The sequence below is a fragment of the Meles meles genome, chromosome 6 (assembly GCF_922984935.1).
Source record: "Meles meles chromosome 6, mMelMel3.1 paternal haplotype, whole genome shotgun sequence".
Classification (NCBI taxonomy): Eukaryota; Metazoa; Chordata; class Mammalia; order Carnivora; family Mustelidae; genus Meles; species Meles meles.
In genome coordinates, this window is record NC_060071.1 from 5,802,502 (window position 1) to 5,871,111 (window position 68,610).

The 68,610-nt window shown below is 54.6% G+C and overlaps 3 protein-coding genes across 5 annotated transcripts; 1 reads left to right on the top strand and 2 right to left on the bottom strand.

The window, feature by feature from the left end:
* Positions 1-3,734: 3,734 nt before the first annotated feature.
* Positions 3,735-9,634, bottom strand: GDPGP1 (GDP-D-glucose phosphorylase 1). Of its 2 annotated transcripts, none has more exons than XM_046006970.1 (3): positions 9,279-9,634; positions 9,009-9,092; positions 3,735-5,303 (listed from the first exon to the last, which is right to left on the bottom strand). In XM_046006970.1, the coding sequence occupies exons 2-3, from the start codon at positions 9,037-9,039 to the stop codon at positions 4,129-4,131; spliced, it is 1,206 nt and encodes a 401-aa protein (XP_045862926.1). In that variant the 5' UTR covers positions 9,040-9,092; positions 9,279-9,634; the 3' UTR covers positions 3,735-4,128. The 2 variants fall into 2 exon arrangements, with proteins under 2 accessions (XP_045862926.1, XP_045862927.1); XM_046006971.1 differs by having other exon boundaries at positions 3,736-5,303; positions 8,977-9,092; positions 9,279-9,633.
* Positions 9,635-9,774: 140 nt separating this feature from the next.
* On the top strand, positions 9,775-13,632 carry CIB1 (calcium and integrin binding 1). The gene is made up of 7 exons (XM_046006972.1): positions 9,775-10,004; positions 10,133-10,167; positions 11,284-11,392; positions 12,561-12,711; positions 12,835-12,953; positions 13,026-13,114; positions 13,372-13,632. The coding sequence occupies exons 1-7, from the start codon at positions 9,954-9,956 to the stop codon at positions 13,391-13,393; spliced, it is 576 nt and encodes a 191-aa protein (XP_045862928.1). The 5' UTR covers positions 9,775-9,953; the 3' UTR covers positions 13,394-13,632.
* A 588-nt stretch (positions 13,633-14,220) lies between these two features.
* SEMA4B (semaphorin 4B) lies at positions 14,221-51,356 on the bottom strand. 2 transcript variants are annotated; one of them, XM_046006968.1, is made up of 16 exons: positions 51,198-51,356; positions 39,595-39,690; positions 38,921-39,137; positions 24,772-24,935; positions 24,548-24,610; positions 22,774-22,872; positions 22,027-22,138; positions 21,628-21,741; positions 21,356-21,507; positions 19,699-19,880; positions 19,427-19,577; positions 18,380-18,587; positions 18,182-18,297; positions 17,737-17,903; positions 16,126-16,211; positions 14,221-15,918 (listed from the first exon to the last, which is right to left on the bottom strand). In XM_046006968.1, the coding sequence occupies exons 3-16, from the start codon at positions 39,054-39,056 to the stop codon at positions 15,176-15,178; spliced, it is 2,493 nt and encodes an 830-aa protein (XP_045862924.1). In that variant the 5' UTR covers positions 39,057-39,137; positions 39,595-39,690; positions 51,198-51,356; the 3' UTR covers positions 14,221-15,175. The 2 variants fall into 2 exon arrangements, with proteins under 2 accessions (XP_045862924.1, XP_045862925.1); XM_046006969.1 differs by lacking the exon at positions 51,198-51,356 and adding an exon at positions 41,091-41,123.
* Positions 51,357-68,610: the final 17,254 nt, after the last annotated feature.

A 68,610-nucleotide genomic window follows, 5' to 3' on the forward strand; every position in this document is an offset into this window, starting at 1 on the left:
AGCCCCCGGCGGACACTGCCCACCCGAGATTCCGAGGAGAGGGTGGGGGCTGCTGGGTCCGCCCCTAGCGGTCCGAGGCTGGACTCAGGTGGTCGCTCATGTCCACACTTCGCCCGGCTCCTGCTCCTTCCCGGGTGTCGCTGGGCGTCCGGGACCGCCTCCTTGTTCCACAGGACTGGCTGTCCCCGCCGATCGCGAGGGGGAACCCGCCCCCCCCTCCCGGGGTTCGCTCCTAGCTCAGAGGTCCCGGCGGCGGCGGCGCCTCCTACAGCAAGCCTGCAGCCGCCGCCGCCGCCGTCGCCATGGACACAAGGGCGGCCCCCATTGGAGAAGCGTTCTGGGGGCGGGGCCTCCCCGGAACCACACCCACTCGGGCGCGGGCCGAGGCCATCTTGCGCACCCGCGGACGCGCGAGCCCGGGGGGGGGGGGGGGGGGGGGGGGTTGGCGGTGGTGGCCCGGCAGTCCCCGCTGCAGCTCTGCGGCCGCTGTCTGGGGCGTCAGCTGGGACTTGTAGCCCTTCCGCTTTCTCGCCGCTTCCCACACATCTCATCCTATCCTATCTCGAACCCGGGGGGCGAGTCCGGAATTTGGCCAAGCCTGCCTTCGGGACAAGTACCTGCTCGCCTGCCTTCAGTGTTTTAGTGACCTGTGTGGGACCGCGTCCGCGCTCGGGAGGGACAGCGGCGAGCAGCGCGCACCCTGCTGTGCTGAGTAACAAAAGGGCCTCATCACAGAGTTCCTTCAGCGCTCCTCCTATGCGTGTCCCTACACTCTGACTTCTGATGGCCACCTCCACCGAACTCAGTCCAACTTGTCATTCTAGACTATCCCCTGTGCCTAAATCTAGAGGACGCTTCAGAAACTCCCTTCTTGGGCGCCTGGGTGGCTCGGTTAAGCGACTGTTTTCAGGTCAGGTCGTGATTCTGCAGTCGTAGGATCGTGTCCTGCGTCGGGCTCCCTGCTCAGCAGTGAGTCGTCTTCTCCCTCTGACCTTCCTCATCTCGTGCTGTATCTCTCATCTCTCTCATTCTCTTTCTCTCAAATAAAATCTTAAAAAAAAAAAAAAAAAAAAAAACCACCAAAACCCTAAAATCTCCCTCCTTTAAAAAAGAGGTGGACATCCTTTGATTCATGTTTCTTCAGTATATATTGTTACTCTCTTCTTGAAATGCTTTGGAGTCCCTTGCCTTCCAGGACTATCACTTTTCTCATTTTTTTGCACAAATATTTTGAGTTCCAGGCACTATTCTGGGACCTGAACCATCACTAATTCTTGCCTGAATTTGTCACCACACAGCAACCTCTTAACTGCTCTGGTTGTTCTTCCCTCCTTTACACCCATCTATTACATCTTCAGTATTCTTTCTTTCTTTAAGATTATATTTCTTTGGGGGCACCTGGGTGGCTCAGTGGGTTAAAGCCTCTGCCTTTGGCTCGGGTCATGATTCCAGAGTCCTGGGATCGAGCCCCACATCAGGCTCTCTGCTCAGCGGGGAGCCTGCTTTCTTTCCTCTCTCTCTGCCTGCCTCTCTGCCTACTTGTGATCTCTGTCTGTCAAATAAATAAATAAAATCTTTTTTAAAAAAAGATTATATTTCTTTAATTGAGAGAGTGAGAGAGAGCATGAGCCAGGCAAAGAGGGAGAGGCAGGTTCCCTGTTGAGCAAGGAGCCCTATGGGACTCGATCCCAGGGTCCTGGGATCATGACCTGAGCTGAAGGCAGATGCTTAACCCACTGAGCTACCCAGGCGCCCTTAAGTATTCTTTCTAATGAAAACTGGATACTCCCCAATTTAAAACTCTTCAGGGTTTCCCATTAGATCAAATCCAAAACCCCTTGGTTACATAGGCCCTCTATCAAAAAGCAAGCAGAGGTGGAGAGGCGCTGGGCTGGATCACGCCTTCCTATCTTTCTAGGGTGCTCGAAGGGGAGTATGGAGGGTCCCCTAAGTGTTCCACACTTAAGCCTAGTTGAAGCTTCTAAATCCCCCTTCTTTACAATTCACGAGCTATATAAACGAGTCACCATAAAGAAAACCTATCTGCTCCCCCACCCCACCCCATCTTATGGAAAAACTTAGTTTGGCTAGAGAAGGCTGTCCTCTGAACAGCAGTCCTGGGGTTAAAAACCTGGTATTTGGGCTCATCACCTGGGACACAAAGTCCACTTTGCTGTAACGTCATTTGCGCTTCCTTCAGACTGAGCGAGCAAAACAAAATGATGTTAGCGGAGCTCGTATATGCAAAGGCTCACAGAAAGGAGCATGCGCTAAAATCACTGCGAAGTGCCGAAAAGAGGAAGTCGACCCCAAGTTTTTTATAGGAATTTAAATGTCAAATATATAATATCTAAATGTAAATATTAAGCTTTTCTTATAAACTTTTTTTTTTTTTGGTGGTACATATTCTGCCTTAACTCAGTGGGACCTGATAACATCTTCTGGGATATAAAACTCTAAAATTCTATATAAAAACTTCAGACGAGGCCAGGATGGAGAAAGCCAGCTACGCAGGGACCTGAACCTCAGCTCAGGGCTCGTCAGCTGTTAAGGACACCACCACTACCAAGCGAGCCGCTGCCTAGAGAGGCAGTCTCCAGCGCACAGCGGCGGCTTGGGGCAGCGGACCACCGGTGCGGCAGTCTGACCCCGCCGCGTGTGAGCTGTATGGGCTCAGACAAGTTGCCTCCACTCTGCCAGCCTCTCATTAAACGGTGGTACTCAGTTGTGAAGATGCCTTTTCTCATATGAGATGACGTGCATGAGGAACACTCAACTCCGTGCTGGGGGCTGGAGGGAAATTCAAGGCTGGCCGGGCGGGGGAAGGTGCTCTAAGTAGGGCCTATGGGGGAGCAAGACCCAGCGGAGGGGAGGGATGCAGAAATGGTCACTAGTGGCTCAAGAAGGGAAAACTGGCGGAGGTGAGGGCTGGGGGTGGGTGGGTGGGGGCCACATTGCCTGAGGCACTTTAACTACTACTTTGCCAAGACTTGATATGAAAGGAAGTCTATATATAACGTCAGGAATACGTAACTTTTTTTTTTTTTTTTTAAAGATTCTACTACTTTAGGGGCGCCTGGGTGGCTCAGTGGGTTAAAGCCTCCGCCTTCAGCTCAGGTCATGGTCCCAGGGTCCTGGGATCGAGCCCTGCGTCGGGCTCTCTGCTCCATGGGGAGCCTGCTTCCTCCTCTCTCTCTCTGCCTGCCTCTCTGCCTACTTCTGATCTCTGTCAAATTAATAAATAAAATCTTTAAAAAAAAAGATTCTATTACTTTATTTGACAGAGACAGCGAGAACAGAGACCACCAGCAGGGGGAGTGGGAGGGGGAGAAGCAGGCTTTTCTGAGAAGGGAACCTGATGTGGGGCTCGATCCTAGGACCCTGGGATCATGACCTGAGCCGAAGGCAGATACTTAACAACTGAGCCACCCAGGCACCCCACTTAACTCTTTTTTAGTATTTTTAATTTATGAGAGAGCGAGTGAGCACACACACAGGAGAAGAGGGGGGCAGAGGGAGAGGGAGAAGCAGGCTCTTCACCGAGCAGGGAGCTGGACACGGGACTCTATCCCAGGAGCCTGGGATCACGACCTGAGCCGAAGGCAAACACTCAACTGACTTAGCCACCCAGGCACCCCAGGATCTGTAACTCTTATGCATACTCTGTTTATTTTCTAAACAGATTTTATTTCAGAGAGAGAGAACACAAGTGTGTATATGTGTTGGGGGGGCGGCGGGCAGAGGGAGAGAACCTCAAGCAGACTCTGCACTGGGCCCGGTGGGTGGCTAGATCGCACAATCCAGATGATGACCTGAGCTGAAATCAAGAGTCTGGACGCTTAATGGACTGAGCCACCCAGGCGCCCCCATACTTCCTTCCTAGTAACAGGTACGACATTCCTGAAGCTTATCTAAGAAGAAAAACCAGAAGCAGATATATTCATGACGGTGCATTCATTCAATTTATTCTAAGGTTTCTTCTCTTTACAGAGACCACTTAACAGTTCTTTACCCCTCCCCCTGGGCAGAGGCAGGTAAGGCAGCAGCCACGGGACTCCAGGCGACCACTGTGGACAGCTTTCTGGAAAGGGGCTTAGACCGGGTAGAAAATACATACTTCTAGAAGGATTACTGTTCATCCTGGGCAATCAAGGCCACCAGCGCCGCCTGCACTTCCTCCGCCTGGGCTGCGGGCAGCAGACAGTCTCGAATGAGGGCCAGAGCAGCCGCCTCCGTCAGACTGCCGAAATCCTGGGACGTTTTGATGGGGAGGTGCCCGGCCAGCTCACAGAGGGCGACATTGAACGCCTCGCCTTCCTTTACCCCGAAGCTGGACTTCCGGGCCCACAGAATTACTCGGACGCCTGTGAGAGCGGAGGAAGGTGATGTCTTTCCAGGTGGGGCCCCCCGGGTCACAAACAAATTATGGGCAATCTCATGGTCCGTCAGGTAGTCCGTGGCCCGACATACCCTGCCTACGAGAGCTTCCAAGTCAGGCCCTGGCCCGCTCGTGTAGAAGAGGAAGCCGGGAGCGGGGAGGGCCCGGAGCAGGTGCAAACGGCCCCCAGGGTCCAGGGGCTCGCTCGGTGCCCCCTCCACAGGCAGTCTGTGAGCCAGGTAATACCCGTGCAGGTGTAGGTGGTTCACCGAGGCCAAGCCACCCAGGCTGTTGAAACCGACGCGGAAGCCCGGGTGTGAGCTCAGCAGCACGGCCTCGACGCCGGCCCGCAGTGCACCTGGCAGCAGGCGCTGGGGGAGCCCCCGGGTGGGCTCGGGCACCAGCAGCACGTGGCCCCACTCCAAGGGGCTGACATTGATCATGACGAGGATGTCCTCTTGCTGGAGAGCACCTGGGAGATCGGGCTCCCGGAGCAAACGGAAGAGGACTTCTCCTGGCCGGATCTTGTTGAAGTTAAACTGTTCGGGGTCAAATGCCTGCTTCACACTCCGGATGTTCTGGGGGCGCCTCCTCTGCACACCTCGCTCCACATTCAGCTGAGCCACAAAACCCACCGTACCAGGGAGGGTCTGGGTCTGCAGCTCCCTGAGGCGGTAGCGGAAGAGCCCCAGTTCCATCCGCTGCCTCCAGGCGGCGCAGAGAGCAGAGTCGAAGCGAGACCCCGGTGTCCCGTCCAGGAGGCTGGGTGCGGTCCTTGGCCACTGAATCCCTTCCAGAAGTTCCTTCTGCCGGTAGACAAAGTCAGGAATGCCTTGCTCTTCCCAGTCCTTACGGTTTGGAGGGAGCAAATAGGAAATCTCATTTGAATCCTGTGCAGCGGCCATGGGGCTGACCTGAAACAATCCTAAGAGGTGAAAAATACAGGACACCGTCGCATTTTCAGAGATTCGATTTTGAGTTTCAAATAAATTTTACTTCTTGTTCCGATTACAAAAATAATCTATGCGTTTGGGAAAATATTTTGAAAAACATGGAAACGCTCATGATTCCATCACCTCTAGATTAGCATTCATTTCCGCTGAATTAAAAAAATATATACTTTTTCTTTTTTTTTTAAGTATTTATTTTGAAGATCTTATTTATTTAATACAGAGAGATCACAAGTAGGCAGAGAGGCAGGCAGAGAGAGAGAGAGAGAGAGAGAGGAAGCAGACTCCCTGCTGAGCAGAGCCCGATGCCGGGCTTGATCCCAGGACCCTGAGATCATGACCTGAGCTGAAGGCAGAGGCTTTAACCCACTGAGCCACCCAGGTGTCCCTATACTTTTTCTTTTAAAGGTTATGTATATTGAGTAAACTTCTCTCTCTCTTTTTTTTTATATGGGGCGCCTGGGTGGCTCAGTTGTTAAACGTCTGCCTTGGGCTCAGGTCATAGTCCCAGGGTCCCGGGATCGAGCACCGCATCAGGCTCCCTGCTCCACGGGAAGCCTGCTTCTCCCTCTCCCCCTGCCAAATAAATAAATAAAATACTTAAAAAAAAAAAGGGCTAAGGGGACTGAGCACGGGGAAGAACCAGGAGGGTCTCAGCTTCAGGAACGAGGTACATCACAGTGGCCTTTATGAAGCTGGAGGGACTGAGGGAGGGGTCGGGGTGGGACTAGATTGATTTAGAAGAAGCGGGGAATGGAGAATTCAGTTTTGTTTTTTTTTTTTTTTTTTTTTAGATTTTATTTATTTGACAGAGAGAGATCACAAGTAGATAGAGAGGCAGGCAGAGAGAGAGAGAGAGAGGGAAGCAGGCTCCCTGCTGAGCAGAGAGGCCGATGCGGGACTCGATCCCAGGACCCTGAGATCATGACCTGAGCCGAAGGCAGCGGCTTAACCCACTGAGCCACCCAGGCGCCCCGAGAATTCAGTTTTGATGACTGAGCTTGAGATGCAGCCTGAGCAAGAAGTGGTGGAGGCCGCTGACAGTCAAACCTGAAGGTCAAGGGTAAGGCGTGGAGCAGATACAAATACGAAGTAGCATTTTAGTTTCAGGACTAGGACCAAGGACCCAGGACCAAGATGACACCAGGAGGCTAAATATACGAGTAAAGACGTATTGATCAACGGAAAGTGGGCACGGTCAGATTCACATTAAAGTGAACTGGTAAGCACAAAGCATCACCTGTGACTAGAGAACACTTTAGAGTGATCAATCAGCAGTGACCATGTCACAGGATCAAACCTTCCACGAAAACTAGGAGCAAGGGAACACTGGTCATATGTCTACCTTGTGCCAGGCATGGGCTGGGTGCCCTCTATGTTCTCTCAGACGACCTACCTTCACAACAAGCCTGTGAACTGGGCATCACCCTGGGACAAAGGTGAGAGATTAGGCCTTACAGGCAGACCAGATGTTTGAATTCCTGTTCTACTAGTCACTAGGGATGTGACCTTGAGCCTCTAGAATGAAGTCCATAAGGCTTAGCTGTGCACCCACTCTCACGGCCTCTCATTCCACTCTTCCCCTCGACTACTCAACTCCTCACTTACTGAACTTGGTCCAGCTCAGGGCCTTGGTGCTTTCTGCGCTCCCTGCCTACAATATTCCCTTTTCACAGATTTTCTTCACAGGGCTGTCCCCTTCAGGTCTCAGGTCAAATGTCACCCCCTCGGGGAAACCTGGTGTGGTTCTCCTATCTCATGTCCCAAGGAAAATAGGAAGAAGGAAATAATATTATGAACAGGGAAAAGATGTCTTGAAAAAAAAAGTGAAATTCAAATCCAAGAGTTGGTAGTTATGATCAAAACTTGAAGAGATCCAACTAATAAAATAATTTCACAACAAGGAGCAGTTGGGGCCTGTGGGTGGCTCAGTGGGTTAAAGCCTCTGCCTTTGGCTCAGGTCATGATCCCAGGGTCCTGGAATCAAGCCCCGCATGGGCTCTCTGCTCAGCAGGGAGCCTGCTTCCCTTTCTCTCTCTCTGCCTGCTTCTCTGCCTACTTGTGATCTCTGCCTGTCAAATAAATAAATAAATAAATAAAATCTTAAAAAAAATTTTTTCATAACAAGAAACACTAGAAGCTGTTTTTTTTTTAAATATTTTATTTATTTATTTGACAGAGAGAGATCACAAGTAGATAGAGAGGCAGGCAGAGAGAGAGAGAGGGAAGCAGGCTCCCTGCTGAGCAGAGAGCCCGATGCGGGACTCGATTCCAGGACCCTGAGATCATGACCCGAGCCGAAGGCAGCAGCTCAACCCACTGAGCCACCCAGGTGCCCCTAGAAGCTGTTTTTAAAAGTATTTCAGCAACTCAGTTTTATACTGTTTCAAGAGTTGGTCTAGCACAGGCAGGGCATTATGCTAAGCACACTCAGAATGCCTATGCAATAACTTATAATGAGAAACATGCCAAAAAGCACGAAATGTTCCTATTGGCTAATCCAGATAGTTCCTCTTCTGTGCAAAAATCTACCAGGGGGACGCCTGGGTGTCTCAGTGGATTAAGCCTCTGCCTTCGGCTCAGGTCATGATCTCATGGTCCTGGGATTGAGCCCCACATCGGGCTCTCTGCTCAGCAGGGAGCCTGCTTCCCCCCAACCCTCTCTGCCTGCCTCTCTGCCTACTTGTGAGCTGTCTGCCAAATAAATAAATAAAATCGTGTAAAAAAAAAAAAATCTACCAGGAAGCGAAATTATAATCAGAAGGTTGTTCAATGAAGGGTTCAGCACCAAGTGAGGTGGCTAAGAGATCTATGTCACAACTGGTCATCATGGCACAGGGCCAATTCCCACATCTTCACTGCGAAGAGATACAGTCTCACCAGGAAGTCCAGGGACAGGCCTTGGCTGGCCAGTGCTCCCTCCCCTCAGTCCCCTCAGGGGACACTATGACAGCTTCCCATTCTTCGCCTCCCCTTTTACTAACCAATCTCTTGTACAGAAAGAGCCTCCTGTCAAGATGATCAGGTTGGGACGGAACTATACTCCTTTTGACTGGTTTTGGTGTTCTCATTACTTTGCAGCCTCTGCTTCCTGGAATGGAGTATTTCCACAATGGTGGGGGCTCCCATGTTGAGACAGGGAGTCTTCCTAAAGCCACTCTCAGATGAACACCTTACTGAGTGCTGGAGAAGCTAAGGTCACTCAGCAAACATTTACTCAACCACGGCCACCTATCGGATCCTGTAGGTCACAATTCTCGTAGCTCTTGGGGGAGGGAGGGACGGGACAGACACCAAACCAATCAACACCCACGTAAACTTAAGTTGCCAACCTGAGGATTCTTAATCCATTCTAGAGAACCAGGAGAGACTTCCCGAGGCTATTATGGCAGAGGCACTGAGAGCCCACTGTGCCGGGAGGGAACCCAGAAAGCCAAGGGAAGAGGGCAGAGAGAGGCTGAAGTCAGATTTCAGAGGGCCGGTATTTCGGTTTTCAACCATTTATTAGTTTTAAACCGAAATGGCCATGATCAGATCTAAACTTTAGGAAAATCAGCAAGTAGAATGAATCAGGAGAATCAAGAACGAATCCCTACAATGTTGTCAAATACACATCAGTAAAGTTGAAAACAGAAGAATTAATCTCACCTTCACCTCCTCCCTCAGGCTGGAAACCTCACCTTCTGGAATAGTGGAGGTTCGTTCACGCATTCATGCATCCAGTTTGCTGAGAGCCTGCTCTGGGCCAAGCGTTGTCCTAGGGGCTGAGAGGGCACAAGAGCAAACAAGTCAGCCTCAGTCCCTGCCGGCTCTAGTGAGGTCTACAGTCATAGAGACCCTTGAGAAGAGCCTTAGACCGGGGTGACCACCTTCTAAATGGCCGAGTACGGACAAATCACCTGAACCATTCCCGCGGACTGGTTTTCCACTTTTGTTAAACGGGAACCTACCCTGCAGGCCTCTTGTGAACTTTGAAGATCACTCTACACGGCTCGGCAGTCTGCAGACTCTCAGCGCACACCCTCGGTGGGCCGCAAGGTTCCGGTCATTTCTGGAGGTGGCATGCGGGCTGCAACACACGTGCGGCGAGGGCGAGCGCCAACGTCTGGATGTAAAAGTTTTGCCGCGCTTCGGCCAAGTAGCGAGTCTCGAGCTTTCCGGATTTCCAGGTTCCAGGTAGTTCCTTTGGGCCCCGACCGCGCCCAAGGCCGCCGCACCGCCGACAGCAATAGAGAAGGACGCAACGCGACACTCGCCGCAAGCTCCTGGCCCCGCCATGGCGAGGCTGTGGCGTCCCAAACGCATGCGCACTCCGGCCGCTCGCACGCGGCGGGGCTCGCCCCGCCCACCCCGGAGGCGGGGCCGTTCGGCCTAGGCTCCGCCCCGGAGCGTCCAGCCGCGCTCCGGGCCCCGCCTCCAGCTCTCCAAGGACAGCCCGGAGCCGGGAGCTGGCGGGCGGAATCGGGCAGGGAGCGCCTGGGCACTTTAAGGAGGGGGCGGGCCGGGGGCGGTGGCCCCAGGAGCGGTTGCCGCGGGGACGGGGCAGTGACGCGGCCCGAGGGCGGAAGTGGAAAAGTTGCCGGCGCCCCGAGGCAAGTTGGCGGAGCTGTGCGCGCGGCGCGACGATGGGGAGCTCGGGCAGTCGCCTGTCTAAGGAGCTGTTGGCCGAGTACCAGGTGCGCGGGACGGGGGTCCCGGGGAGTTTGCGCGCGGGCCTGCGCCGGGGAGCCGGGTCCCGGGGCCGGCGGCAGAGCGGGCGTGGCCTCCGGGAGGCTCGCTGAACCCCTTCCGTTTTGCCTTCCAGGACTTGACGTTCCTGACCAAGCAGGAGATCCTCCTGTAAGTGCCCTGTCGAACTTCAGCTCCCGGATCCTCTAGAGGCGGCTTCCCGGGGCGGGGCTCTGTCCGCAGACGGGCAAACGGCGGGCCCCCCAGAGGGAAGGGCAGGGGCCCGCCTGCGGTCCGCGGCCGAGCGGGAGCTGGCGCCCGGGCCCCGAGTCCCGGGCAGTGTCCTCCGCCCGCCCCACCCTCCTGCTCTTTCGGGGTCCCCCCAACCCCGCTGCGCACAGCTGGGAGCCACCTCGCAGCCTCGGGCCCGGCTGCCTTCTGCATGACCGAACTTCCTGCCCGCAGCCGGGCAGGGGCTGCTGTGGCTCTCCGCGGACTTAGCCTGCCGGGAGCTTGGCTCCTGGTAACTCGATCTGAATTAACACGGTAACCGTTAACGCTTACTGAGCACTCTCCGAGTGCCAGGGCCCGTGGAAGTGGTTGGTTGCCTACATTACCTAATTTAATCCTCAGGAGGGAGGTAGCGGGACAATGACACAGGTTTCAGAGAAGTTTGGTAACTTGCCTAAGTTACCAAAGTTACTTACACTCCAAGTAAGAGGATTTGAACTCGAGCTGGAACCCCCTTCCTAGCCGCGTGCCAGCGTTTTGTGGTCAAGGCACCTGAATGAGGAGATTCCTTGGCTTGCCTTGGCAAAGATAATCCCAGCGGGAAGGAGGGGAGGGCTGAGGAAGAGATCGTTTCGGGTGGTTGCTAAAAAGAGGAAGGCTTTGAAGAACTGGAGATTCCTGGAGTGAAACGGGAAAGAGATTTCAATTTTGCTCTTTTCTCCCTGGTTTTCAGGGCCAACTTCTGGCTCCTTCTGCAGCCTCTCCATCCCTCTGGGAGCTTTAGAACCTATGCCCAGTACAGTGACTGGCACACATTAGACCCTCAGTAAATATCCATGGCATGAATGCAACTCTCAGCCTGTAGTCTGGAGACATCTGGATTCTACACATGGGACTACATATGTGTGTCCGTCCCTTTGGCCTATGCCTGATGACTGAGAAGTTCTGTGCATGTGCCTTACTTAGCTCCTCACCTGGTTTATAATGGGTAACGAGGCAAGGAGAGGGGATGTAATACACACAGGAAGGTTTGCCAACAAGTTCCTCTTCTGCCAGAGCCCACAGGCGGTTTTGTGAGCTGCTTCCCCCAGAGCACCGGAGCGTGGAGGAGTCACTGCAGATACGAGTGTCCTTGGAGCAGATCCTCAGCCTTCCGGAGCTCAAGGTGCCAGTCCCCCACTCTCCCTCTGCTGTTCCTCTTGAGATGACTGGTCCCCGTTCTGGTCTTTTTATTTAGCCCTAATTTCCTGGGGACGAGGGCTTTACCAAAATCACCTGGGGGAATTAACTAGAGGGGTGTTTTGTAAACTGGGATTCTTGGACATACTCTTGGAGAGTCAAAGTTCTGTCCTTTAAAAGGAGTTGAGCTACCCAATTAAGGCTTGAGAAACCCTATTCCAGAGGCTGATTGCCTCTCCGTAGGATTGCTGTGAAAAACGCTTTTTAGGGACTGCTGAGTGGCTCAGTTGGTTAAGCATCTGCCTTCGGCTCAGGTCATGATCCCAGGGTTGTGGGATCGAGACCCACATTAGGCTCCCTGCTCAGCGGGGAGTGTGCTGCTCTCCCTGCTTGTGCATTCTCTCTTTCTCTGACAAATAAATAAAATCTTTTTTTTTTAAAGATTTTATTTATTTATTTGACAGAGATCACAAGTAGGCAGAGAGGCAGGCAGAGAGAGAGGAGGAAGCAGGCTCCGCGCTGAGCAGAGAGCCCAATGCGGGGCTCGATCCCAGGACCCTGGGATCATGACCCGAGCTGAAGTCAGAGGCTTTAGCCCACTGAGCTACCCAGGCGCCCCAATAAATAAAATCTTAAAAAAAAAAAAAAAATTTTATAAAGATTTTTACTTATTTGAGAGAGAGTGGTGGGGGGAGAGGGGAAGGGAGAGGGCTAAGCCAGCCCCACGCAGAGCCTGGGGAGGGGCTTGATCTCACGACCCTGAAATCACAACCCTGAGCCGAGATCAACAGTCTGACCACTGACTGAGCAACCCCGGGTGCCCCTGCTGTGAAAATTTTTATGCAAAGAGCCTATAACACAGTGAGTGTTGAAGTAAACGTGTTTAAAGTAACCAGCCCATCTTGTTCTCTTCCCTTAGGATGCTTTCATTTTCCTCCTCTGCCCCTAGGCCTGCTTTTGGGTTAAACTGACTCACAGGAAACCATTCCTGTCCCTTCCCTTAGTCAGGTGGTCCTCCTGCCCCCCAGGCTGGTCCTAAAAGACTGATCCTTCTCTCCTGTGAGCCTGAGCTCACAGAGCGGGTCCCTGTGGGGTCTGAGGAGTGTGTGATCTGGGCTGCATCTGTGGCCTTCACACAAGGCTCTCTCACCTAGGCCAACCCCTTCAAGGAACGAATCTGCAGGGTCTTCTCCACATCCCCGGCCAGGGACAGCCTGAGCTTTGAGGACTTCCTGGACCTTCTCAGTGTGTTCAGTGACACAGCAACTCCGGACATCAAGTCCCACTATGCCTTCCGCATCTTCGGTGAGAGCCAGGAGCTTGTGGGACACGGCTTGTCCCCACACCGTCCTGGCGGTGGTGTACCGCTCGGGAGCCTGGGAGCTCACCCTGACCACATTCTTTCTGGCTTCCTGTGTCCGTCTCTAGACTTTGATGATGATGGAACCTTGAACCGAGAAGACTTGAGTCACCTCGTGAACTGCCTCACAGGACAGGGCGAGGACACACAGCTTAGTGCTTCAGAGATGAAACAGCTCATTGATAATGTGAGTCTCTGGGCCAGACCAGGGAGCGGGAGGGAAGGGCGGGGACTTGGCCTGAAGTTCTCCCTCCCCCAGATCCTGGAAGAGTCGGACATTGACAGGGATGGCACCATCAACCTCTCAGAGTTTCAGCACGTCATCTCCCGGTCACCGGACTTTGCCAGGTACGATGGTCGTGGTCCCCCTGTGTTCTGGGTCCCCAGCTGCTGCACCTGAGTCTGGGATGTTAGCATGGGGGGCGGCAGCCAGGCTGAGAGCCCCGGTCCCTCTCAGTGTCTCAGGGCATCTCTAATGCCAAAGGGGAGGGACAGATGTGGGACAGCCCATTCCGAAGGATTGTAGGGAAGACGTGGGCAAGCTTGGGGTTAGCCCATCCCCTCCTCTTCCAGCAGAAAACATGACCCCCTCTTCTCTTGTTCAGCTCCTTTAAGATTGTCCTGTGACAGAAGCCACAGCGTGTGTCCCAGCAAGCACCCCGTCAGAGAGGCTTTCCACTGCTGAGCTGTGGTCAAGGTCATGCCTGTGTTGCCAGGGCCGGCCAAGCTGGCCTAGCCCGGAGCTGGCGGCCGTGCAGTCCCGCTCCAGGAAGGGGAAGGCCCCTCCATGCCAGGGTCTCTCTCCTGTCATTGTCATTGCTCTGTTTGTATCCTACTCTTCCGTAATAAAGGCTCAGACATTTTGACCCTTTGCGTGATACTAGAAGCACTGGTATGCGGAAGGACCGGACTTCCAGGAGCCTTCGGTCCTCCTGGGAAGAACAGGATCTAAAGGGCTAGCGGGAAGTGAGACTGTAGCCCTCCCGGCCCGGCCCTCATGAGGGTGTGAGCAGGAAGGGGCAGCGGGACAAGTGCAACTCCTCCCAGTGGTGCTTACAGAATTTCTACACGTGAAAATTCGGACAGCTGTGTGCCAAAAGAAGAACCGCCAGTTTTACTGTGTGATCATTTAAAAAAATAAACATTTTTTAAATAATAAAAAAAGACATGACAAAGCCCCCCCGGTACCCCTGTTCCCACCCTGAACCGAACTGGGGGGGGGGTGCAGAGTAAGGGGTTGACGACGCATGAATTCCTTGCCCCTCCCATCAGCGCATTAAACTTCCCACCTGAGGGACCACGCTCCACTGGGACATGACGTCGACCAGACCAGGGTGGCTCTGGGCCACTAGCTCTGGAAAGCGGAGGCTCAGAACTACTCCCCAAAACTCAGAGCACTGGGCCCACCTCAAAGAGTAACAGTCCTTTGAGAGGAAGGGCCAGGATTCTGTTTCTATTCTTTAGATTTTATTTAAAAAAAAAAAAAAAAGTAAAGTGCATCTTATTAAAAAAAAAATATAAAACCCACATAAACTTAGGGCTCCTGTGCTGGGCAATGTCACCAGCACTTCGAGCAGGAGCGGGCAAGGTGGAGGGGAGGAAGCGGGGAATGGGGTCTGGGGAGGAGTCCGGAGGGGATGTGAGCCAAAGGGACACACAGGTTCACAGGCTGGGATGGAGGGAGGAAGGCAACAGTCTCTTCCTAGACTCCGTGGGAAAGGGTATCCATCGTCCTAAACTCTCTCCTGGGCTCACGCGGCCCCTCTTGCGCGTGGCCACAGCCTGATACAGGCCGGAAAGGTCCAGCAGGTGAGTCTGGGCCCAAAGACTTGTGGATGCAGTGGGAGCGTGGCCCTCCGGTCCCTGAGGTGCCGGGATGATGGCTGTGACGAGTTGACCAGCGGGCAAGGCAGGACCCACAAAGCCCGAGCGGCCCCATTTCTGCGGGGACGAGGGGCCGCCGGTGGCTGTAGGATAAGGCAGGAGGCGGAAGAGGCCAGCCGGTGGGGGCCGCCAGCTCCGGCTCAGACTGGGGGAGCCCACCATGCCTCTGAGGCCGTGCGGCGGGGTGGCTGGCGCGCGTGGCGTTCTGCGACGTCTCATTCTTCTCACTGGCTTCACATTTTCTATTGTTTTTTTTAAACAAAGGGCTCAGTTTTACACAGGGAGCACTGTTCTGCCCACCCGGGCAGGCCCCCATCTGCAACCGGGCTCTCCCAGGCCCCGGCTGCCAGTCGCAGGGGGCCTCGCTGCTTGGCGAAGGGCAGCGGGCCAGTGGGCTCCGTGGGCCCCAAGGGGCGGGCGCTGCGGCTCTGTTCCACAAGCCGCAGAGGTCCGGCCAGTCCCTTCTGCGCACTCAGGGCCTTCGGGGCCTCCAGGGCCAGGGCGGGCTGCTCGAGCAGCATGCTCTCACACCACGGAGTCCCGGATCTCAGAGCCCAGGCGGACCCGGGGCCGGGGGCACACCGGGGACACCTCCACAAAGCTGTCCTGGATGCTGAGCGGCCTCTTCTCGGACTCGGTGAAGACACGGGGCGCCGGGGAGCTCTCGGACAGGGCCTGGTAGCCTCGGTGGTCCAGCGGAGTGCTAGGGGGGCCGACACCATTAAGCGGCCGGGTCTCGGGGGCCAGCGCCACGGGGCGGGTCTTGGGGTGCACGCTGGCACACTCGCCCTGCTTCAGGAAGACCTTCATGCCGCCCCGGTGCCGGTAGAGGAAGAACAAAATGAGCAGCACCACGGCAAGCACGAAGAGCGCGCACATCACCAGGAACTCGGTCCAGTAGGACTTGTCTACCCCCCAGCTGGCCTTGCTGCCCGCCGGTGCGCTCACCCGCGACGTGCTGATGATGACGGGCACGCTGCCGCTCCGGTCGCCTCGGTCTGCCACCCCGTCCTCCACCACCTTTGGGGAGTAGCAGGCCACCAGCTGCCGGAAGCCCTCCTCCAGGGACCAGCACTGGAACACCCCCGGCTCGCGCCGGCTGCCCACCAGCAGCAGGTCCCCAGTGGGCAACACCCGGCAGGAGGCCGAGGCGTTGACCGGGAGACCGTTGTGCAGCCAGAGCCGGGTGGCCAGGTTGGAGAGGAGGGGACAAGCCAAGGTTTTCACCGTGTTCGGCTGGAAGTCGACTTGCTCACATCGCTTCTCACCTGCAGACAGAAGAGGCACAGTCACGGGGGGACCGACATCCATGGGAGCCCCAGGCTCGCCCCACCTCTCTCGGGACTGTAATCCCCAACTCTGGGACTCTGAATCTGGGACCAGGAAAGGCATTTACAACCCACCACTGCCTGCAGGGGCCTTCTCAGCAGACCTGGCCCCCCACTTCAGCCCCAGCCCCCCACAGAGCGACTTACCCGTGAACACAGGAGACCGGGGCCCGGGCGAGGAAGTATTGCAGAGACCCCCGGTGTTGGCCCCCTCAATGTCCTGGATCCATGGCCTGGGGACCAAAGAGAGTCAGAGAGAGGCCAGGAAACTACTGTGCCCCCACATGGCCCCGGCCCCCTGCAGCACAGGCCCTTCTCTGGCCCTGCAGCTCCACAAGGGCCTGGGGCTTAGGGACCGCCGGGACCAAAGCCAGAGTAAATGGCAGGTGGCTTCCTCAGGTTGATTCCACGCCTGCAGGTTTGAGCTGGCATCTCCTCCGTGTGCACAGTATTTATTTCAAATACGGGCTACTATACCACTTCCCTGCATTACGAAAGCACCACGGACCTTGAGAAAAAGTCTGGAAGCACAGCTGGTCTAACGCACGTCTCAGCCTCTTTTAAAGCAATGCACACGCACGAGCTTGTTCGATAAAACGTAACAAGGAATAAAAGTAACTCGTGATACGCTCACAAAACCTAAAAAAATCTCAACCAAGTACAAACGCTGAAAACCCTACAGGAGTCACACACAGTCTACCAGCCGGTGGTGAACGTGGCGCATGGCCCTTTGGGCACGTCCTTCCAGGGGCACACGCGTGTGCTCAAATGGGATTCTTAGAAACATAAAACTGGCACCAGGTCTCCCTGTGTGCGAAGCAAAGACACTACAAGTGGAATGGGTTCCATTTTTATTTAAAATACGTGTATTTTGGGGGCGCTTGGGTGGCTCAGTGGGTTAAGGCTCTCTGCCTTTGGCTTAGGTCATGATCCTAGGGTCGACTGAGCCCCGCATCGGGCTCTCTGTTCAGCAAGGAGCCTTCTTCCCCCTCTCTGTCTGCCTGCCTCTCTGCCTACTTGTGATCTCTGTCAAATAAATAAATAAAATCTTTAAAATACATGTATTTTTGTCTATTTCACAGATCCATTAAAAAAACCTAGGAGGCTGTATGTCAAAATCTCACTGCAATTCTCTCTAGGTGCTGGGATTTGGGGCAGTTTTTGTTCTGTTTACACCCACCTCTACTTTTCGAGTTTTCTTTTTTTTTTTTTTTTTAATTTATTTGACAGAGAGAAATCACAAGTAGGCAGAGAGGCAGGCAGAGAGAGAGGAGGAAGCAGGCTCCCTGCAGAGCAGAGAGCTCGATCCCAGGACCCTGGGATCATGACCTGAGCCAAAGGCAGAAGCTTTAACCCACTGAGCCACCCAGGCGCCCCTACTTTTCGAGTTTTCTATACGCAACTCTATATAGTGCTTCTCGAAGTGATTTTTAATGGGTTTGTGGCCTGTCATGCAGCTATTTTTTGTTTGTGAAACACATTCACACACTAGTCCACCATCTCCTGCAAGGCTTTTCAGAGCTGTGACACCTCATTCTTTGCCAACTGAGGTCCCCGGCTGTACAGATGGGTAAGGCAAACATCACTTACGCCCTACAGCGGAACACTCTGGAGAGGCAGAACGGGAGCGAGTTACTAACCAGGTGGACTGCGGCCACAAAGGAGGCTGCCCGGGGACTCTACAGAGGGCCCAGGGAAGGTGCCCTGAGGCCGAGTGCGCAGGGGTGGACAGGTGGGAAGGGCTGGGGGAGCTCTCACCTGGAGGCTGTCTCGGGCCCGTAGAGGCTGATGGGTCTGCACCTGGAACTGCTCCAAGCACAGTAGGGGTCCCGGGCGAGGACACAGTCCCCACAGCTCTGGTATAGGCTGCAGTTGGCGACGGGCACCTGGACCACGCCGGAGTAGGAGGCCGCGTAGAGCAGGCCCTGTACGGACACGGACACGGACACGGACACGGGGGCGTGAGCGGCAGGTGTGGCCGGCCAGGACCACCACCCGCAGCCGCACCTGCCCCCGCCCCCGAGGAGCCTCCTCTTGTGCTCCTGGGAATCCCACTTTCTGTTGGCTTATGCCACGAGCCTGGATCTTTCCATCCTGCTGCTGCGGGGGAGGACAAGCTGGCCGAGGCCCGCTCGTCAACAGCAGAGGGACACCAGAGCACGCTGGCTCCCTCCTCTGGGCCCCCCCACCCCCACCAGCTCACCCTGTCAGCGTCCAGGAGCAGGTTCTGCACGGGCTGTCCCTGTGGGAAGATCTGGAGCTCCTCAATGATGTGCACCCTGGAGCCCACGCTCACCGCCTTGTGCAGCCAGCCGTCACCTGGAACACGGACGGCACTCAGCCCCACATCCCAGTGGCCGCGGCGCCTTGACCCTGAACCCGCCCTGCCGTCGACACTCACCGGTGCCCAGGAAGAGCACGTCATAGGTGTGGTGCAGGCCGCGCGCACGGTGGACGGCCACACGCTGGTAGCGGGCCCGCGGCTGCAGCAGCAGGTGGCTGCGGACCTGCCCGTCCATCAGGAAGTGGTCTTTGAGGAAGTTCAGCACGCGGTCCGGGAGCTGCAGGGACGAGGTGATCTTCCTCTCCCGGGCGCTGTTGGTGATGCACTGGAGGAGGAGGGGGCGGCGTGAGACGGAGCGAGCTTAGGGCAGCACGCAGGAGGGCAAGCCCGCAGACGCAGGACTTCAGGCCCGGCCTCCCCGGCGGACAGGAAGGGGGCATCTGCCGTCCCCGGAGGCCAAGGGACGTCACTGGGTGCTTCATGGAGCCAACACACTGATCTGGAGGCCGAAGGGGAAAGCCTGGGTATGGGGCCCCCACGGGCCCTGGCTGGCCGGGTTCCCCTTCCTGCCCAGGCCCCTCCCCCTCCCCCAGGCCTCGAGAAGCATGACCACCCTTCACGTGGCTCTCGCCAGTACTCGAAGGAAGCCCTGGCTGGCCGGGTTTCCTAGGCCGGGGGTCAGAGGGAGGTGCCTTCTCCGGGCCCCAGGGAACTGAGACCCAGGTGCCCATGACAGGAACAGCTCAGGACACTCTTCCGTGGCTCTGCTCCCCCCCTCGCTTTCCTGTCCCTCGTGGTGCTTCCTGGAGTCACCTCCCATACCAACTGCTGATGCTCACGACCTTGTTTCAAGGTCTGCTTTGGGAGGGAGCCGTGAGGCTGCGAGGACAGGAGGAGGATGTCCTCCCAGCCGGGCCACTCACTCAGCCCCTAGATAAGGAGCCCACAGCTGAGCAGGAGAGAGGCACAAGCAAAGGGACAAGGACAAAAGCGCACCCTTCAGTGCCCGGGCAGGTGCACAGCGGCCCACCGAGGCAGGTTACCGGCACTCCGGCATCCATAGCCACGTCCAACCTAGTAAGACAAGCAGCCCTGGGCTTCAGTCCTACTTTCAAGAGGAGGAAAGAGACTCAGAGAAGCCACAGGCGGCCCATAGGTACTCACCGCTCCGGGCCGGGGTGAGGGCACCGGGTGGGTCACCGTGTACCACTGCTGCGTCTCCCGGTTCACTTCCTTGTAGAGGCCACTGAAGGCGTTCTGCACGTCCCTCATGGTGAAGACACAGACGGCGGAGCCCTCCGTGGTCCCCCTGTGCCTACAGAGGAAACGGCTGGATGAACCCAGGAGCCCCGGGGCACGGGATGCGGCCAGCTCTTGGGCCCCGGTCCCAGTCACTCCATGCCCTCCCAGCTCCAGTTAGGTCCTGGGCGCCATACCACTGGGAGGTGAAGACCCCGTAGAACAGGGTGTCACGCCAGTCCTGGGGGCTGGGGCTCAGCGTGAAGACATCCTGCAGCACGTTGAACGGGAAGCCGTCCTCCGGCCGCGAGCACAGCAGCTGGGCCTTCAGGAAGGACGTCCAGCGCTGCTGCAGGACCCGCTCGCCACCCTCGTCGCCCTGGGGGAGGGAGAGAGAAGCTGGGCTTACGCACAGGCCCCGGCAGGGAGCCTTGAGCCCCCTACGGCCCCTCCCAGTGGTCGCTACCCAGACACCTGAGGGGCACACCGAAGCTATGGGGCAGGGTTCCATTTAGAATCGGGAAGACTCGACGGCGGGGTCCAGGTCCCGTCACCGCGAGGCTGGCCGAGTACACGACGGTGCCTTCCTCACGTCAGAGTACCGGGAAGCGGACGGTCTGACACAGGGAAAGGGGTCACGATCCCCCGAGAACGGGGCACCTATCCACGCTGCAGAACTCCCGTTTATCAAGTTTTTTAATCATATAAAGACCTATATATTTACACGCGTGCCAAAAAAGAAAACAGATCATCAAGGAACGTTCTAATCACTGGTAGTGCAGCAGTAGGACTCCGACACTAACTGTCAACATTTAGTTCTTGGAGTCGTAGCTTACCGCACTCCTAAAGCTTTCTGGGGCTAGATTCGGTGCACGCAGCAACTCTGAGGCCAGTCCAGCGATGCCCGCTGAACAGACGGGGACACTAGCTGAGAGGGCACAGGACTTGCCTGAGGTCACAGGACCCGTGGGGCCAGCACTGAGGCAGCCTGGCTCAAGTCTCTGCTCTTGGTCACGAAGCTACCCCGCCTGTTTATACCGTAAGTGATTTTTGCATGTACTTTTCTGTACTTTTACATTTTTTTTTTTTTTAAAGATTTTATTTATTTGACAAATACAGAACACAAGTAGGCAGAGAGGAGGAAGCAGGCTCCCTGTTGAGCAGAGAGCCCGATGCAGGGCTTGATCCCAGGACCCTGGGATCATGACCTGAGCCGAAGGCAGAGGCTTTAACCCACTGAGCCACCCAGGCACCCCATTTTTGCATTTTCTTAAATAGGAAAAAACGTTAAGAGCCATGTTAATTTAAAAGGAGAGAGGGAGGGGCGCCTGGGTGGCTCAGTGAGTGAAGCCTCTGCCTTCGGCTCAGGTCATGATCTCAGGGTCCTGGAATTGAGCCCCGCATCGGGCTCTCTGCTTGGCGGGGAGCCTGCTTCCCCCCCATCTCTGCCTGCCTCTCTGCCTTGTGATCTCTCTCTCTCTCTCTCTGTCAAATAAGTAAATAAATAAAATCTTAAAAAAAAAAAAAAAAAAAAAAAGGAGAGAGGGAGGGCTCCTGGGTGGCTAGGCGACTGCCTTCAGCTCAGGTCATGATCCTGGAGTCCTGGGATCGAGTCCCGCATTGGGCTCCGTGCTTGGAGGGAGTCTGCTTCTCCCTCTGACCTTAACTTCTTCTCATGCTCTCTCTCTTTCTCTCTCTCAAATAAATAAATAAAATCTTAAAAAAAAAAATTAAGGGAGAGAGAGAGAAGCAGTTAGTCAAGCTATTCCTCCTGGAGGGCAGAAGAGGCCTCCTGGCACTTCCGGATCCAGAGCTGGAGCCTTCCGGGTCTCTGGGGCAGCCCAGCCCCCTCACCTTGCAGATGCGGGCAATGCGGGACACGATGGTGTTCTCGAAGAACTCAAACTCCTGGCCAGTCTCGCTGAAGAAGAAGTAGATCTTGTCATCGTCCCCTTGCAAGCTGCCCAGGCTCTCGGGAATGTAGGCCGAGGCCACAAACGCCGGGTCTGTGGGACCAATGGGGAGCGCAGAGTCAGCCTGGGAATCCCAGACAGGCGAGAGACTGTTCCTGGCCTGGCCTTGAGGGGCTCTGGGGACCGGCACTGGGTGCGCGGGGAGGACTTCACCTTGGAGCCAGTTGAGGGAGCTTTCGGTCTTGGTGGGGCGGAGGCTCTGGCTCCGGGAGATGGCCGGGTCATTCCCCTGGAAGCTGCTGACCGTTCCAGTGTAGAGCTCACCGTCTGCCAAGAGAACATTCCCATGGGAATGGCCCTCAGCACGGCTCCTTCTCCCCGCCCAGGGCCCACAGTGACCCCAGCACTGCCCATCTCGCTTGAGGTGGACAGGGAAGGGAGTGGGAACTGGGAAAAGCCAAACCCAAGGGCAGCCAAGGGTCACTCTGGGCCCCCTGGGACCCAGCATGGTGGGGACCCACCAGCTCAGGCCTGGGACCGATGCTGCCCACCTACCCTCCCCCACACGGAGCCTCACTGAACTCACCCTACCACTCCGCCCCCAACACTCACCAACCACCAGGGCCGTGGACTTGAAATTGGGGTCAAAGGGACAACGGCCCTTGCCATCTTCCAGGAGGATGCGGCCTACCTCGTCCTGTGCCAGAGTGAAGTTCTCCACGCTCTGCAGGGAAGCAGACGAAGCGCTCAGGGCACGCCGGGCAATGTGTGGGCTTGGAGGGAAAGGAGGGGGGCGTGCCAGAGAAGGCAGCTCTGTGGGGGGCGAGGTGGGAGGCAAGCCGCCATCCTCGTCTCTGCACGCCGGGTGCCTCGGGCACCGTCCGGCAGGGCCCTCTGCGGTGGGCACCCTAGCCGCAGTGACCACAGGAGAGACGTGACAGGCTTCAGAAGGGGCACCAATATGATTCAAACCCGAGCTCCAACCCACTGCCTCAGAATGCCACCCTCTGCTCAGGGGTGGGTAAAGCAGAAACGCGGGAGTGCGTGCACGTGCGTGCATGTGTGTGAGGAGGTGGGGAGGAGTGGGCTGCGGAACTGAGTGAGGCCAGGGGAGAGCTTGAGGAAGCAAGGCAGGGTGTGAGTCCGGGGCTGGCCAGGAACTCTGTACCTGGGGTGTTTCCTTGCATCTCTTCTTCCCCCACCTTCCATGGGCCAACCGGGCCCCCAGACCTGGGGCTGGACCTTGGGGCTCTGGACCCACTGCTCCCTGGAAGCCGTGCCCTGCGCCCCAGCCTGGACCAGGGATGGGTGCTGGGGAACAGCCAGCCCCTGGGAGCCTGGGAAGAGGGGGGCACTCACAATGTAGGCGCACAGGGGGCTGAAGGCCGCGGTGCCGCAGGTGAACAGGTGAGTGCTGTTGAGTGGCAGGAGGATCTTGATGTAGTTCTGACAGTCGCGCTGAGGGAGGAGGAAGGAGGCTGTCAGGCCCACGGCCGCCGCCAGGGGGCGCCGCCAGGCCCTCCCCGGCTGGGGTATGCTGGGTGTGAGAGGAGAGCTCTCTCTGGCGCTCCTCAATCCCAGGGCAAATGAGAATCCAGCAGCATCCTGGGGCAGAGCTGACTGGGGGCCACAGAGTGTGTGCGCTGGAGGGGAACCCAGGGGCTTGGCGTGTTTGGGAAAATTCTCTTCGGTCTGGGAGTGAAGGCACAGAATCCCTCCCCCCTGGGCTGTCTTCACCCCTGAAGGTCTTTTTTGGAAACTCAGTGAAAACCTCTGGTCCTCCCCACCGGCCTGGTGAGGTAAGTCAAGGCCCAGAGCAGGAACTGGGGCCCCAGACTCCCAGGATGACCTGGTGTCTCCAACCGCGTATCTGATTGTTCTCCCAAAACTTTATCTTCCGAGGCCTCTCCCTTTCCAGCTGCTCAGGCTCCAAACCTCGAGGTCAGCCCCAATGCCTCTCTCACACACCACTTCCCATCAGGAAGTCCTGGTGGGCCCATCTTTCCAACACACCCAGAATCTGACCCTCTCTCACGCCCTCTACTAGCGCCACCCTGGTCTGGTCCTCCTCACTGGGCTCCCTCTCCCGCTGTCCCCACTCTCCACCACGGCATCCAGAGCAACTCTTCTAGAACATGCCAGCCAGGGCCGCCTGGGTGGCTCAGCGGGTTAAGCCGCTGCCTTCAGCTCAGGTCATGACCTCAGGGTCCTGGGATCCAGCCAGGCATCGGGCTCTCTGCTCAGCGGGGAGCCTGCTTCCTCCCCCCCCCGCCCCCCCGCCCCCCCCCCACCGCCTGCCTCTCTGCCTACTTGTGATCTCTGTCAAATGAATAAATAAAAACTTAAAAAAAAAATGCCAGCCAGGGCACGCCCCTGCCCAGTCCTCTGGTGGCTCCCCAAGCACCTCGCTCAGAGTAAGGCCAGTCCTGCCCGTTCTCCAGGTAGCCCAGAGCCAACTCCCGACGCACGTCACTTTCTTAATGAGGTGTGGCCTGACTACCTGTTCCAGTGGCTGCTTTTGGCCTGTTGCTCTTTCTTTTTCGGCACAACTATACTGCCCATGTCTGAAAGGACCAGGGCACAGAGCACGTTTGCCCATTCAAAGAAGTCGGGGGCGGTCGGGACTTAAATCTATGCCTGAACTCAAGTCCAGGGCTCTCTGGCCTTCCCCTCAGTGGCCTCCTGCTGCACGCAGGACAGGAGGTCTCCGGGAACAGTGGGGAGTCCTCCAGGAAAACCCCAGGCCAGACAAGACCCCCACACCGAGGGGTCTGGCCCAAACCACACCAGGATCAGGCAGATGTCCTCTAGCACCCCCTCCGCAGAGCGACACCCGGTCACTGCTCTCGCCGGAAGCCGACTTTCTTTGGTTCTGATTAGGTGTGGGGTGAATACATTGGCTCACTGAATCCCCACGGCAAGTCCTGTGAGACAGGCCATCAGTGTCCCCACTTTACAGGTGGGGACACTAAGGCAGTTCAGTATAGGACCAAATGAGGTGTGGCCATCTCTGAAGCCTAAGGCCTTTCCACCGCAGCCGGCTGCACACTCCCTCGTCCTGCAGCCACGCTGGGTCTGGCGCACCACCCTCCATCCCTCCTTCCGCCCCGGTGGCCTCCACGTGCCAGCTCACCTGTGGGTCCTTGCCCTTGAAGCTGCACTGCTGTTTCCTATCGGCATCCGCGCTCCACGGCAGCTGCAGAACGAGAGAAGGGGGGCGCGCAGGTGGGGATGGGGGTGTGCCCGGCCCCTTCTCTCCCACCAGCAGCACCTTCACACCCAGAAGGTCGGTCTTTCCGTCCACCTGCCCCTCCGCCATCCTCTGCCCAGCCAAGCCAGCCCCGGGCGTCACCTCACCTCCTGGTACGCCCCCCCAGGCAGGAAGCTGGCGCTGCTATTGAGAGCAAAAAGGGCCTCTCGGGCGCCCACATAGAGCGTCTTGCCATCCCTGCTCAGCAGAAGGGCCGTGTAGTTGGAGACGTTTTCTGCCCCAAATCTGAGAAATGGCCGGTCTTTGGAGCCTGGGGAGAAGAAGATGGACATCACCCGGGGGCCACCCCTCCCACGAGACACCTCTCCCATCGACCTCGAGGACAGGCCAATCTGAAGGGAAGGGAGCGAGGCAGCGCATGGCAAGGAGCGCAGACGGGCAGAGGAGGCTGAAACGGAACAGCATTCCCGGGCTCTCAGACATCACGTAAGAAACAAATGCATGAAAGCTGAATGGGAAGGAATAGCAGCGTTCACGTTAGTGAGAAACTGGCAACAATCTAAGTGTCCAACCATCGGGGAAGAGATGAAAAGACGTCACTGACACTGCACTGGACAGGATGTTAGGATACAGCCGGTAAAAATGATGTAGTAGGAACACCAGAAAAACCGGCAAATTAAACAAGAAAGGCCTGGTCAAATAGGAAGCAAACTAAAATACAAAGTGATGGATTCTGAGTAAAAGATAGGAAAGGACATTTACCACCCCTCTCTGAGTGGCCATCAGTCCGAAGGAGAAGGACCTGTAAGGACAGCCCCGCCCTGCCCTGGTCCTGCAGCAGCAGAGTCCCAGTGGCCGAGGGGAGTGAATGCGGGGCTCCGGTCTTTACCTCTTAGCACCGGCTCAGGGTCACTCATGGAGGATTTACGGTCATAAAACAGAATCCACAGTTACCAACCCTAACCTCAGGCACCTGAATGTGCAACAGAGAGACGCTGTGATGCTGGGTCCCAGTTTTAAGGGAAAAACGGAGTCTCTATCTCCCCGGGAGAGCGAAGAGGGCCACCAGATATGGTCAGTGGTTAATGGAATGAGAAACTGAGGCTTAAGTATAAAAAAAATTTTTTTTAAGTTTCTTTTTTTTTTTTTTTTAGGAACTTTTAACCCAACATGGGGCTTGAACTCATAACCCGGAGATCAAGATTCACATGTTCCACTGAGCCAGCCAGGCACCCCGAGGGTAATAGTTTACGTTACAGAGGCAACCCAGTATAGTGGTAGAAAAATGTCTGCAGAAGGCGAGGAAGCCAGATGGAAGTGAGGCAAAGCCTTCTTTTTCTCAGCAGCAGATCAGTAAATCAGGAAAAGCCAAAGAGCCATGGTGCCTGCGCTTTACTTAAGCTTATGGAGGAAACCCCTGTATTAAGAAAAAGTTGAACTGATTTAAAAGTCGTCCCTTTGGGGCGTCTGGGTGGCTCAGTGGGTTAAAGCCTCTGCCTTCGGCTCAGGTCGTGATCCCAGGGTCCTGGGATTGCATCGAGCTCTCTGCTCATCAGGCAGCCTGCTTCCCCCTCTCTCTCTGCCTGCCTCTCTGCCTATTTGTGATCTCTGTCAAATAAATAAATAAAATCTTAAAAAAAAAAAAAAAAAGTCATCCCTTTAACCAGGCCTGGGGCGGGGGATGACGGAGGCACTGGTCACTTTTCACACTAAAAAACTCACTTCCAGGGGCGCCTGGGTGGCTCAGTGGGTTAAGCCGCTGCCTTCGGCTCAGGTCATGATCTCAGGGTCCTGGGATCGAGTCCTGCATCGAGCTCTCTGCTCAGCAGCGAGCCTGCTTCCCTCTCTCTCTCTCTCTGCCTGCCTCTCTGTCTATTTGTGATCTCTCTCTGTCAAATAAATAAATAAAATCTTTAAAAAAAAAAAAAAAACTCACTTCCAAACAACAAAAACAGTATGCCTAGTTAGGTCTTATTTTTTTTTTTATAGGAAAAATATGAACAGAAAAGGAAAAAGGAAAAAAAAAAGGGAAAATTCAGGAAGATGAATCACAAAATGCTGAAAGCTGGTATCCCTGGAGGGAGTACAGGTAATTTTTTTTTCCTTTTTCCTTCTCATGTTTGGATTCTGTAATCAGGTTACTCTTGTGTAATACGAAAGAAAAAGAAGTTTAAAAAAAAAAAAAAAGAAAGAAACGCACGTATCTGCCCAACCAGGGTACCGTTTGTGCCTTGAGTAATGGGTCTGAAGAGAAATTATTTTAACAATTTGAAGCAGCTGATAAGAAAAGAAAAACAAGCAGAAATAAGCTACCCTGCCCCTCCGGCATCTCCTATCTGACCAACAGATTCTGACCACGCAAGCAGACACGGTCTCGTGAAGCTGAGGGAGCAAAAGGAACATGCCAACAAAGCACTTGTGGAGACAGCTTCACGTGCTTTTACGCGGTGTTTTACGTACCCCTGGCCTGGTTCCACAAACGGCAAGAAAACAAAGAAAAGAATGTAGTGAAACATAAACAATAAAATCAAGAACTGAGAAAAAACAAGACACAGATCCGAGATAAACACCTAATCCAGAGAGTTAGGGCATATTCACATAAGCAGGTCAGAAGAGATCTTCACACACTACTAGCGACGGGTTGCACATTTAATGCTGAGCCTCCTGGGGGCCGAGGAGAAAAGGGAAATAAAGGGACATGAAGCGACCTTGTTCTCACTGTCCAAGAGGAGGAACACAGGGTGTTCTTCTGGAGAAGCTAAGCTTTCTGCCCAGCCACTATTGCTGAAGGAAGCCCTCAGGTGGGATGTCCTAGCAAAGCCAACAGGATGTGGGATGGACAGCATCCTGCCGGCAAACAGGATGACAGAGATCCCAAGGCCACTCTTCACAAGGTGTCCCAGTGAGGGAAGGTGAGGACACAGGAGACCAGTGCAGGAATCGATGGGGGAATGTGTGTGGCTCTGCAGCTTGTCATGCTCTAGAAGCAAAGTCGGTGCTTTGCTGGGAATTCATGGGGAAAGTAACATCTCACATCCGGAGCCCGAACTCTGGTACTAAAACCAAAGGTCCGGAGCAGTCAAGGCCTCTCTTTGAACTATCAAGTCCAGACCTGCACAAGATTCTAGGTCTTCTGCCCTCAGTTGCCAACCGCTCACTACATCAGCACTCGACACGCTGGGAAGCCCAAACGCACTCCCCACTTCTCCCAACCACGATACTTCCAAACACAACAAGGCCCAATCGTGTTCCTTGCATTGTGTGCTGATGACCTTTTGGAACAAGCAGCCTGACCTTTCCATGCTCTGCCCCTAGAAGTCACCCCCACCAAACGACCCCTCCCGTTGGCCAGCATAGGTCCACACACCTGGGAGGGCGCAGCGCGGCAGAGATGAAGACACGAAGCCCCGCAGGCCAACGACAGCCCTAGGAGGCAGGCACTAGTGTCTTCCCCAGCTTACAGAGGAACAAACCGAACTTCAGAGAGACCAAAAGCAGCTGCGGTGGAAGGCTGGCTCAAGAGGTCTCCTTCCCGAAGAACCCCCCTCCCTCCCCCAGGTCGGCCAGCTGCAGGACTCAGCAAAATCCCCCGAAAGGCCTGACCTCCAGGGTCCAGGCCTGCCCTGAGGTGCCACCGCCGCCCAGGGACGGCCTGACCATGTGCCATTTGTGAGCTCCCGGGCGATCCTGAAGTGGGAGGCCCACGGGCCACCCACGGACAAGCACCTACGGAAGGTGGTGCCAGTCCCAAGTCACTGACCTTTAGCCGTCTCACACACATCAAGGGGATACTGAGGAAAACACAACTCCCAGCCGCCTCGCTGGGAGGAGTCCAGGAGAAAGGGCAAACGCCTTCCACATCCCCCGGGCGGTTCTCTGAGGGCGAGGGCTGGCTCAAATCTGCCAGTGCGTATCTGCCCGCACAGGAGGGGCATCTCCTCTGGGTGGGCTGGAAGTCTAGGCAGGAGGCCGCGCTTAGAATCCATCCACAGAAATGCCAAAGGTCAGAGATAAGCTGCCATCCAGGTGGCAGCTCAGCCTTACTAGGGCCGGGAGGAAGTGGAAACCTGCCAAGGGTCACGTAGACAGAGCCCGGCCGGGTTGGAAGGACCGCCGGGGCGCTAGCCCCGCCACGCCTTTTCCAGTCCCACCAGGAGCACGGTCAAGGGAACCGCAAAGGGACAGAAGGGGGTGACAGGCCCCGACACCACGCGTTCCCCTTCTGCGCTTTCTCCTCTTTTGTCCCCCTGCCCTGAGCCTCTCGGACCAAGCCATGGTGTCCCGAAGGCCTTGCTCGCTGCTCGCCTGTGGTCCCCGCAGACAGGTGGACTTCACCAGGGCTAGCCCGTGGGGCTGGCTTCCCAGCTGGGAGTCTCGACGAGACAGAGACTAAGAGCACAGGCTCAGGAGTCAGGGACCTGGGTTCAAACGTTGCCTCTGTCACTTACCAGCTGTTTGCCACCAGGACAGGCCACTTAACATCTTGGAACCTCACTTTCCTTATCTGTAAAATGGGATAATAGCACCTTTCCTCATAGGGTTGTTATGAGAAGAAATTAGATTATGTATGTAAATAACAACGTGCATAATAACCCCCATTTACCGAGAGCTTTACTCAGAGCAACTGTGCACACGTTGGCCGAGTGTTGGCGTGGTGTCTGGCACACGATCAACACTCGAGTGGATCAAAAACAAAATCCCAAAGCCCTGCAGGAAAATCCAGCCCAGCGAGGGCTGCCAGCAGAGCAGGGCTGTTTGGAAGAGCTGGGCCTCCCTCGTCCTCAGGGTTAAAAAAACTCACGCGGGGCGATTCCTAACCTAGGTCGGCACCTGGTCACGCGGGGGCCTCCCGGCCAGAGCGCACGAGCTCGACTCGGGACGGGTGTCCCAGGCACGTGCTGTGTGCCCGATCCCGCTCCCGCTCCACGGGACTCTGAGTGGCGTCCCCACCCGGGTGCCTGGGGTCACCTCCAGAGTGATGGCACAGACGTCTGTGTGGGCCCTGCCTGAACTTGCTGGTGTGTGTGTGTGTGTCTGCGCACCCTACCGCAAGGCCTGTCCGTACCTGCATTTGCTCCCGGCTGCTTTTTGTGGAGAGGGGACTGGGAGGGGGTGTCAGTGCTCTCCGCTCCCCAGGGGCGTCAGCACACCTCGGGGGCCACCGCGGCTCCTAGGCCGCTCTCTTGTGTGGCAGAGCGCGCGCCTCGTGTGCTCTCCTGGGCGGCCTGTGCCGCTCACACATCCTCCACATCCTCTACCCAGTGGGTTAGTCCAGGAGGGAGAAACCTCCTTCGTCCAGGTGGACGAAACCTTTCTATCTGCCCTGGGCAGGCCTGAGCTGGTGGCGTCCCCAGGGATTCAGGCAAGCAGCACCGGGGCAGGCCTGAGGCTGCGGCCTTGGAGTGGGCACGCTGGACGGGGCCGATCAGAGCGGGCCCCGCTCCCCCACCCCTGGGGCCTGGGCCTCTCCGCAGGAAGTGATGCGGGAACAACTCAGCCCCCAGACTCAGCTGGAGCTTCTCCCCTTCCCTGTGACTCAGCCGGAAGCTGGGAGCTCTCTGGGGTGAGACGGGAATCGGGCTCGGCGCGGTCCCCACCCAGCTGTAGCCGGGCCGTGAGTCAGAGAACCACCCCACCTTTCTCTCCACCGCGGCTCCTGGCACCGCGGCTGACGCGGACGTGGCCCTCACATCCTGCCCCCCACAGGTCCCAGCGGGACGAGGCCAGAAAACACCAGCTTCTCTGTGTGAAGAGCGGGGAAGGTGCCCCCAGTGCAGAAAGGCGGCGGGCTGCCCCTCAGCTCGAATCACAGAGTCCCCAGAAAGGGGTCTGGGCCCCGGGGCAAGCCCGTGAGGGCACCTCCTCTTCCCCAAGGCGTCACGCTGGACTCTTGGACCCGCTTGTACCTGCAGGAGCACCACTCCTAGGGCAGGACTGCTGACTCAGCAGCAAACGTCAGCCGCCTGGGACACACGTCCACCCTCTACACCGCGCCCCAGAGCTGTGGCAGGGTGGCCCACGGGACCGGAAGCGGCGGACTGAGTCCCCAAGCAGGGAAGGATTCCTCTCTGCAGGCAAAGAGGGGCTGTGGGCCAAAAGCCTGCCCTCCCCATGCAGAGGTTAGCAAGAAAGAGGTAGGACGTCAAGGGAACCCAGCCTAGAAGCATCCCCTGTTCCCAGGACAGGCACATTTAGGGAAGCCCACTTCCCAGACGGCTGCGGCTATGCTTTCCAGCAAGTGGGCCAAAACTGGTAGAATCACCAGGTGGCCCCTCGCCCCTCAAAGACAACCCCCTTCCTTGTACCCTAACCCGGGACCTGTCATGAGCTGCCGTCACCCGGGGAGCATGCCTCCACCAGGACCAAGGGCAGCTCCTCCAGCCCTCTGCTCGGGGCGGGCTGTTTCCTCACAACCCTCGTCCTGACTACCCTGGAGGCCACCTTCGTCCTCGCACACACGTCTCCTGTTTTCTGAAGAGGCCGGAACCACCATCAGATACGGAAACCTCAATTTCCCACCACCTCCCTATCTCCTCCGAGGCCAAGTCCCGTGTTGTCAACCTCTGCCTCTCAGAAAGCCGTTTTTTTCCTTTGACATTCATCCTAGAAATCAGTGCGCCTCCGGGCTCTCCTCGGTGGCCAAACTCCTGAAGAGAAGAGCCGCCCAGAGCGGCCTCCGTCCTTAGCTCCCACTGACCCCTCGCCTGGGAGCCAGGCCTCCACCAGCCCCACACTCGCCAGGGGCCGGGCATCACCTCGCTGCCAAACTTCAGACACTGAAGGGCATGGCCTCTGCGGCACCTGGCCTGGTGGAGGTCCCCTGTCCCCGACGTGGGGTCCACACCGGCCTCCAGGGTCACTTCCCTTCTCCCTCCCACTCCTTCTGGGCCTCCATCCCTCCAAGAGCTAACGTGCGTGAGCACCCACTGCATGTTTTAAACGGATGAACCTGGGCGTCCTGGCAAGGCGGCTGGGCAGGAGGTCTCCCCGCCCGAGGTTTTTGGGGGACAGCTGCCAGTGATCAGCCAGTTAGGAAGAGCAGTGGCGCCGGGACTCAGCGTAGGCCGGCAGCTCTGGCCTCTGGGTCACTGTGTCATTAGGCTAGCTCCAGCCACTGCACACTCCGCTTTTCAATGCCGCTCCCTAGGGTCTGCCCTTGGCCTTGAGATCACACGCCCACACCCATCGCTTCAACAATCCAGACACCTGCAACCCCCAGATCTCACCTTTGGGGCAGGTCCTCCCTCCAGTGGGAGACCTGCCACGGCCACCGCCCACCACCGTCCCCTTCGGCTTGGGCTCGTGTCCTGTGTCACCCACTGGAAACCTGGAGAGGGAGGTTCCTTCCTCCTCTCCCTCACCCCACAGACATCCAATCCATGAACAAACCCTGCCGGGTTTCCCTCCTCAATACTTCCCTAATGTGTCCCATTTGCTACCACCGTCCTGACCAGGCCACTATCCCTTCCCGACTGGGATACCTCAACAGCCTCCCAACAGGCACCTGCCCCCAGCCCAGTCTCTGTGCTGCAGCCAGAGGGCTCTCGGGGAACCGTCCCGGGCCTGGATTAACCGCAGCTGTGCCCCTCTGTCCAAGCCCCCAACTTGCTAGCCCTCGCCATGTTTCCCTCCAGCTTCAACTGAGTGACACCGAGCTGCAACTCAAGGTCCCATTTCCCCTCTCGTTTTGCTCAAGGCCTGCAACGCCCTTCCTTCTCACCAATCCCTACTCATCCTTTGAGACTCAGCTCAGCTGGGCGAGGGGCCCCTCTCTGCGCCCGTCACTTCCCCTTCACGCCTCTCCCGGCACCGGCCATGTGGCTGGTGGATGGGCGTCCTGTGTCTGTCTCCTCCACCCAGCCAAGGGCTCCCCGAGGAGCAGGACATGCTAATTCATGCTTGTATCATGTGGCCGGGTAAGGTCCAAGGAGTTATTCAAAAAACATGTCATTGAATGACTGAACGCTAAGTCCCAATTCAGAGCACTCTGGTCCAGGGAGGGACTGAGATTCAAAGAGGGTAGCCTGGAGGTCCCGAAGGCTCTTCTCAGAGGCGTGTCTGAGGACCACTGCCCTGCTCGGCCCCCTCCCCAAGGCACGGACCACTCAGTCCCACGAGCTCAGGGCCCAGAAAGCAGTGCGACAGCCGACAGACAGGAAAGAGTTCACAAGGCCTGCAAAGGGGATGCGCTGCCCACGCGTGAGTCCTGACTTATCACTGACCAGCTGTGCATCTCTGAACAGGGACCTGCTATCTCTGAGAGGCAGTCCTCGCCAGGCTGCTGGGAAGACCAGATAAATGCAGCGTGGAGAAGTGACAAGTCCCACTTCTGGGTTAGGGAGCCCCCAGTAATCGGGACTGACCCTACCCATGCCCTACCCCAGCCACTCCTCCTGCCGCCTTCCCTCCGCCCCACCCTCGCTCTGAGTAAACACCTAGCACTCTGGCCACCTCCGAAGCCCGCTCAAGCAGAAGAGAGGGGAAGAGGGCAGATGGGGCTCCAGCCAGCCAGACGCAGGAGCCCGTCAGAAGCTGCGGCCACTGCGAAGCCCCAGATGTATGCTGCTAACTAGAACGGGGGCCCAGCCTTGCCAGAGCTTCCAGAGAGCTGGAAAATTGCATTTTTCCTTTAAATTTCCTGAGTTTTAAATATCAGCAACTAATTAAAATTTCCTTAAACACGTGGAGGCCAAAGAAAATCTATTTCCGGGCTGGCTCTGGCCTGCCCACCCCCAAACCACCACTGGGGTGCAAACCTGTGTCTGAGACATTTGCTCCCGGTCTCCTATGTGGACCACATTTCTAACCATGGCCATACCCTCAGGGATCCCTCAGCCGGATCCCCTGTTCCCATCCGGGGAGTGACCTCGATATGTCTCTTTACCAGACGGACAAACGGAACCTATCAATTACTCGGGGGCCGAGCTGGGCCATTCTGCCGCCTTCCCACACTTCACAGCCGAAGCTGGAGGCAGCTGTTCTAACAGAGGATGTGTAGTTCTTGAGTCCGAGAGCTGTGGCCCGTGGCTTGACCCCAGACCTTTCTAACTGCATGACCTTGACCACGTGGAGTTCACTTCTCCAGCACAGTCCCCCCACAGGATGGAGCAGTGCCCCTTCAGCACCCGGCACATGGTGGGGGCCCCATCCTGGGGGGCATTCTTTCCTGTTTCTGTTAGCACCTCTCAGAGGATGAACAAGGGGAGGCCAAAAAGGAGAGAGACTGCTCATGTGGCCCCTGTTCAGTAGGAGTTAGGATAAAATGAGAGGTTTCAGGGGCGCCTGGGTGGCTCAGTGGGTTAAAGCCTCTGCCTTTGGCTCAGGTCATGATCCCGGGGTCCTGGGATCGAGACCCGAGTCGGGCTCTCTGCTCGGCGGGGAGCCTGCTTCCTCCTCTCTCTCTGCCTGCCTCTCTGCCTACTTGTGATCTCTATCTGTCAAATAAACAGATATTTAAAAAAATAAAAAAAGAGGTTTCAGTCCACTGGGCCCACTGCAAGCCCCTCCCCAGAGCCCCCCGCCACCTCTCTGAACCCTAACTGTCAAGATGGGCTTTTCAGAGGACCCATGGGCGCAGACCAGAGAGATCCCCCAGAGAACAGGTCAGATCTCAGGGAAGCAGAGCCATATACCTTGGACAAAAAAAACTTCACCTCTCTGAACCTCAGCTGTCTTATCTGTAAAATGGGGATACCTCTACCCACCGTGTAGGGGGAAACAAAACAACCTAAACTCCCGGTGCCCAAGTAGCTCTATACCCCCTACTTTCCTTTCCACCCTCTTCTAGGCCCTAAACACTGCAGCACAAACGTGGGGACGCCAGCCAGCTGTGCCACCGACGGGCTGGACGTGCTCCTGCCCCGCACCAGAGAGCCCCACAGAGGAGTGGTGGCTAAATAAGGACCGTGGAGACCGCACGGGGCTAGGCACAGAGGCAAGGTTCGCCTATGGCCTGAGGAACACGAGATGGGTTGGAGCCTTTACGGGACCCTGGGCGTGTGTCCCAGGACAGCCAGCTCCATGTGATCCACTCTCCATCCTGGACACAGGGGAGCCTGGCCGAGAGGACAGAATGCAAGGAGGAGGGGCGGGGGAGAAGCTCCCCTTCCCCTTCACCCCCAGGGAGAGCCCCATCAGAGGCCTCTCCACCCATCCTGAGCACCCACGGCGGGGTGGGGGTCAGGCCGCAGTCTCTAAGAAGGGGACAAAAGAGTGAGTGACTCCATGAGCCGAGTCCAGCCTTTTCTCCAGGCTCTGGGCCACCTTCTGCGTCCCTTGCGTGGAGGATGAACACGTAGGTGTATCCAGATGTGCCCCCAAACGTGTGCAAGCCTAGAGTTTTGCTGGGCCGGCACACAGGCATTTCAGCAGCCCGCTGGATGCGGGGTTATGCATTCATATATGCGTGGAAGCAGTGTGCGGCAGGGCCGGGGGACAGGTGCAGCCAGCCCCAGACAGACTTCCTCGGGGCAAAGAACTTCAAAGAGCTGAACCAGGAGCACTTGAAAAGTGCACTACATTCAGCAGGACCCCTGGGGTGACTTGCTTGGTCCTCCCCCCTAGAGCAGGGAGCGGGACCCGAACCATTCCATTCCCTGACCTGGCCTGGGTCTCGGCAGCTAGCAGAGGGCCTGCCTCTGGCCGGTGCGCGATGTCACCCAAATGGATGCACAGAACCTCCCTGAGTGAGGGGGGCAGGGAATTCCACCCCCGAGAACGGAGGCCGCTACCTTTTACTGGGGACAGAGCACGTACCAGGCACTGTGCCAAACGCTTTCCATACATTATTTCCTGTAATCCGCGCAGAGCCCTGCGAGATGGGTCCTGCCGTCAGTGCCGGCTCGCCCCAGGCGGCGCGGTTAGGAGGCAAGCTAGTCTTCGAGGCCTGGCTGTTAGCGCCATAGTTACTGCTCTTTCCACTTGGCTCTGAAGGGCCATGGAGATGCCAGGCCACAGGACAGAGCTGAAGACAATCGCTCACGTGGGGCTGAGGCCACATCCAGGAGGGAGGCCTGGCACCAGCCAACTAGACTCTGAAAGCGGCCTGCACTGGGGGCTTCTCAGAGCAGCCTTGACCCCAGGTGTCCACTCCAGGGTCAGGGGACAGGCAGCTGATCTGTGCCAATGCCCGGCTCCCCGGCTCAATGGGGTTTTGTTGACTGCAGCTTGCAAGGCCTATGGATTTATTTCCGATCTGGTTTGGGAACACTGTGTCCGGACCTTTCCAGACAGGCACTTCTGGGGCAGGGGGAAATTAATAACTCCTCTTAATTGCCCCAATAAGGGAACTCAATAAGACTTTCATGAGCCAAAGGAGCAGCTTTGCTTTCTTTCCACACGGCCCGGGCTGCGAGGCACTGGCCTTGTAGCTCACACACCCGGCGCCATTATTTCCACTCGGCAGCGCTCCTCTCCTGAGCCGTTGGTCCTGGAACTTCAAACGGCACTTTCCAGGGCAAGAGAACCCAAATTCCACACGCTTCTTTGAAGCATTCCTTCCACAGCGACAAGTAACTTCCCTTTACGGCCCCTCCTTGTCCCGCTGGCATTGGCGCCCCCAGTTCCCCGCCTCCTTCTTGGCCACTGGACGAGACCACGAGTGGGGGTCTCCTCCTTCGACCCCAGGAATCTGCTGCAGATTAACAGCAACGAGGGTTGCCTAGGAAGGACCCCACACATAAACTGCATGCTCTGGTTCCGGAGACTTTGTTTCAAGGCACAGACACAACTCACGGTCCCTGGGCATCCGGGCCCTTCGGGAGCTCGGGTGGGAATGCAGCAGGGGAGGGAAAGTGGGATGCAGTCTCTCCCTCCACGCCTCTCCCCCTGTTCTGTGAGGGAGGGGCTGTGGGCCCTGGTGCCCAGGGTCCCCATGCTCACCTTGGGCATACCCAGGACAGGCACGCTGCCAGGAATATCTAACAAGCCCCCAAGGATGCGGCAGGAAACTGGCTGTGGCCATGCTCCGAAGGGGAGCCTGTTTCCGCACCAGGGCAGTCCCTACTGGGGCTCCTAGTTTCAAGGGCCAGGAGGAAGTCTAGGGAGGCAGCCTTCCTGGGTGTGGTGCGTATCAGCGAACCATGGATGTGTGCTCCCAAGTTCAGGGTTGGGTGCTGCTAACAATTCCTGGGCTTTGGGGGGAGACTGGAGAAAAAGGCTCCCTCTGGGCAGACCCAGTCTCAAGAACACAGCAGCAGCTCTGTCTTTTTCTAGGAGCCACAGCTTGGAAAGCAGCGTACTGACTGCATTTCTAGGCCCTCGAACTTCTCCAGGGACACCTTTGTGCCCTCGTGCATCTGTGCCGATCCCTACAGGTGAGCCTGTGTCTCAGTCCTCTGGGAGTCTGGCTTTTAACATATGGGTCTGGGAGAGGGGGGGTGCACAGACATCCAGACCAGAGCCCCCACTGACCTGTGCAGGGGACACTGGTATGTGACAGAGCCTGGCCACAGTCACAGATTTGTGGAAGTGGGCCAGGTCTCAGAGCTATGTGGATAATCGCCGCCAAGTGTTCTAGCTGCTCTTAGGAAGCAGGCCCTCTCGGTTCCCCCTCACGGCTCCCCAGTTCTGTCCTTCGGTTACCCTCTGGGTGGTCCCCGTCCAGTTCCAGAACTGGACACAAGCTCTGAGGGTTAGCCCAGGACCATAAACGGAGCCCATTGGAACATTTGTTCCCACTTCATCTCCCTCCTCCCAGGGCGAAGGAGGTCTAAGGATAAAAGGAGTTCGTGGCCACAATGGAGAAGTGGCAAGGCAGCGGGCCTGGTCGGGATACACTTGTTTATCCTCACTTAATGAGATGGAGCCCCCAAGGGACTGTGGTCAAATGAGCACACAAGCACCACCCCGACCCCAGGCAGTCACCCTGGCTCTGTGCAGGATATACAAGAATGAAGCCTGTGCTTAACACACAGCAACACCACCAGCTAACACTTACCGAGCGGTTTCCATGTACCAAGCCCTGTCCTAAGGACTTTTCAAACACAGGTTAACTTAATCTTCACAACCTTGAGGTAGGTACCATTATTATCCCATTTTAAAGATGAGGAAATCAAGGCCCAGGAAGGGTTCAGTCACTTGCTCAAGGTCACATGGTTACTAAGTGGTGGAGGCAGGATTTGAACCCAGGCTATGCTCTCCCCACAGTCTTGCAGTGTTTCAGACAGGGTTATTCAGGGCCACAAGGATCCTGGATAGTAAGCGCTGATTCGGCTACTCTTCCCTTTTGTACACAGAATGTTTTCAGGAGTAGGGATGCAGACAGAGAAGGAAATCTGGTATACTTTCAATATGGAACCTCTAATATATTCGTCTCTTATTCCAATTCTCCCAGTGTGACAAGTTAAAGGGCTTGGAAAAATAACATCTCTGAGCCCCTCTAAAGCCTGTGCCCACAGAACTCACCTAGTTTCATGAAATCGCTAAGACAGCCTTACAAGATACCTACCACTGTGCCCATTCTGCAGATGAGCAAACCACAGCACAGAAAGAAGGGAATTACTTGCCCAGTAGGAGAAATAGGCTTGGAATTCCCGTCCCTCTAATTTCAAAGACTGGGAAAAGCAACAAGATGTAAAGGGGCCGAGAGAGGGGAGAGCCAAGAGCCACAGAAGCAGGCATGAGCACCAGGTGAGGGACCTCACCAATGAGGATGATACTCCCAGGAGGAGTCTCTCCCAGGGCCTAGGAGTCCCACAACAGCCCCCATCCCTGGTATGATCGCTCCCGCCCGGGGAAGGATCAGATTTTTGGTCCGGCACTGCGCCCACAGACCAGGGTGAAGGGCTGGGAGGGAAGATGGGACTCTTGTCCCGCTGCGGCTCCGAGTCCTGCTGCGACTTGCTGGAATACCAGAACCCCAGTGTTTATGGGACGGCAAGCACGGCCCCCTCCACCCCGAGACGCCCTCGGGAGCGGAACCGCGGCTGGCTCTGGTCAGCATCAAAGACAAGCAGATGGGCAGGCGGACCAGCGGGTCGTCAGCCCCGGGGGAGCCCGCCACCGCCGAAAAGGGCGCCCTACCCAGGGGCGAGCTTGGACGACAGAGCAGGCAAAAGACCCCCCCTCCCCGCCCACTAAAGGAAAGGAAGAAAGGGGCCCGCGGCCCCACAACTGCCCTCTCCTCTCTCTCCCTCTCCGCAGCGCCCTGAAAGGGGGTCCTAATGGACCCCAAGCCTCCCACAGGCCCTCCCGTCCCTCCCTCCTTTGTCACAGCAGCCTCCGCAGGCACCTCCCGGCCGCCTCCCCTCCCCCCGACCCTAGCCCGAGCCCCCGCGGGGTCGTCCCAGCGCTTACCCAGCGGCAGGCTGATCCGAGGGGCGAGCGCCGGAGTCGGCGGCGGCGGCAGGAGTAGCAGGAGCAGCAGGAGCAGCGCCGGCGGCCGGGGAGGCAGCGCGCCCCGCGGGGCGGACGGTCGGCTCCCCCAGCCCATCGCGGAGCTCCGGACAGCGGGGAGCTACGGCGTCCTCCAGGCTCCGGCTCAGGTGGCTCAACTTGACTCAGCCCGCGAGACCTGGGGTCGGGGGGGGAAGGGGGTGGGGGGGGAAAGAGCTGCGGTCACGTGAGCCGGGCGGGCGGGGCCGAAGGAGGAAGTCCCGCGGCTAACCCTGCCTCTCCCGCCCCGCTCCCTCCGAGTTCGGGGCCGCGGAGGCCGGAGGGGCGGCCGCGTGCTCCCGGAGCTTGGTGCGCGCCTGGAGGGCGCCAAGCCCGGCAACACTGTCGCCGCCGAGAACGAACCCGTCGTTCTTCGTCCCCGCCTCTCAGGCCCTCCCCCCTTCTCCCCGACCCCTTCCGGCTCCTCTGCGACCACCCTGAGCGCGTGCGGTTGGGAAAACGGGCGGGTCTCTCTCCCCTCTCACCCCTGCGGGGGTGCTCCTGGCACCCATTTGCCCGTGACCAAGTGAACCGGCGGAGCCTGCGCTGACGAGGCTGGTTGCTCCTGAGTCTCACTTCCGCACGGGTCAACCCACCTTAGGTCTTGGCTGGGCGTCCACTACGGGCTCAGCTTGATCCAGGTAGCCTGCGGGGTCATCCACGTCTAGAATTCGGTCCACACGAAGCCGAACCTTGGGGGGGGGGGGGCAAGGTTAGCTTAAGTGGGAACTACCTGTAATGGACTGTCAAGGACGTCTGACCTCTTCAGCCTGCACGTCGCGCGGCCTTACGGGAAGTACTTCAGGCTGGAGTGGAATCCTACCGGCACCCACCACCCATCCTCCTGGCTCCCAACATCCTCAGGGTTGGGGCTTAGTTCTGCTGAGACTGGGGAGGGGGGTGTCCGACTGCAGACTGGACCCCCCAGTGGGTCCCTATCAGCATTAAAGAAGCAGAATAGCCTGGGTGCTTCAGTCAGTTAAACATCCCCCTTCGGCTCAGGTCATGAAGGGGGTCCTGGGATCCAGCAGCAGGTGGGGCTCCCTGCTCCCTGCGGAGCCTACTTCTCCCTCTCCCTCTGCTGCTCCCCTGCTTGTGCTCACGAGCTCACGCTCTCAAAGAGATGTATAAAATCTTAAGGGAAAAAAGGCAGAACAGCAAATATCAAAGCGCGGCGATCACGGAGGATCAGCAAGTGTTGGTAAACGTGTTTCAGCTTTTCCTAAAGGTGCCCAGGAGCGCAGTAAAATGTAATTCTTCCTGGACTTCAAGTCAAAGGTAGTTTGAAAACCTCCGCGAGGCTAGTCATTTCCATGGCACTCGTGATGGTTTCTCCAGAAATTGGCTGGAAAGTTCCTCTTCATCTCCAGCCCAAACTAGCCTCCTCAGAGCCACCGCACGTTGCTTTCCCCCACCCCCAGGGCCTGCCACATCCTCTGCCACGGGGTGGCTGTCGGGAGATGGGCACAGCACCCACATGGTCCCAGGTCTCCTTTCCTAGTCAGGCTTCCCCGTGCTCTGTGATTTCTGGAGCTCCACCATCCCAACACCAATCTGTGGACACAGTCCAGGCTAGGAGCACCCCCTTTTTTAAAGGCACAGCCAGCATTGGACACAGAATCTACCCAATTATACTCAGGCTTCTGTCTGCAGCCAGGACCTCTGTCCTGATGGCCTCTACATTTCTACCAGGCTGTCTTGTCCAACAGGCATCTCCTATCCAACATGCCCGACACTAAGCTCCTAACGTCTCCCCTCCTCCCCCAAACGGGTTCCTCCTGTGTGAGCTTTCTCCATCTCATTTAAAGGCGAGTCGTTCTTCAAACTGCTTAACTACTTTCTTTCATTTCCTCCCATCTGACCCACTAGCACACCTCCCAGTGGAGGGGGGTGGGGTCACTATCTACACCCTCTTTCTCCTGGTTACTCCAAGTTCCTCCGAACTGCTTGCTGCCTCTGCTTCCAATCTGCAATCTGTTCTCAACTCAGCAACTAGAGTCTTTCAAACCCAGTAAGGTCTTGGCACTCCTTTGCTCCAAACCCTCCGAGCATTCCCTGTCTCATTCAGAATAACGGCCGAAGACAGACTTACAGTGGTGTACAAAGCCCTGTGTCATCCTCACCCCACCGCATTCTCCCGCTGCTCTCCCCCTCCTTATTCTACTCCAGGCACACCCCTAACAACTCCTCTTAGGACCTTTGTCCTGGCTGCTCCCTCTGCCTGGGGCACTCCTCCTCCAGCTAGCCACACCACTGAGTCCCCTGCTCCCTTCAGATCCTCACTCAAAGATAACCTTCTTGAAGAATCTCAATTTCCACCCGTATTCCCCCTTACCCGGAGAAATTTTTTTCAAAGCACTCATCACCTTTGTTGTGGTTTTTCGTTACTGCCTGAAATCCCCACCTGCCCCCAGCACCAAGAATGTTGACTGAGGAGGGCAGGGATTTTTGCGGATTCCGCTAGTTAGATAGTTAGATAACGTGGCCCAAACCTTTTGAACAGTGCCTGGTATTTGACAGACCCTCAGTAAGTACTGGCTACATGAATGAATGAATGAATGAATGAATGAAACCCAAGAGTCACAGAATACTGCTGGCTCATGTCAGCTAACTTTTCTATATCAACTTTCATCTAGTAAAGAGTTCCCCCAAAACCTCAAATTATGCAATTAACATTTTCAACCTAAGCACAGGACTTCATATTGATCTCCTTTAAATCTGCTAGTTCTGGGGCACCTGGGTGGCTCAGTGGGTTAAAGCCTCTGCCTTCGGCTCAGGTCATGATCCCCAGGGTCCTGGGATCAAGTCCCACATGGGGCTCTCTGCTCAGCGGGGAGCCTGCTTCCTCCTCTGTCTCTGCCTGCCTCTCTACCTACTTGTGATCTCTGTCTCTGTCTGTCAAATAAAAAAAAAAAATCTGCTAGTTCTGATCTAGACTTCATTCTATCAAGGCCATTTTGAGGATTTTATTGTCATAGAATTTGACTTCCCTTCCCAGTTTTGAATCATCAGTAAATTTGGTAATCATTTCTTAGCCTTAATTCGAATCACTGATAAAAAATAATGGGTGTCAGGGTGCCTGGCGGGCTTTCAGTACAGTGGTGAGGCTCCTGATCTTGGGGTTGCAAGTTCAATCCCCACACTCGGTAAGAAACTACTTAAAAATAAAATCTTTAAAAAACAAAACAAGGGGCGCCTGGGTGGCTCAATGGGTTAAGCCTCTGCCTTCGGCTCAGGTCATGATCTCAGGGTCCTGGGATCGAGTCCCACATCGGGCTCTCTGCTCCACAAGCAGGGAGCCTGCTTCTCCGTCTCTCTCTGCCTGCCTCTCTGCCTACTGATCTCTATCAAATAAATAAATAAAATCTTTAAAAAAACAAAACAAAAAAACCCTACGTGAGCAGACCTAGTATCCACTTTCCAATAAAAGGTACCAGGTCTCCTTGGGGAAGGCGAGCCTGGGACATTTTGTTGGGCCAGAAAGCAAGGAAGTAATTAAAGACTAATGGGGTCACGTCAAAAGGACATAGGCCCAGCTTGATGACTAAACTTGAGATAATCAGAGACTCAAAAAGCATACTGAAGTAATGGGTTCTAATGCATCAAAATAAAACAATCCATTAGTCTGCACTGAAACTCAGGAAAACACACAGAGAGAAAGAAAAGAGGTAAAACGGAAGCTTTTTATAGAAGAATTGTGTCTGATAAATGTAGAAGAAAGAGTAGACTTCAGCATGGATGAAGCACACTTCCAGCTGGATTCCAGCAAGGGTAACCAGTGGATGCTAAACTGTATATGAACTGGGGCACCTGGGTGTCTCAGTGAGTGAAGCCTCTGCCTTCGGCTCAGGTCGGTCCTGGGATTGATTGCCGAGCAGGGAGCCTGCTTCCTCCACTCTCTCTCTCTCTCTGACTGCCTCTCTGCATACTTGTGATCTCTGTCTGTCAAGTAAAATCTTTAAAAAAAATAAAAAATAGGGGCGCCTGGGTGGCTCAGTGGGTTAAGCCTCTGCCTTCGGCTCAGGTCATGATCCCTGGGTCCTGGGATCGAGCCCCGCATTGGGCTCTCTGCTCCGCGGGGAGCCTGCTTCCTCCTCTCTCTCTCCGCCTGCCTCTCTGCCTACTTGTGATCTCTCTCTCTGTCAAATAAATAAATAAAATCTTTTAAAAAAAAATAAAAATAAAAATAAACTGTATATGAACAAGGCCTCAAAGTCTGTCCTACAAGTGACTTACTAATGACCAAAAGGAAAATGTATTTCTGGGGAAGAACTCCGGCAGCCACCACCTTAACCAAGTGGTCCAAAGGAGCATCACAAGGAGCACCCCAGTGGCTCAGTCAGTTAAGCGTCTGCCTTTGGCTCAGGTCACGATCCCAAGGTCCTGGGATGGAGCTCTGTGTGGGGCTCCCTGCTCGGCCAGGACTCTCCTTCTTCCTCTTCCTCTCTCAAATAACTACATGAAATCTTAAAAAATAATAATAATAATGAAGTAGCATTACCAGTAATGCGACTGCCTGATGCATTTAGCTCCTGGTATGATGAAATTAAGAAACACACAACATCGGTCCTTGGAGCACTTCTGGTGAAAGTGCTTAACCCAGATCGAACGATAAAGACACATACCTCCAGCATCCTGTAAAGGCAGCTGGCTTGGACTCATCACAATGCTCAATCCCGTGAAAGATAAAAAAGACAAGGGGACTATTTTAGGTCAAGAAACGAAAGAGACATGATCATCAGATGAAATATGTGAACACCGATGGAATCTTGAAAGGAAAAAAAAAGCCTTTCAGAATTGGGGAAAATGTTGCGATGCCCTGTGCCCCAGGTATCATGGCGCTAGGGCTCATTTTCTTCGGTATGCTAATGACACTGTGGTTTTAGGGCAATGCTCTCATCCTTCAGGGATGCCTGCTGAAGTCTGTGGAGGTGAAGTCTTGTCTGCAACCTACTTACAAATGATTCAGCAAAAATAAGTATGTGTGTGTGTTAGAGTGTGACTGTCACCAAGTTTTAACAATCAGTTGATAGAGAAAAGTTCCAGGTATGTTTCTAGCAGTGTTCTCTAAGTTTTGGGGGCGGGGGAGGGATTGGGTAAGACGGGGCCAAAAGCAGTTCCCAGGGCCACTAGAGACCTCTACCAGGGTAGGAACTGATCAATCTTCTTTGTATGTTAGACCACCAGCTACGTGTCCTCTGACCTGCACGCCTCAAGCCCACATTTCTCCATATCGTCCACAAGAATATTAGGAAACAAGTGCAAGAAATCTTGTTGGAATCAAGTTACTAGCTGCGCATTTCCTTTCCGCCTCTGCTCACCATTCTCACCCAGGACTGCAGTGCCTGGGGACTGGCACGTTCTCGGTCATGGGCGGCGGAGAGCCCGACTCTCTCCATCGGCTAGCTCCCCAAATGGCGGCAGGGCTGGTGTGCCCTCGTGTCTTGGCAACACCCGGGCTGTCTGGCCGCTCTGCTCATCCCCGAGGAGAGGAGGCAGCGGCTGGGGCGGCCTCGCCTGGTGGTTAATTATACCCTGTTCACGGCTGCTCGAACGCTTCAAGTATGTCAAACGCGTAGTGAGCCTCTTGGGGACAGTGACTAATCATATCTTCGGAACCCCCGCTGCCCAGTGTGGCACTCTGGCAGGGCTGACAAAATGAGGGCCCCGACTGCTGGCCCGGAGGAGTACCCTCCCACCCGCGCCCCCCGCATGGCAACTTCAGCCCTCGTGGGCTCCTCGGGCTTCCGCTGGCGTGTGATCTGTTCTCCCCAGACTGGGAAAAAACAAGAGGATGACTGGCTGCGAGAAACCTCATTTGAGCTGACTTCCTGTGGGCTAAAGTGTGGTTCCCAAGCCAACGCTGTGTCTCCTGCTCCCCTTTGCCACTCTTGGATGTCAGCAAGTCTTTCTGGGCCAGAACATCGGGGTCTATAAAGAGCTCAGGGGCAGCATAAAAAGAGATGAAGAGAAAAGCAACGGTTCTGTGCCCCCAGCCAGCAAGATGAAGTAGTCAAGCCTGGCCCTCTCTTTCCCTGTCCACGCTGACACAGTCCTTTCCCTACCCATCCTCCCCCGGGGCCCTTTTCTCTCTCTCTCTCCATCTCTCCCTCCCAAGTCTCTTCTTTTCTCTCCCTCTCTCTGGCACACAGACACACACACACATATAACACAAAAACACACGAATAAGAGGTAAAATGTACATAAGAATATGCAGAAAGGGGCCACATGAAACTTCTCGATGGTGAGAGATGTCTGGACTAGATGCCTAGTATGGCAGAGAAGGAAACTTTAGGGATCACCAGAATATTCTCTATCTTGATTTGGGTGTTGGTTTCATAAGTGTATACAAATGTTAACAGGTTTTGAGCCGTACACTTAAGATCTGTGCATTTTCCAGTATGTAGATTCATATTTTATATCTGTAATCATGGGAAAAACAAAAAACGAAGAAGCCAAAAGGTTAAAAAAAAAACAAACAAACCTCACCTGTAGGATCAGGTGGGAGAAGAACTATAGGGGCCCCTGAGTGGCTCAGTAGATTAATTGTCTGACGCAGGAGTTTGGCTCCGGTCATGATCTGAGGGTCACGCGATCGAGTCCTGTGTCCGGCTCCAGGCTCAGCAGAGCATCTGCATGGGACCCTCTCTCTCTCCCTCTGCCCCTCCCCCACTCACACTCTCTCTAGATAAAAATCTTTTTTTGTTGTTGTTTTTTGAAGATTTTATTCACTTGAGAAAGAGGGCATGAGCAGGAGGAGGTGCAAAGGGAGAGGGAGAAGCAGACTCCCAGCTGAGCCAGGAGCCTGACATCGATCCCAGGACCCAGAGATCATGACCTGAGCCAAAGGCAGACGCTTAACCATCTGAGGGACCCAGGACCCCCAGATAAATAAAGTCTTAAAAAAAAAAAATTTAAAAAGAACATCTACAGAAGAGGGAGAGAATGAAGAGAAGAGACCAGAAGAGAAGAAGGGGAAGCGAGGGTAAAAATATAAAGCAAACAGACTCAGGCGTCCATTGCCTGCTTAGCCCAAAGGAACACAGCAGCGGACCTGGGCACAGGGCAGGTGTGGCGGCGGCATGGTCAGGACCCAGCCAGCTTCCCAAGCGATCAATATTCATTAATCATCTATAGGTACAGGCCCTGCCCTGATGCAGGCTGGCCCGTCCTTGGGCACGGATGGCTCGGACCAGACGTCCCCCAGCCAGGCCTGCCTGCTTTCTTTCCCACCCAGGGCAACCTTGCTTTCCAGCTCCCACAATTCTACCCTGGGAGTCATTGCTTTGTTTGTTGGCCCTGGGGGAGGGGCCTCCTGCCAAGCCTGGTGGAGCCTGAACCCAGAGGTCCTATCTACCCCCTCCGCGCCCCCACCTCCCCCGAGTGGCACCGGGCTCCTCCCCGTCCCCGGCTCTGCTGGCAGGCTACCTCATCAGGCCTCACAGACACACACTGGCTGCGGCCCAGCTCCCCGGGCCTTGGCCCCCGGCCACCATCCCCTTGTAGCCCCCGGCCCTCCTCTGATGCCAACGCGCAGCTGCAGCTCCCCCTACCCCATCCCCTGGCTGGCTCGCTGCTGGCTGTCTCCTCCCCCGGGGCTGGGCAGCGGCTGGGCTGCAGCATCAATACATTTTGATGAGGAAGCGGCACCAGCTGGCACACCCTGTGTGTGCTTTTAAACCAGGCAAGGACTTCCAGATCCTGGGGGCTGGGAGCCTCCTGGGGCAGCGCCCTCCACTCACGGGGCCAGCACCAACACGGCCTTCAGGCCTCACAGGCAGCTTTTAACCAGAGTCTGGCAATACGTGAAAATGGTCTCATCTCCGCCCCCCACTCTGTTCTGAGCCCTGCTCCGGGCCCGGGGTTTCTGGCTCTGGCAGGTGGTAGAATCCAGGGGCAAAGCCAGTTCTCCTGCTCAAACTATCTTAGCACCATCCGTTACTCGTGGGCTGTGAGCCAGCCGCGTGAGCCTCAAGCTTCCTCATCTGTGAGATGGGGACGCCAGCAGTCCCTCCCGGGGCTGAGCAGAACAGAGAAGAGTCCCTGACATCCGAGGACTGGTGGTGAGGCCCTCGGTGAGCACTCCCCGAGCTCGCCTCCCCTATCTGCGAGTTGCCACGACCCGACCTCAGTAACTCTTAGCCGTCTTATGTGCCCAGCCCCAGGACCCCCTTCTGGCTTCTTCCCTGGGGCTCAGCTGCCTCCTGCAAGCCCGGTGCTGAGTCTGCGACTCTCCGGGGGAGAAGGAACCAGCCCGCCCAGCCCGGGCCCTGGCTGCGCCCGCTGCGGCCAATAGCCTGCCACCGGCTCCAGCACCAGCCCTGCTGGGGCCTGTTGGGGCCTGAGTTGGCCACTCCCTGGGAGGGGATCCCCCTGCCCCACGGGGCTGTGGTGCAACCAGCAAGGCCCAACCTGTCCCAGGCCCGACAGGGTAGAACATGAAGTTACCACTGTCACTCCCCTGCCCCGAACACCAGTTTGGAGGCCGGGGGGTGGGTGGGGGGGAGGTGGCTGTCTGCCTGGGCCTGCAGGCCTGCTCACAGCGGGGACCTCGGGGGCCTGGGTAGTTGGTCTGGCTGATGCTTGGCACCTGCCACCCAGAAGAGGCACAGTGACTGCTCAGGGACTGTCCTTCTCTGATACCATGACATCTATCATGGGTGGGAGGGAGGTGTTCTAAGGATCTAGAAAACTTGGTTTCCATTTTGGCTTATCAAGCATGAGGCCCTTCCCTTCCCAAGATCCCAAGAAATCAGGACCCCATTTCGCCCTTTGCCACCACATTCTTCCTTCTTGAACCCCACTCTGAGCTCCTGACTCCTCGCTACTGCCCCATTTAAGGGAAGGAAGGCCCAGGTTGGGCCCCTTTCTCCACCCACGAACTAACCTCCTTTCCAGAAGCCCAAGACGTCCCCTTCCCAAAGATGAGGGGCTCGCTGATCCCTATAGTTTCCTGGTCACCTCGGTCACCCGGTGGCTGCCGCCCTCTCTCCCGGCGAGATGACCCTGCTCTTGGTTCCAGTGCTTCCTAGAGTGGGCCAAGGGTGCTGGGGGATCGCCAGGCAGTTTCCACAGATTTCCTGCCCCTCCCAAGACGGGACTAGGGCCCTGTTTGCTGTAGTGGAGGTAGGTGTCCCCACCTGCCACACCCGAAAGCAGTGGTATCAAGAGGTAACACTCACAGAGCTGGTGTGGTGACACCAGAGACCCGTGCTTGGACAATTATCTTGCACACCAGGCATCCTGGCCCAGCACTCCTGGCCACCACTGATGCCGAGGAGGAAGCACGGAGCCTGAGGACACTATGAGGCTCCAAGTGGGCCCAGCTTGTTGCTAGAAGAAAAGGGTCTCTAAGGGGGGCCTGGGCCCTGGGCCACCCAGCTGCACAGGCAGAGTTCCAGCTCCCCCCTGCTGTGGTCTCTGCAGGGACCCCATAAACCCCCTGAATGAGAGCAGGCCCACCTTGCTGTTCCCAGCGTCTTCCTCTCTGAATTCTGCCTTAGTTCTTTCATGACAGTCTATATGCAGCAAGGGTGGGCTTCAGGGGAACCGTGAACCCTAAGAATGGTACGTCGCCTCTGGTGAGAGGGATCAGAGCTTTCATCTGATTTCAAAAAGATCGCTATTCCCTTCCCCCGACTTAAAAAAAAAAAAAAAAAGGTGGGGCGCCTGGGTGGCTCAGTGGGTTAAGCCTCTGCCTTTGGCTGAGATCATGATCTCAGGGTCTGGGATGGAACCCCACATCCGGTTCTCTGCTCAGCAGGGAGCCTGCTTCCCCCCGCTCCCCCACCCCCTCTCTGCCTGCTGCTCTGCCTACTTGTGATCTCTGTCAAATAAATAAATAAAATCTTAAATAGAAAAAAAGGTAAAGAACCATTTTTTGAAGGTGTGCTAATAATCTGTAGACACAGGTACCTTTCACAATTAGCTTAGCAGGTAAAAAGAAGTATCTCATTTCGGAGTAGTTTTATAACCGTGACATGAATCCCTTGGCAAATGATTTCACCGAAAGCAAAGTTGACATCGGTAAGGCTATTACTGAATACTTACTACTCATTGAGGCAGGCACTGTGATGAGCTTTTTCTGTTCAATAGTTCATGTAATTCTCACAACAGATTATCATATCCCCACTCCCGAGATGAGAAACTGGGGCAGAGAGAGGGTCAGGGACTTCAAGGTCACACAAGTGGGAAGTCAGGAGTAGCACCAGAACCCAGATCTGACTCCAGAACCTAGAGTCAGAATTTGAAGCAGGGTTTTGTCTGAACTTAGAGCCATCCTCCTCTTGATCACATAAACTGCTATCCCTTCCTTACTTCCTTCCTCTTCTCCCCCTTTTCCCTCCCTCTTTCCTTCCCTTCCTTCCTGCTTTCATCCCCTCAACAGACATTTCTTGTGCACGTATGACTTTGTAAGCGCTGCTGAAACTGAAGGAAATTGACAGGTCACTGCCTTCATAGAGTTTACAGTTTATCAGGATCCCTAAAACCCTTCTTTCCAGAGAATCCCCACCCTGGTCCATATTTGTCTAGACACTTTCACTCACTCATTCCTTTGTCTCCCAACAAAGGTACTGGTCAGGGCCCCCTTGGCAGAGCCCCAGAAGTGCTCCTAGGCAGTGCAGGCTAGACTCATGCTGTTTTCGGCTGATTTCCGGAGACCTTCCTCTGGGCTCCTGCTGCACTGTGCTCAGATTTCCATTAAGGACCGCATTGAGCTCTGGTGAAACGCTCATTTACACATCACATCCCTCTCTGGCCGTCTCTTACAAGCTTCTCGAGTGTAGGGACCAGGCCTGCCTAACACAGGTTTTTAATCTTCTGCCCCAGTCAGAGCTTGGAAACAGTGGGTACCCAGTAAATGTTTAATAAACGAATACGTGAGTTTTCTGCTCTAGTTGACTGCCTCGAATCATTTCCAAATGATTCATTCAAGTGTTCCTTCCTGGATCTCTCTTCCCACCTCCCTCTTAACCTTTTCAAAGCAAAAGGCACCTCACTGATGTGGGAAGTCCCACTTCCCCGCTTTACAGCAGCCAAAGGGTTTCTTGCTCAGTCTCAACAGATTTGTTGGCTTCAGAAGAAACGGTATTTTGGAGAGCTGCTGAATGCGCGGCTCCCGGGGATTTATTTAAGGCAGTCCTGTCAGATGCTACATTAAAGCAAGCCCCAAGGCACAGGACCTACGCACCAGGGAGAGCGGCTCTTTCAGCTCTCCCCAAGGCTCCAGCCTCCATGGCCCATCTTTAAGTCACCTGTTGCCAGTGTCCCATCTTTAGATCATCTGACACCAAAAGCTTGAGCTCTAGGGTTGCCAGGGCTCTTATCCCAGACTTCCCTGAGCTTCAGTAAAATAACCACCAAAGGCAACAGCCATAACCTACAAGCCGGGATACCAGCTTCAACCCACTGTCATCTTAGGAAGTAATTTAACTTCTCTGGGTCCAGGTTCTCTTATGAAAGTGAGAAGCTGTTACTAGGCAGATTCCTAAACCTCTTCCAGTCCTAAAGTATCAATGGAAAGAAACAATTTTTAAAAAATTACACGCTTCCCAGTTCTTGTGGCATTTGACACTTAAAAGAATCCTGTGATTCGTTAAGTCAAATTACCTACTCACAATCAGGTTCGGAAATGTGAGCAGAGGGTTGATGACCTTCCCTGGGGGAGGGGGGATGACGGGCTTCTGAGTCTTTTGGCAAGACCAGAACGACTCCAGGGTGGCCACTAGATTGGTCTCACTTCCAGGATCCCAAGGTCTTTCCTTCCTAACCCCTACATCCACGTGTCACTCAGAAACAGCCAAGACAAAAGCCTAATTCAAAGGCCACACCACGACCATTCCGAGGAAGGGCCCAGGCTTCTTCCAAATCCCAAATGATTTCCCTCCCGGGCCAGGATTCCTGACACTCTCTCCATTCCGGATCTGGGAGTCGCGAGTAAGGAGGAGGGTTAGGGCTCCGCTAAAAGAACTCCGCGCAGGGGCCCCGGGTGGCCTAGGGAACGGGGGCCCAGCCTCCCGCGCTGCCATGGCAACCAGCTCCCCCAGTGGCCGGCGCCGGTGCCCATCAGAGCGTGCAGGTGGCGCCCTCTCGGGAGAGGGGCCCGGCGGGAAGTGGGGGCGGCGGCGGCCTCGGCTGCCTCGCCCTCGTCCGCCCCCTCTCGGGCCGCGGCTCCCGGACGCCCTGTCCCCGCGCCTACCTGCGAGGGTCACGGCCCCCGCGCGACCACCGCTCACGGCAGGGCCACCTCTGCGGCGCGGCTCCTCTTCCCGGACCGCCCCCAGGCTCGCCCCGCCTGCCTGGCCGGCCCGGCGCGCTCCCGGGGGACGCAGAATGTCCCCGCGAACACCCTCCGCCGCGCGCGGCGTCCCCGGAAATGCGGGCCCGCGGCCAAGCCCCGCCCCGCCCCGCCCCTGTTTATGGGAACTGTCCGGAGGCGCCCGAGGGCTCGCCCGCTGCCCAGCAGGGCCCCGCCGCTGCCACCAGCCCCGGGCGGCGACGGCCACTCCGCGCTCGCGGCTGCGCCCGACTCTCCGAGTCGGGACCTGGCCCCACGACGGCCGCGGGGGCTGCGGGGCTGCGCCCTCCCTGACCTTGGGAGGCCCGGCCTCGCGCGTCTGGGTCCCGTAGGGGGCAGGCTCACCCGCTGGAACCGGCGGGTTGGGGGTGGAGTCCTGCCGAGATCTACTACCACCTAACTGGCTGTGTTACCTAGGGCGGGCTCCTTCACCTCTCTGAGCCTCCAGTTTTTTATCTGCGAAGTGGGCATCAGAACAGTAGGACCTCACAGGGTTGTGGTGAGAAATGCAATTATGAAGGCACACAACTGGCACATGGTCAGCTCTCAATAATGGCAGTATTGTTTCCAGTAAGAGGCAAGGGAGAGCCGAGCTCAGAGCCACCCTCCGCGAAACCACCCACGTCTCCGCCCGCGGTAAATGCTGCTCACCGCGCCCCTTTAACCAGCGATGGGCCACGCTGTGAGAGTGAAACCAAACCAAGAGATCGGTGGGAGGGGTGCGAGAGAGAGGGCTATAAATATCCAGCATTTATCAAGTGACCTTGGCTCGTCCCTCTCCCGGCCCGCATCCTGGCTCCGTCGTCCAGGAAAGCCACAGTGGCTCTCAGGGCGGTTCCTGAAACAACCAGTTCTGGGCGTGTAAGTGACTGAGCCGGCCGGAGCTGGCTGGTCAAGGGGATGGAGAAACCAGAGGGCAACTGTCAGCCTCTTCCCCCATCTGGCAGGCCTGTTCTTCTGCCGCCAAGGTCAGCCAGACTCCCCCCAGATACTGCTCCCCCATAATAGATAAAGAGTGGTTCTTCTGTTGTCCATTTACATATTTTCTACAAAAACGTCGGAAAACGGAAAACACAGTGAGAAATACCCATAATTAGGGGTGCCTGGGTAGCTCAGTCTGTTAAGCGTCTGACTTTTGATTTGACGCAGGTCATGATCTCAGGGTCCTTGAGATCCAGTCTAAGTTAGACTTGGGGAGTCGGCTTGAGATTCTCTCGCTCTTTGTCCCTCCCCCACCCCGCCCTGCGGGCGTGTGCACTTGCTCGCTCTCTAAATTAAATTAATAAAATCCTTTAAAAAAAAAGAAAAAAATACCCATAATTTCACCTGCCAGACCAGAATGATGCCAAAGTGGCCACTACGGCAGCCTGTGTTAATATTTTCCAAGACTTCTTTTGAGAAATAATTTATATGGAATAAAGCTCACAGATCTAAAGTCTACTGGGTTAGTATTTTGGTGACTATCCTGTCTCTTCTCTTTTCTCTCTCTCCCTTTATTATTTTCTCTTTCTTTCTGACGATTTTATTTATTTATTTGACAGAGATAGGGAGAGAGGGAATGCAAGCAGGGGGAGTGGGGAGGGAAAGCAGGCTTCCGGCCCGGCAGGGAGCCCAATGCGGGGCTGGATCCCAGGACCCTGGGATCATGACCAGAGCTGAAGGCAGATGCTTAACCATCTGAGGTGCCCCTCCTGTCTCTTTTCTATGCATAGTTTGCATTTAAAACTTTTAGAAAAAGGGGGCACCCGGCTGGCTCAGTTGGTGCGGCATGCAACACTTGATCTTGGGGCGTGAGTTCAAGCCCCACCACGTTGGTCGTGGAGCCTACTGAAACAAAAACTACCCCCCAAACCCCAAACAAACAAAAACTTTTAGAGAAAAGGACTAGTCAGTGTATATAGCCTTTTGTCACTTTTCCCCAGAACAGCGATATATCACAGCACTTTTCCATAACGTTAAAAATCCTCACACACCTTCATGTCTAATCTATTCTATCACAGGAGCTTAGCACACATTTTAAACCAGATCAACTATCGTGCATCTCTCTTGTTTCTAACTGTTCACTGTGGTCAGTAATGTCCCTAGGAGCATCCTCAATAATAAGCTTTTCCATCCTCCCTCAATTACATCTTTTTTTGTCTCATATTCTTCCCTCCTCCTCATAGTCTACACTTAGTAATAAAACATGCTGCATTTATAGCTCAAGTAGTGCACTTCATTTGTGCATTTAAAAACCGTCCATTAGTTTTATTACCACAGCCTTCCCAACAATGGAGAGGGGTAGGAGGAGATGGTAAAATTCAGCACCTCCGAGGTCCCGCCACAAGGCACACTGTGTCCATCTGAGCCAGGGCTGCTCAGAGAAGCTCCTGGAATCTAGGCCTCCCCCATGGGGCCTCAGGGCTCCAGAAGCCTTACGCAACGGTGACCCATTCCATCCCCAGTCCCCTGACCAGCCCCAAGCCCTCCGGAAAAGAATGCAGTCCATGATCTCCCCTTACTTCCTTCTCTTCCTGTCATCCTTTCTAACTTCCTCTTCCCCTCCCTTGTCCGCCCCTTCCGCCTGTCCCACTTTCCTGCCCCCCCCACCTCCAACCTTCTTCCAGCCTTCTAATGAAAAAAGGGAAAAATCTTTAATGCATTGAAAAAAGATTTTATTCTCAATGTTATTGATTCCCCCCCTTCCCCACTCCCACCTCCTTTCCCGGCTGTGGGGACCTCAGGTGCAGAAAGGCTTGAGTTAATCACCTCAGTTCCCAGCACAGGGTCCCCATTGGTCAACACAGCGTCCCTTGATTAATGTAGCTGTTCATTTCCTTTTATCCACTCTACTCCTTCTCCCTCTCCTTCCCCCCATAGGCTACTATTCTAAGGTGTTTAATATACATGCCTTTGTTCTGACGCATTCTTGCAGAATGCATTGTAGAATTGTATGCATACACTTTAAAAAATCTTCTGTATTTTGAAATAACTATGGACTTCCCCAAAGTGATAAAAATAGTACACAGTGTCCTGCAAATACTTCCCCCAGCTTCCCCGCCACGTGATGTCATATAGCGGTGTCGTATGATAGCAAAACCACAGAAACTGACATCCGTACAATATCGTTAAACAGACGACAGACTTTATCATTCAGTTTTCACCAATTTTTATAATGACTTTATTTGTGAGTGTGTGTGCGTAGTTCTATGCTACTCGACCCCCTGAATACATTTGCGTAACCACTGCCCGCAATCAAGACAGAGAAATGTCTTGTTTCTTGTTTCTTGTTACCACAAACGGTCTCCTTCCTGGCACCCTTTCATCGTCACACCCCCTCCCTTTTGATCCCTGAACCCTGGCTAATCTCTTCCCCATCTGCATTGTTTTGTCATTTCGAGAATGTTATATAAATAAAACCTTTTAAGATCGGCTTTTCTTATGAACCATAATGCCCTTACGATACATACAGGTTGTTTGGGGCTGTTACAAATACAGGTGATACGTGCGTCCTGAACTAAGTTTCATTGCTTTGGGTATATGGCCCAAGGCTGTTACTGCCTTGGTAAGTGCATGTTTAGTTTTATAAGAAATGACCACGTTATTTTCCAGAGTGACTACACCATTTTACATTCCCATCAGGAGTACAGAAAAGATCAAGTTTCTCTATATCCTTGCCAGCATTTGGTGTTATCATTGTTTTACTTTTCAGCCGTTCTGATAGGTGTATAGTGACAGCTCACTGTGGTTTTAATTTGCATTTCCCTGATGGCTAATAATGTTGAACATTTTTTCATGTGCTTATTTGTCATTCAAAGCTCTTTTTTTTTTTTGAATAGGCTCTATTTTTGGGAAAATATTTTATTTATTCAAGAGAGAGAGAGAGCACAAGCAGGTGGAGTGGCAGGCAGAGGGAGAGGGAGAAACAAACTCCCTGCTGAGCATGGGGCTCCGGGGGCTCGCTCCCAGGACCCTGGGAACACGAAGGGAGCTGACAGCAGATGCTTAACCAACTGAGCCATCCAGGCACCCCACCATCTGTATTTCTTCTTTGTAAAATGTCTGTTCATGTCTTTGGCCCATTTCTACTTGGAGTACTTTCTTTCTTTCTTTTTTAAGATTTATTTATTTGACAGAGATCACAAGTGGGCAGACATGCAGGCAGAGAGAGAGAGGAAGGGAAGCAGGCTCCCCGCTGAGCAGAGAGCCCGATGCGGGGCTCGATCCCAGGACCCCGGGATCATGACCTGAGCTGAAGGCAGAGGCTTTAACCCACTGAGCCACCCAGGCGCCCTTGTTTTCTATTTTTAATTTACATAAATGACATCTTGTTGTATACCTCATTCAGTTCCTTAGTGTTTTACTTCTCAGACCCATCCACGCTGCTCTGGGTACATCTAATCTGCTGCTCCTAGTCGCTGCTGAGTTAGCCCCAAGGTGTGCGTCCAAATTTTATCTATCTACTTCCCCAGGAATGGACCCCCAAATTGTCTACAACCCCCCACCCTGGCAAATAGCTCTGCTGTGAATGTCTTCTGGCCTCTCTACCTTGTAGGAGTTTCCTTTGAGATTATTTACAGATATGACTTGCTCTGGAGTCACAGGCCACCCTCCCTCCAAGCCTACCAGCTGTGGACCCCTGTCCCCTCCCAATTCCTGGCATTATCCAGCTGTCTCATTTTAACAATCTAAATGATATAAAGTTATTATGTTGTTTTATCTGGCTGTCTACCTATCTAAGTGGGCTCCACACCCAGCATGGAGCCCAACATGGGGTTTGAACTCACGACCCTGAGATCAAGATCTGAGCCCAAATCAAGAGTCAGATGCTTAACCAACTGAGCCATCCAGGTGCTCCTATAATGTTGCTTTTCAGTTAACTTAATCTGGGTGCCTGGGTGACTCAGTCGGTTAAGCATCTGACCTTGGTTCAGGTTGTGATCTTGAGATCTTGGGATGGAGCCCTGTATCAGGGTCCCTGCTCATCAGGCATTCCACTTATCCCTCTCCCCCTTCTCCCTGCCCTGCTCACTCTCTCTCTCATTTGCATGCTCTCTTGTTCTCAAATAAATAAAATCTTTTAAAAAATTAAAAATAGGGGCTCCTGGGTGGCTCAGTGGGTTAAAGCCTCTGCCTTCGGCTTGGGTCATGATCTCAGGGTCCTGGGATCCAGCCCCGCATCCGGCTCTCTGCTCAGTGGGGGGCCTGCTTTCCCCTCTCTCTTTTCCTGCCTCTCTGCCTACTTGTGATCTCTGTCAAATAAATAAATAAAATCTTTTAAAAAGTTAAAAATAAATAAACCTTACCATGGCATAATTTGCACTCAATAATATTAACACATTTGACACATACATACACTTTGTAAACACAATCCAAACAAAAATGTGAAACATTTTCATCACCAAAATGTTCCCTGCGCCCCTTGCTCTCAATCTCCCCTCCCTACTCCCCACAGCCACCGATCCGATTCCTATCACTATAAATTACTTATGCCTCTTCTAGAACGTCGCATAAATGCAACTGTACACTATATAGTCTTTTGTGTCTGGTTGCTTCCACACAGCAAAATAGTTCTGAGAGTTGTGTCAACGATTCATTCTTTTTCTATCATGAAATAGTATTTATTGTACGAATACCAATTTGTCTCACCTATTGGTGAACATCTGGGTTGGTTCCAGTTTGGGAAGTTTCCAGTTGGGGTCCTATGACCAAAGCTGCCAACGAATGTTTTAATTTGTATTTCTCGGATTTCTAATGTATCTTAACGTCTCCTCTGTTGATAAGCTTTTCAATTTCTCCTTGTGTAAATCACCTTTTTGCATCTTTCCCATTTTTTCCTCATTTGAGTCCCATCTTTTTCTTATGGACTTGTAGAAGTTCTTAGCATGTTCTGAATTTAGGTATTAGTCCCTTGTCAGCTTTAAAGATTTTATCATTAAGTCATCGCTACGCCGAAGGTCGGGCTCGAACCCACACCCCTAGATCAGAGTTTCATGCTCCACTGACTAAACCAGCTAGACACCTACCCCTCTTATCAGCTTTAGATATCACAAATATAATCTCCCAATCTCGTCTGTTGACCTTGTCAATGTAGCCATCCTTGCACAGAAATCTTTAATTCTAATTAATCAAACTGATGGATCTCTTTGCTTTATAGTATTTTTTTTAAAGATTTTATTTATTTGACAGACTGAGATCACAAGTAGGCAGAGCAGCAGCCAGAGAAGGGAGGAAGCAGGCTCCCTGCCAAGCAGAGAGCCCGATGCGGGGCTCGATCCCAGGACCCTGAGATCGTGACCTGAGCCGAAGGCAGAGGCTTTAACCCACTGAGTCACCCAGGTGCCTCTAATTTTTTTTTTAAAGATTTATTTGAGAGAGAGAGAGAGCATAGAGGGAGAGATAGAAGCAGACTCCCCATGGAGCAGAGAGCCCGAGGTGATCCCAGGAGCCTGCGGTCATGACCTGAGCTGAAGGCAGGTGCTTAACCGCCTGAGCCACCCAGGCGCCCCTAGTATGCGGTTTTGAAATTTTATTTAAGAAGTTCATTCCTGGGGGAAAAAAAAAAAGTTAATTCCTGGGACGCCTGGCTGGCTTAGTTGGTTGAGCGTCTGACTCTTGGTTTCAGCTCACGTTGTGATCTCAGGGTCATGGAATCGAGTGCAATCTGCTGGAGATTATCTCCTTCTCCCTCTCTCTCTCCTCTTCCTGCTACTCTCTCTCTTTCTCTCTCAAATAAATAAGTGAAATCTTAAAATATGAAAAAAAGGAAGTTCATTCCCGACCCAAGGTCACAAAGATATTTTTCAACATTTTATATATATATTTTTAAAGATTTTATTTATTTATTTGACATAGAGAGAGAGACCACAAGTAGGCAGAGAGGCAGGCAGAGAGACTGGGAAGCAGGCTTCCTGCTGAGCAGAGTGCCCGATGCGGGGCTCGATCCCAGGATCCTGAGATCACGACCGGAGCTGAAGGCAGAGGCTTAACCCTCTGAGCCACCCAGGTGCCCCAACATTTTATATTACTAACTTCATGTTTTTTAGGAATGTAAATTTAGGAATTAGTCCCTGTGAAGTCCACTTTTTCATGGGATGGTAAGTTGTGTGTTTTTTTTTTTTAACAATTTATTTGTTAATTTTAGAGAGAGAGCGTGTGTGGGGGATGGGGCAGAGAGAGAAGGAGAGAGAAACTCAAGACGACTCTGCACTGAGAGGCACAGAGCCCATTGCGTGACTCCATCCCACAACCTGGAGATCATGACTTCTACCAACGCCAAGAGTCCAACACTGAACCGACAGTGCCACCCAGGCACCTAGTGATGCTAAGTCTGGAAGCCAGTTTTATGTTTTTCCAGAGCGAACCACTTTCCCCATATTATATTCCTGTGGGTCTCAGACTCGCGCTTCTATCGGAATCGGGGGAAAGCAAAGGGACCCAAGGGAAAGCACATTGCCAGGCTCCGCCCTGCTGACTCAGTAGGTCTGGGCTGGGCCACAGTATCTGCATATCTAATAAGTTCCCAGGTAATGAGGTGAGGCCCCGATGCAGGCAGAGAAAGCACACTCAGAGAGCAGCTGCCCTCAACAAAGAACCTTGAACCTCATCGATTTTTTTTTTTTAAAGATTTTATTTATTTATTTGACAGAGAGAGATCACAAGTAGACAGAGAGGCAGGCAGAGAGAGAGAGAGGGAAGCAGGCTCGCTGCTGAGCAGAGAGCCTGATGCGGGACTCGATCCCAGGACCTTGAGATCATGACCTGAGCCGAAGGCAGCGGCTTAATCCACTGAGCCACCCAGGCGCCCCGAACCTCATCGATTTTGTTCTCTAGCTCACTGGCGCCTCCATAATGGCCTATGCTTCTGGGCCATGCTACACTCCTCCCCTAACTTCCCCAAGGTCTCCCAGGACCTGGGACTCCAACCACACATTTCATGATCACATCCCCATGCCCCTCCTGAACCACAGTCTTCCAACCTCTGGTAAAAGCCTTAAGGTTGGGGCGCCTGGGTGGCTCAGTCGTTAAGTGGCTGCTTTCAACTCAGGTCATGATCCCATCGTCCTGGGATCGAGCCCCACATTGGGCTCTCTGCTCGGCGGGAAGCCCGCTTCCTCCTCTCTCTCTGCCTGCCTCTCTGCCTACTTGTGATCTCTGTCAAGTAAATAAATAAAATATCGAAAAAAAAAAAAAAGCCTTAAGGTTGTCCAGCCTTCTGGCCACACCCCCGTAGTCACTGGAGACTTTGACGTATGGCTCCCCATCCTTTTTTCCACCTAAAGCCCCATCATCATCTTGGGTGACTTCAGCAACCACATGGTAGACATTGGTTTCTCAGGTCTCCAGGGACCTCCCCCATCCCTGCCTTTTACCATCAATAATGGCTCATCACCAAGATCCCAAATTCAGGCATCTCTGTCCCTGGCCATAATCTCTGTTGCTTCCAACTTTCTGGTTTACCACACTCCCTCTGACCTTTTCGGGACCTCGCAAGCATCTCCTCCTCCTCCCCAGCCATTAGACTTTCTTCATTCCCTCCCAACCCAACTTAGATGCTGTGACTCACCATTGCAACAACCTTTCCTGAACTCCCCCGCCGCCGTATTTTCACCGCCCGGGTGGAACTCGGCATCAATTCTGGGCTCTACCTTCCCGCTACCTCTTTCTGAGCGGCGGTGGGAGCTTCACTCAGGGAGGGGAAGGCTCCACTGCAAACCTGGGTCACCGCTTGCCACAGACCCTCCACACTGCCTGCCTGGCCAACTGGGTTTTCTGCTCATTTCTCGGTGCCCACTATCTGCAACAACACCTTTCCTTCCTCTCCCGGCTTCCAACGCCCTCCCTTCTCTCCCCATGCAACAAACGAGTCAACAGGGGCGCCTGGGTGGCTCACTGGGTTAAAACCTCTGCCTTCAGCTCAGGTCCTGATCCCAGGGTCCTGGGATTGAGCCCCGCATTAGGCTCTCTGCTCAGCGGGGAGCCTGCTTCCTCCTCTCTCTCTGCCTGCCTCTCTGCCTACTTGTGATCTGTCAAATAAATAAATAAAATCTTAAAAAAAAATTAAACAAACAAACAAAACGAGTCAACAAAGGGGGGTCTCCATTATCTTTATCCTACTTGCATGAGAGAGACAGACCCAGGCCACCTTCACCAACAGGGTGATGGTCTTGGGACAGAGAGCACATCAAAACCAGTTAATAGGGTACCTGGGTGGCTCAGTGGGTTTAAGCCCCTGCCTTTGGCTCAGGTCATGATCTCAGGGTCCTGGGCTGGAGCCCCGCATCGGGCTCCCTGCTCAGCGGGGAGCCTGCTTCCTCCTCTCTCTCTGCCTGCCTCTCTGCCTACTTGTGATCTCTGTCAATTAAATAAATAAATAAAATCTCTAAAAAGAAACCCAGTTAATAAAGACTGCAGCTATTTTAACTGTTCAGGCACAATAAAGCAGTGTTTTTCAACACGTCCACACAAATACAATGGCTATAGGTATAGATACACTTGACAATAATATCCCAAGTCTAAAGCTTGGCCCCTTCCTGAATGGGAGACCCAGCCAAAGGGCCCTCCAGAGCCTTGAAAGGCCCCATCTTCTTCCAACCCATCACCTTTCTCCTCCTGGCCTTGTTTCCACCACCGCAGAGGGCCCGCACCCCGGCTACACTATTGCCATCATTGGGAAGCTGGCTATTCCTGCACACTACCTATCTGTCTGTCTGTCTGTCTATCAGGGCAAAGCTTTAAGGCCAATCTAGGGCTTAAACTCAAGACCCCAAGATCAAAAGTCCCATGCTGGGCCAACTAACCCTACCTGCACACCATTTAAATCTGAGACTTTGGGGGCAGACCCCGCCTCAGTATTGCTTTACGCTCCCAGGTGACGCCAGCTGGAAGGGGGGGTGGAGAAGCTGCCCCCATAGGAACTTCCCCTCCTTCCGGGCGTCCCCTCCCCAGTACTTCATGTCCCACACCCTCCCTCTTCACTGCTTTACTCCCAATAGTTTTGAAAGGTTCTCAAACCTCTCCCATTTAAAAATAAGTTATACACACACAAATATTCCTTGATTTCCACATCCCACTGCAAGCCCTTGCCACCCCAGGGCTCTCTTCTGGAAGGTTCTCTTCCAGTTTCCAGCTGTACCTGGAGTGGCAACCTCTCTTCAACACTGAGCATGACTTGAGTGTGTGTCTAGATCACACGGAGCCTGGCACGTGGCGGGTGCCCTACAAACATGTCCCACGCATGAAGGAATACATTAGTCAGTCAAAGGAGTAGTGTCTGTTCCTGTCCTGATGTTGGGGGGAGCCCTCCATAAGACCTCTGCTCAGGGCCGGTGGGGCTGCCTTATTTTCCCTTCCAGCACCTTTCCTGCCTTGGGCCTCCCGTCCTTGAGACCAGGAGTGGAGAAAATGGTGCAGGAGGTCTGAGAGCGAAGTCTGTGCCTCCGGGGGTGATCGACCCACTGCCCACCCCAGCCCCCCACCCCCCAAATCTGGGAAAACAGAAAACAGGTGCAGCAAATCCTTCTAGTTCCTTGAAAACTGCTCTCTTTCGTTGTTGTTAAAGGCTGTGCAGAAAGGGTTAAAGCATTTGCAGAAATGGAGAGACCTCCCTCTGGCCCTCCTCGAGGACTCTTGAGATGCTCTGCAAAAGGTCAGATGTTTCCAGAATCTCAACAGACAGCCTGTGTCTGTTTAAAGGGGAGACAACGAGTTCTCGGCCCCCTGCCAGCCTTCGTGGGCAGTTCTTGCCTGGTTCTGCAAGGCACCAGGCCAGATGCCTGGCCAAAAAGCCTTCCTCCCCCTCGAGATGGCCAGGAGCAGGCCAGAGTTCTCCAAACCTCAGGCTGGATTCCTGCCAGCCTGGAGAAAGCTGGCATCCGACAAACAGGGCATACACACCAACTGCCAGGGCCTGTGATGCACCAGGAATGATGGGGGCAGGGAGGCAACTTCCTGTGCACAGACTGTCGTCAGCTGGAAGGGACTGTATTCTGACCCTGTCCTTTATTTATTTTTTTTAAAAAAAGATTTTATTTATTTGAGACAGAGAGAGCATGAGAGGGGGAGGGTCAAAGGGAGAAGCAGGCCCCCTGCTGAGCAAGGAGCTCCACAGGGTACTCGATCCCAGGACTCCAGGATCATGACCTGAGCCGAAGGCAGTCACTCAACCCACTGAGCCACCCAAGTGCTCCAGACTCTGTCCTTCAGAGAAGAGGCTCAGACAGCGGTGGCTGTCATGTAGTGTGGAAAATCCTGGACTGGGAGTCAGAAAACCTGTGTTCCAAATCCAGTTCCAGGACCACGAGTGATGGGATCCTGGACAGAGTAGGTCCTTTGTGTGTATCTGTGTCCATCTGGAAAAAGTGGGTACAAATACCTCTCACCGCTGGTGGCTGAAAGTCACACAGTACAAACCAAGGTTTCCTGACTCCTGGCTGCCGGCCCAGGACCCTCTAGAGGTGAGGAGATTACCTTGAGCATTGAGAGATTGTAAAATGTAGCTGAAGACCGATTTAAATAAACTCTGGCTTTTATTACTCAATCGTGTTCTTTGTAGAAAAATTAACACGCGGGGGCGCCTGGGTGACTCAGTCATTAAGCATCTGCCTTCGGCTCAGATCATGAACCCAGGGTCCTGGGATCGAGCCCCACATCAGGCTCTCTGCTCTGTGGAAAGCCTGCTTCTCTCTCCCTCTGCCCCTGCTTGTGTTCCCTCTCTGGCTGTCTGTCAAATACATAAATAAAATCTTTTTTTTTTTAAATATTTTATTTATGTATTTGACAGACAGAGATCACAAGTAGGGAGAGAGGCAGGCATAGAGAGAGAGGAGGAAACAGGCTCCCCGCCAAGCAGAGAGCCCGATGCGGGGCTCGATCCCAGGACCCCGGGACCATGGCCCGAGCCCAAGGCAGAGGCTTTAACCCACTGAGCCACCCAGGCGCCCCCATAAATAAATTTTTTTTTTATATTTTATTTATTCGACAGAGAGAAATCCAACTAGGCAGAGAGGCAGGCAGAGAGAGAGGAGGAAGCAGGCTCCCTGCGGAGCAGAGAGCCCGATGTGGGCCTCGATCCCAGGACCCTGGGATCATGACCTGAGCCGAAGGCAGAGGCTTTAACCCACTGAGCCACCCAGGCGCCCCATAAATAAAATCTTAAAAACAAAAATTAGCACACGAAAAATTCATATCTCCATTCCCTAGAGTTAATAGCTGCTAATAATCTATCATTTATCTTTATCTTTTCATATTTTCGAAGTATACACATTGCCCTTTTTTTAAAGGCAGATGCTTAACAGCTGAGCCACTAAGGGGCCCCCATTTATAATTTTTAAAATAAGACTCATAGGGTGCCTGGGTGGCTCAGTTGGTTGAGCGGCTGCCTTCAGCTCGGGTCATGATCCCAGAGTCCGGGGATCGAGTCCCACATCGGGCTCCCAGCTCCATGGGAAGTCTGCTTCTCTCTCTGACCTTCTCCCCTCTCATGCTCTCTCTCAAATAAATAAAGAAGGGACATCTGGGTGGCTCAGCTGGTTAAGCGGCTCCTTCGGCTCAGGTCATGATCCCAGCGTCCTGGGATCGAGTCCCACGTCAGGCTCCTTGCTTGGCAGGGAGTCTGCTTCTCCCTCTGCCTCAGCCTGCCACTCTTGTCTACCTGTGCTCGCTCTCTCTCTCTCTCTCTGACAAATAAATAAATAAAATCTTTTAAAATAAATAAAAAAAAAATCTTTTTTAAAAAACTAAAAACAGGGGCGCCTGGGTGGCTCGGTGGATTAAGCCGCTGCCTTCGGCTCAGGTCATGATCTCAGGGTCCTGGAATCGAGCCCCACATCGGGCTCTCTGCTCTGCAGGGAGCCTGCTTCCTCCTCTCTCTCTGCCTCCTCTCTCTCTGCCTGCCTCTCTGCCTACTTGTGATCTCTCTCTCTGTCAAGTAAATAAATAAAATCTTTAAAAAAAAACCAAAAAAAACTAAAAACAAAAAAAAACCAAGGCTTATAATACAGGTTCACACAAACAGGACCTCTGTGTCCACACTGTCATGCAATTTCCCTCTTACTCTCACAACTGACCACTTCCTGTCACTTTACACAGACCTGCTTCATTCCGTGGAGTACCTGCATGGCATTCTAGTCTCTGGATCGCCGTAACGTACTGTAACAGACCACTGACGTTGGACATGTGAGTTTGTTTTTGCTTATTCACAAAATACAGGCTCTAAGCTATAGCTCAACTGTTGCAACACTCGTGGGAAAGGAAGTACTAATATTTCTTCGTCTTTTTTTTTTTTTTTGGTTCATCTCTGGCACTTTGCAGCCTGAGCTCAGCACTCAAGAGGGTTGTGTACCCCTCCAGGGGATGAATGAATAAGCCAAGTGTGCCCGCACCCTTCCCAAGGCCATCCGGCTGGGGCTGGCCCGGGCCCCGGTGTGTGTGTGCCTGCGTGAAGGCCGGGAGCTGGCCCCTGCAGAGCAGGGCAGAGAAGCACGTACACACAGCTCGGGTCACAGGTTCAGGCATATAAGCGAGCGGCGGGGAAACTCCGCGGTTCTGAACCAGCGCTGACTCACCGGCTCACTCACTTCTCCGTTTCCCTCCAGCGCCACCGCTCAGTCTCCAGGAAGGGCTGGTGACAGCAATTACTGGGATCTTGAGAAAGGGGAAAGCTGCTCAAAGAGAGGGCCAAGACAGGATTATAATGATTGGCCTCATTCACTGATGTCTACTTAGTCCTTGTTCCATGAACAGTGGGAATGTCCCCCCCAAGCAGAGGGCCTGTTAGCAGCTGACACGGATTCCAGCTGTGATCACCCCCCCACCCCAGCGATCTGACCGAGAACACAGACCACGCGCAAAATAAGAACTCCTCCCGCTCCTTTATTTCTGTGCGCTGGCTTTCTTCAGTTCCTTGCCAAGATGAAAACGGCTTTATTATTATTTTTTTCCTGATTATAAAGGACATTCTTGCTCATTATTAAAAAAAAAAAGAAAGAAAGAAAGAAAGAAAGAAATTTCAGACAATTTCAAAAAGCATAGAGACCGCAGATCACCCCCAAGGCCATCCCCAGAGAGGCCGCTGCTGGTGTTCGGAAGCGCATCCTTCCACACAGAATCGCACCCACACAGCACATTATTTACGAAGTTCCCGGTAAGTTCCCTGCTGCCCTTTGGAGGGGCTGACATGTATGTTCCCTCACACGGGTGCAGCTGGAAGCCTCCCTCTTCAGCTGCAAGATGGAGCAGAAGGCCATGGCAAGACTTAATAAGCCCTAATGAGCTTAATAAAGGCACCAAAAGATGGCGTGATGATTCTGACCATTTACACGGTGACTATGATGATCACTCCATCTCCCGGGCAGCTGGAAGCACCTTCACAAGCAGATGAGCGCGGTGGGAAGGACACCCTGCTCGCTGGGGTCAGACCAGCTGGTTCTACCGCTGGCTTCTAGACCCGCCCTGGCCACTGCATTGCCAGCCTCCCTCACAGCTGACCCTACATGAAGCTGCCCATTCGGAGGACTAAGCACGAAGCACCCTGTGCGGTTGAGAGGCACCGCTCTGGTTTCAAGGCAGAAGACCGGGGAAGAAACTGGGATTTCCCAGCCACGAAGAGAGCAAGCGTTTTGTTGGAGTTTCTCTGGGTGAGACTTGACGCCTGCCTCGCAGAGCCCTAGAAGAATCTGGAGCAGAAAAGAATCTGGGAGATCAGAGTACCACCCCACCCCACGCAGTGATTCAGAATATCTGCCCATCGGTAACCTAACTCAACGGAAAAATGGGTTTGAAATGTGCGTTTTTCTCTTTGAAGACATTCCTGTGTGGCCTGGAGTCCTGGCAAGAGTCTCCTAAGACCCGAGTTCTAGTCTTTGTTTTGTGCCTCGTGAGGCCTACGGCCTGAGGCCAAGCTCCTTAAGCCTCTGGGCGCCTCAATTTTCTCATCTACAAAACGGGCTTTCTGATGTTGCCCCGCCTGTCCGGCAGGTCGCTGTGACACGAGGTGCCTAGTGAGGTAGTACATGTCCAAGTGTTTTGGGAAACTGGTGTTTTCATACCCACAAAGCTGCCTCCTCAGGAGCCCAGTGTCCAGAGCAGACAGGCCTGACGGGGCCCAGACGCCCAAACCCTTGTTCCAAGGGGGGGCCCCCTCCAAGGTGGGCCCCGCGGCTGGGGAGAGCTCCGGAGAACACCTGACTGCCTCGGGCCAGGACCTGCTCTGGTGGTGCGGAGGAGACCGTGGAAGGAAAGACAGACCAGTGCTCACCTCAGGGAGCTTAGATGCCAGTGGGAGAGGCAGATAAGAAACAGGCAGAGACGTCAGAACAAGAGGCTTGGAGAGAGAGGTGAGCGCTGAGTGGAAGGAAACAGGAGGAGGTTGATAGCGAGGGACGAGGGACGAGGTGGAGATTAGCGTAGAGGGTGACAAGGCCTCTCTAAGTGGTGACTCAAGCCTCAGTGACAAGGACAGTCCCATGAACGCCTGGAGCCAAGCGCAAAGGCCCCGAGGCAGGAACAAACTCCTATTCTAAGGCCTTGGACGGCTGAAGGCTCAGAACAGCAGCAGGGGAGGGAGGACGGCAGCTGGAGGCGGCGGCCCTGGGCCTGCGGTGGGTTTGAGGCAGTTTGTGTGGTTCTACGATCACCGGGCACTGGCTCGGAAGTTCCAACTCCTCCCGGCCGGGTTGGGGGGCCCAGGGAATCGTTAGGGCTTGCAAGGGTTCTACCCATGACCCAGCCCAACCTTCCCAACACCTGCAGAGAGAAAGGCAGCTTGCCTTGGGCTCCTGCTCCATTTTGGGGCCAGGATTCAAGACTCCCCCCAACCCAGGCCACCCCCACCTAGAGGGGAACGGGAGGGGGTTCACTGAAACCACAGAGCCGGAAGGAGGGCCCGGTGCCCCAAGGTTTCCTGCATCAGCCAGTGAAACTCCAGGGCTGGGCTCCAGAAAGGAAGTGTGTTGCCCAGCTGGGCCGGGTCCTGCATCATCAAGGCCCAGCCCTCAGCTCTCAGCTGGCAGGGCCAAGGGCAGGCCGGGGGTGGGGGTGTCAGCTCTGGGAGCCCAGCCCGAGCCCCGGAGCAACCTGATAGAGCAGGAAGCGGGCCTTCAGCCAAAGCAGCAACCGAGCACCTGCGGCCTTTGTTTCCTTTATCCCTGTTGCAGACTTTCCCAGGCACCTGCAGCGGGGCTTTGGGAGCACCTGGGCCAGGAAGGGGCTCCCACGGGATCTGGTTCTCCTGACACAGGGAGGGGTCCGACTCGTGGCCCTGAGGGAGGGCCTGTAGAACAAGAACAAAAACAACCCAACCAGGGTCCGCCTCCTGCCTCGGAGCTCTTAACTGCCTGGCTGGGTGTCAGTCCAATTAACCTCGGGAGGGAGGAGCGAGTATCCTCCCTGAGTTACAGATTAGGAAACGGAGGCACGCGGAGGTCAAGGGACCTGGGCAAGGTCACACAGCGGAGAAAGTCCAAACAGTAGGGGCTCTGGAATCAACTAATCTCAGCCCTGCTGGCCTCCGTGACCGTGGGCAAGACATTCACTTTTTCCCAAGCCCTGCAAGTGAGCGTAAGGGATCCGAGGTGTGCGAAGCCTCAGATGCAGGAGTCCTAATCCCAACCTGTCCTGTTCTTCTCCCCACTTCCCACAGGAGCCTGTTCCTGGGCTGAGCCTCAGTTTCCTCATCCAAGAAAACAAGTAAATAGGATTACCTAAGAGCACCAGTGAAAGCCTGAGGCTCCCCGGAGAGGAGTGCCTCGTTTGTGCCTCATTTTCCTTTCCTTTCCTTTTTTTTTTTTTTTTTTTTAATTTTTTTTTTTCTTTACAGATTGAGAGAGAGAGAGAGATTACAAGTAGGCAGAGCAGCAGCCAGAGAGGGGAGGAAGCAGGCTCCCTGCCAAGCAGAGAGCCCGATACGGGGCTCGATCCCAGGACCCTGAGATCATGACCTGAGCCGAAGGCAGAGGCTTAACCCACTGAGCCACCCAGGCGCCCCTCCTTTTTTTTTTTTAAGACTATTTATTTATTTGAGGGAAGGAGGGAGACAGAGAACACGAGCAGGGGAGGAGTAGAGGGAGAAGGAGAAGCAGGACCCCGCTGAGCAGGGAGCCCGATGCGGGACTTGATCCCAGAATCCTGGGATCATGACCTGAGCTGAAGGCAGACCCTTAACCGACTGAGCCCCTCGGGTGTCCCGAATGCTTCATTTAAAATGGCCACACTCCTGGGACCATCCAGGGAAGATGCCATCTTACAGAACTGCCCTCTTTTGCTCGCTGCCAAAAGAAACAACAGCAACAACAACACAAATAGAAAAACCAGTCTTAGAGCCATTCCCCACTTGAAA

Excerpts from the sequence above, each read along its gene's own strand:
- GDPGP1 (XM_046006970.1), bottom strand. The coding sequence starts at position 9,039 with ATGCGTGAACGAACCTCCACTATTCCAGAAG. Across the intron at positions 5,304-9,008 it reads AACCTCCACTATTCCAGAAG|GATTGTTTCAGGTCAGCCCC; the intron begins GTGAGGTTTCCA and ends TTCACCTCTTAG.
- SEMA4B (XM_046006968.1), bottom strand. The coding sequence starts at position 39,056 with ATGGGCTGGGGGAGCCGACCGTCCGCCCCGCGGGGCGCGCTGCCTCCC. Across the intron at positions 19,578-19,698 it reads GGGGTCTTCACCTCCCAGTG|GCACAGGGGGACCACGGAGG; the intron begins GTATGGCGCCCA and ends TTTCCTCTGTAG. Across the intron at positions 15,919-16,125 it reads CCGGTCTCCTGTGTTCACGG|GTGAGAAGCGATGTGAGCAA; the intron begins GTAAGTCGCTCT and ends TTCTGTCTGCAG.
- CIB1 (XM_046006972.1), top strand. The coding sequence starts at position 9,954 with ATGGGGAGCTCGGGCAGTCGCCTGTCTAAGGAGCTGTTGGCCGAGTAC. Across the intron at positions 10,168-11,283 it reads ACCAAGCAGGAGATCCTCCT|AGCCCACAGGCGGTTTTGTG; the intron begins GTAAGTGCCCTG and ends CTCTTCTGCCAG. Across the intron at positions 11,393-12,560 it reads TCAGCCTTCCGGAGCTCAAG|GCCAACCCCTTCAAGGAACG; the intron begins GTGCCAGTCCCC and ends TCTCTCACCTAG.